This window comes from Lissotriton helveticus, chromosome 4_1 (assembly GCF_964261635.1).
Source record: "Lissotriton helveticus chromosome 4_1, aLisHel1.1, whole genome shotgun sequence".
Lineage (NCBI taxonomy): Eukaryota > Metazoa > Chordata > Amphibia > Caudata > Salamandridae > Lissotriton > Lissotriton helveticus.
Window position 1 is genome coordinate 173,865,344 of NC_136063.1, and position 72,089 is coordinate 173,937,432.

Here is a 72,089-nt window from a genome sequence, read left to right on the forward strand (position 1 = left end):
GACATCACACATGCTACCTTCTTCCTCTACCACCTCGTGCTGTGCAAAAGTCCACCTACATCTCCTTCCCACCCTTTAGCTGTCTCCTGTTACTCATCCCTCTCTATATCTCGTACTGTCTCTCACACTTCTCTCTCACTCTCTCACACACTCTTCCCGCCATCATTACTAGTTCACTTCAGGTCTTCAAAGACCATTTCTTTCCAGTGCCTTTTCAACATTTCCATCCCTCAAACTCACGCCCTCCTCCTCTTCTTAGGGTCTCTTCTGCATACACAGGTGCTCCCTCCTTTATGCGTCTGTGGCCTGCGCTCCTTGTCTTTCTCTTTCTCACACACTCTTTCTTCTACTCTATTTAGATATAATTCACCACTGCGTGCACAAACTACCTACCCCTCTCTATCTTCCTTTCTGTCTATTCTGTGCAGCTCTCATCCCTATCTATTCACCGTGTCACATAATTCAACTGCACAAATACATTACACATCACACAATTCCACCCCACACAATTCCACAACTTACAATTCCAATTCACCCCCACATAATTCTACTCTAAACCACATGCATATACTCTACTCCAAACTGAAACACGTAGATAACAGACATTGTAATTTTCAATGCCAAAAGCTCTAACTCTCGCAAATGTGAGACCTTGCACATTGCAAATTCTTGTTTAATATGTTTCATCTGATCTGAAATTCGCAGACTGCAGATTTCTGTGGACTGCAACTGTACTTTGTTTGTTGCTGCAGAAGCATGAATAGATCTAAGAAAGAATCTTGCTTGTACCACAGAGTTGTCCTGCTTTGTGGAACGTGTATGTGTGTGTATGATTTTTCACTGTTACTGCTTTTTGTGTTAGATCACTTCACGCGGATTTGCAGTGTTAGAGGCCAGGAGGGACCACCCAAAAACAGACGTCACAAGAAGACAGAAACAGATGAAACTGAATGCCAGCTCCCGGTGATGCTAGAGATCCTTCATCACAGGAGCAACTAAACACTGGAACCTTTTACCCATGAACATCAGGTCTGTTCCATCTCTACTGGGGTTCAAAAAACCCTTGAAAACCTGGCTAATAATAACTAACATTCTTGCTGACTCTTTCACGTTTCTCTGCTGAGCTTGCGCCAAGACAACCTGGGATATATGAGTGCTTTAGAAATTTCTTAACATACCATATTCTGCAGAAGTCAGAGGGCAGCAGAGCTTATTGATGTATACATTGAGTTATGTATAAATATTTAGTTAGCAGTTAGCTCAGTGCTTACAAGTTTAGGTAGATAAAGGAAGCAAGGCACGGGAAGTTAAACCACATGCCCAGGGTCACACAATGTACACAAAGCACAATGCCACAATTAGAACCACAAAGTGGCATACATCTGACTTCATGTGTTAAACATGACACCATCACAGGGTTAACCTGCATGAACTCAACATAAAAACAGGTTGCTCGGGGGCTCCGGTGCCATCAGTTCTTAAGACATCCTGCGACTGGCTTGCTGCTGCTGCCTCTTCGCCGACAATCAAACAAGTCTCCTTTACATGATGTACATCATTGCACCATGGTGCAAGGTTGAGTGTGGGCTGTTTAGCATAAGGTTTGCACCCGAAGAATTCTCTTCCAGTACAGATTCCTATGCTGAGACAAACTCAGAACAGTCCAACGCACTATGTGTGGGTTCTGCACAGTATGCAGCACACATGCAATGCCTTGGTTTTTTGTATAAATGGCTACATTCCCTCTTGGTTATGCCTATTCAAGTCGGCATTAGTTTTTAACACAAAGCCTTGTGTGGTTATCTGGCCAGACTTGGGGTAGATCAAACATTTCTCGCTGGGTCAGCGTCACTTTACCAGCACAAAATGTTTAGGGGAATTTACTTTCTATCACCAAACTTCTTTTGCACTGGAAAGTACCCTAAACGTAGTGCAAAGCAGCATGAATGATTGTTTTGTGTTACTTAGCGCCAAGGGGGCATTACATGGGCGTCCTCCTGCAACGACTCATGCCTTTTGACTCAAAACCCTATCTACAAATAGTTGTAGACAGTGTTTAGGGACAAAAATTAACAACAGTTCAAAGGAGGTGCTAACAGTAGAAATGTTTATATCTCTACTTTCTTTCCCAATTTTGCATGTGTGCTGCACTGTACAGCACACATACAAAGTGGGAAAAGCTTTTAAACTTGCTAAGGCATTTTTGGTACAGGAAGGATACCCTTCCTGAACAATACCTATGGTGGACTTAGGCCCGCACCTTAGCTATATGGCAAAAAGGTGTGTGTGTGCCGCTCAGCACTTGCCCTAGGGAGAGGGGAGGAGAGAGCCATATCTCTGAAGATATGACACTCCCCAACTCTGTCCCTGTCACATAACACAGGACAGCCTCTTTGGGTGCTGCGCTGCATTGGGTGCATTTTTTTAAAACCTGCCTCTGGGTTTTAAACTTAAACCTATTTGCGCTCATCTGTCCGAGTAACACCCCTCTGACACAATACCTTTCTCTTTTTGGGGGTGTGAAAAGGGCATCTTTCTAGTGTAAAAAACTTTTTGTGCTGGGTAGCAAACACCACACACCGATTTGCATTTCTTTGTGCCTGTGCATAAACTTAGTAAATCTGGGCCTCAGTTTCTTATGAATGACTGATGAAACTGATAAGATATTTTGTCCTGATTATAAACCTCTCAGGCACATACCAAGCGCCAGCCAACCTTTTTAGCAAATCTCACAGAATTATGAAATCTTTGGTAATTTCTAATCGGATGTAAACTATATTAGTTCTATTTTTGTTCAACTCTGTGGGCCCTTAACCATAAACACTTTAACATTTGAAACTGACCTAATTTAATGCCAAAAAGAGTGCCATCTTCCCAACAGTTTTAGGCTGGAAAGTCAAGTACCATGACTTTGACATTAAAAAGACAGTAGGCTGGCATCTCAGATCCATGGAAGGCATTCACGCAGTCAGAGGCGTGGTGTACATTGAGGGCACAGAGTAACCACACTAGCAACAACTTACATCAGAGGAGATCTTTATTGTTTTTAATTACATCCAAGAGGTAAACAGGAAGAAAACAAATTATGAGCAACGTTAAAGCATATGCCAAACTTAATTCATCATGTCCTACTGGAATATACATTATTTAAAAGGTGCAATTATGCATATTGTAAGCAACTTCTAAAGGCCTTTTTTTAGGCCCTGCTGATAGTACTAAAAAGGGGTACAAACTTTCTATGACCTTACAGCACTAGTATAAATTTAGAGCTGAGCCTAACTTACACTTGGTGTCAGATTGCATTTAAACCGACGTGAGATCAAGCAGGGAAAATACAGGTAAAGCATGTCAAAATTTGGCAGAAATCCCTGTTGTTAGACCCATGAAGCATTTTTGTGTCATGTAAAAATTTGGAAACTCCACTAAATCCTGCAGCAAAAATGGAAATTGCACAGGGCACACTATTTACCAGTCTCTGGATAATCTGAGTATGACTCACTCAGTGCTAAGTGGTAACTGGGGGATGAGAAAGGATTTAATTCCTGCTTCTACACCTTTTACATAACTAGGGGACCAAGATGTGTCCCAAAAGGCCCTACAAACAACCCCTCTTTTAAAGTATCAGTATTAAACAAGACGATGCAGCATATTTCAAAGGTATCAGTCCGCAGCAATCTGCGTTGAGCTGATTCTTCGCTGACCCCTCCCCCGACTCCGCCCATGATGCGTCATGATCCTTCTTTCATCAGACATTACAGCGCCAGCTTCAAGAGGACGCCGAAGACCACTACTGAGGCAGCCTTCACCAAAAAGCTGATTTTGGCACTGGAAGCGCTAGATGAGAAGCCAGCAATGGTGTTGTCGTTGCCGATGCTGTAGGCGTTGCACAGGTCTGTGGTGCAGCACTCTTCAGTGGTGTTTCCAACAAGCAAATTTTGATTGCCGTTAACGCACGAGGAAGCGCAGCGTTTCGTCATCAGTTTGATGGACATGATGTTAGCTGAAACAGAAGAGAATGAGACACCAGAACTTGTAAATGATCAGAGAGCGTATTATCATGCAACACTCCTTTACTGTCTATCTATGCTTGTGCTATATAAATATCACCACATGCAAAACAAGCATTGATGAATGCATTAGTTTTCACCTATGTGATTAATAATAAGATGCTTTTTGTTGTAAGTTTTAGCTTGCTGAGCTGTTGTACAATACAATTTACAGAAAGTCTGTTAAAGTGTTATGACTTGTTTATGTACAAAAGGATATATATTGTGCTGTTACTAGTGGTATAGTGCAGGTAAGTTATAGCATAATTTTGAAAATGAAATGAAAGAGAGAAATAATAGAATTAATTGAGGTAATAGCAATATTATGTGTTTAGAGGAGTTCTGACAACTTTTGAGCCCGGTGTTTCTGCACCTGCTGCACCATTCAAATCATGACCCTGTTGTCTGCAAGGAACTGCAGCTGTGGCTGCCTGTTTAGTAATGAAATATAGCGGAGCTCTTGTATATTCACTTTATTTTTAACAAGCAATGTTTATTAAAACATTTAAAATGTGATCATAATGACCAAATAGATTAAGTTGAAAAAATCAATCCGATATTGCCTCTGATGCATCTGCTTTACACAACTAAGTAATAAAAAGCAAGCATTCCAGCATACTGTTAGAAGCTGCCTGCCCTTTCTGTGGGAAGAGATCTTATCTTGACAGTAAATGGGACTTAAACAGTGTGAAAAGCTTTAGTAGAAGTATCGTAAATGGATGCAGCCAGCGGAAGTTATCAAAACAAAAAGCTCCACACAAATGCGAATGAACACATTAATTTGTCAATGAAAACTGATAAGAGCCCCCTTTTAAGATATATTAAATACAAGATATTTCAATAGCACAACACAAGCACTGTGCTGGAAAAACCTAAAAATAATTATTAACTGAAGCAATTCTTGTAAGTCCATTTTGAGCCTCTGGCTTCTACAATCAATCACTTGACTGACGCCACTCTACACGGAATGGTTTGCCAGACAACCACACTGGCCAGAGTAAGCACAGATTTTTTTTACTATTCCTCCAAATCAGAACGTAATAACCCAGTAGCTTGTTTGACCAGAATGTCTCTTCTTCATTACAGATCTCAATCAGTGATGAAAGTGCCAGCTCTTAGCTGTTGCTGAGAAAGGTACTCTCACTCCTTCCATGTAGTGAATTGAACTCGCTGCACTGCTTTAATATGGTGTATGCAGAAGCACCGAAGAAGGAATCCAAAACTTAAGGGGATTCAAAATCATGTTCTAGGCTTTCCTGGGTTAAGCCTAAATCTGAAGAAATTAGACCCCCTTGCCACAGCGCTGAAAAAACCTGATGGTCTCCCATCGATTCAAAAACAAAAGACAAGGTAAAGGGCCAGTGGACAATGGCAAAGGTACTGGCCTACCTCCATATTGCCTAAATAACTTAAAGCCCCCAACAACATCATCAGAAGTTAGAAACGCAGGAGTATCCATGGATTCAGACCTATCCTTGATATGTCATATAAAAAACAATACAGAGTGCCTTTGACACAATCAAAACCATATGTAGCGACTTCTCATATCTTGTGCACCAACATAAACTTCATGCCATTTGCACAATTATAATCTCCAAGATTGACTATGTCAACAGACTATGCATTGGCACACCCACATTCATCATACACAAAATACAACTCTTCTAAAATACTGCCACTAGGCTTCTTTTCCGCCCTCATCCAAGAGAATGCATGACTCCAGTCCTGCAATCGCTCCATTGGCTACCTATAGCTAGAAGGGCACTGTTTAAGGCATTCTGCATTGACCACAGAGCCACCCACGATAAAGGGCTGCTATACCTACAAGCTAATTCAAGGATTACAAACCAACCAGAACAGTGCATGCCAGGCTTGCACCACCTACCATCATACCACCTTACCATAAGAAATCCATGGGAGGCACTGCTTTCTCAATACAAAGCAACAAGCTCTGGAACCCACTACCAGCCAACATTAGAAGCACCAAGGAGCATATATACACTTCTGAAAACAGTTTAAAACATGGCTATTGCCTAGATAACTGCACCACACACAGCCTGGCTACAGAGCCCGGAAAACAGGTGCACCCTCAAGAGCATTCCTCAGCTTACAACCTATGAACTGGAAACAACTAAACCAACAAATTGCTTTCAAGGGCAACTTAAGAAGGGCTGACCTATGGTTTGTTGTAGCATTATATAGTTATGTACTTGTATATATATAACAGTAATGGCACACAATAATAAGACCATAATACACACCGTTCTGTAGCAAATTGTAACGTTTACCTTTCAAATGTATATGACATGTCTGCTACGAGGGGGGTAGGTCAACACTGGCACTGTAAAGCTCCCCAAAAAATCACCAAATGAACAGGCATGGAATAACTGCAGAGATCTATCACACAATCCAGGACAATTCAGAGAACTTTAACCCCTTTGCGTGCTGATGACGGCTGCCGTCCGTCATGCATTACAGTGCTCCTGTGCTGATGACGGCCGGGAGCCGTCATGAACACGCCCGTGATCGGAATGTCCTGCACAGGAGCGGAATTCCGGCCGCGGGCAAGGGGTTAAAATAGTCCACTTCTGCAGGTCCCAAATATCTACACAATCAGACTGCTTTTTACATCTCACAAAGACACTCAGATATGAAATGATAAAAATACCCATCTCAACAGATTTCTCCCCTTCTCTCTCCTTCCAATCATGTTAAATCAGGACCACAATTATACACAGAATCCCAGATTGGACAACCCAGTGCAGTAATCAACTAAGCAGACTATACCATAGGAAATACCATAAAGGGACCTGCAGAGCTGTTCAAAGCTACTCACATACTAACAATCCATATAACTGCACCTCTGTCTCTCAAACTTCATCATCCACCACAATGCTACGTCCCATAAGAAGATAAGTGTACCTCACTGGTCATCATGAATGACATGGAAACATTTCCCACATAGGATCAAAGATTGATAACATACAACACACCCTACATTGGAGGTGGGACTTCCCGGAAGTCCCACCTCCGGGCTGGAATCTCCACCTCCGGGCCGGAATCTCCAGTTCGAGTGCGGACGTAAAGTGAGTAGTCGTAAATCCATTCTTTGAATACCAAAAGTAGTAAGTGCATTCTGTGAATGCCAAAAATAGTAAGTTTAGGATTTTGTGTTGTTAGTTCTGTGAATCGGACCTTTAGACTGTATATAATCTCAATCCCATAAAAAAAGCAACTCAGCCTTAATTAATAGACAACAGAACTGAACAGACATTTAATGAAGGAGACCTTTGCCTCCCATAAAAATCCTATCTAGACCCCAAACCAAAACACATGGACATTGAATAAAGAGGTCAACTTCTAATTCCATTCTGGCAGGGTGGGAATCATGAAACATCTGTCAGAAGTAGAAGATTTAATCAGTACACAGTTGTGCCTCCTGTGGCCGTGAGACAAAATAGTGGTGCTACCATCTGTGATAGTTTGAAACGGATAAGATTGCCACCACTGCTCTTCCTTCAACATGTGTGAGTCATGTTCCAATGTATCTTTGGGGTCCTAGAACAAACTATTTTTGAAATATCACCTGGAGCTGAGCAGGAGTCCCAAAGCTAATCCCTGAAGACTGGAACTGAAAGCACACAGCAAGCAGTTCGAATTTAGCCATTTAGATGTGAATTTGTGATCACAAAAGGATGCAGCAACCCCTGGCTTGCTAATTGGTATGCCTGGCATTGCGTTAGCGACCCCTGTTCTGTATTTCTTTTGTGCATTTCCAGCCTGTCAAATATTTTGTTGATTGCTGTTAAAATGTCTTAACGTGAGTTTAATGCTGCAGAAGTTTGCTTCAGTTTCATCCGGAGTCTTGTACTATGAACATGCAGATACATGTGCTACCCCTTCTGAAACACTGTTTCCACAGATATACACTTTGCCATACTTAGTGTTACAGCAAACAAATGATGGACGGAATGCTGACAATGCAAACATTCTCCCCCAGTCAAAAGTTCTGGGTTAATTCCATTGTTCGTTTGCCCACTACGCCACCCCAGTTTGGACCCAGCCATATGCAAATCAGTCTTGACCTTGTGCCCCATGGGACCAATCCAAACTGAACTGCCAGGCCAGGTCCTCCCTGGGCTGGACACAAGCATCCTGGGACCGGTTTCATTTCTTTGGGGGGTGTGGGCCCATAATAGTAGTGAATACATTACCCTTTTGCCTGTGAAGTATCACTGATGCAGGCACAAGGGCAAAACGGTTCCCCAGGGGATGGGTTTACCTGTATGCCACCCAGGAGGTGGCACAGAGTTTGTTGCTTATGCAGATACAGTTGAAGTCCAGTTAATGATGGTAGATCCTCAGATCAATGTGATTTTTATGAGCACAGAAAGGCCTTTGAGCAGTATCTACTGCATTGGTGTCAAAGACACAAAGCACCTCTAGCCATACTCAGTCAGTGTTCTCTTTGCACAGGCCACATTATTGTTTGCAATTGGAATATAAGTTTTAAGTTGGATGCCAATGGATATTCCTAGGATTTCTGAGAAAAGGACTGAATTCAGAGAGGATTCCATAGATCGATTTTCTTCAACAATTAGGCCCTACATTCCAAGCACTACTTTTTGGGTGCAGAGATACTATTGTGAGAGAGAGGATATTGAGCCAGGGTGGGAATAATTGGCCAAACCAAATTTACTCTGTACTTTTCTGCAGATATTTCCGATTCTGTGCTCATTCATTTTCCACTACTCCACTTCCTTGAAGGAGATCCATGCAACCTGAGCAACTCTGAATTAAATCATCTGTGGGCCTGGTGCTTTTTGGGCTCAGAAAGACTCGGCTATTCAGAATAGCCCAGAGTGGTAGCCTCCAGCATCCCTCTACAGGGCACTCGCAATGAGGGCTTTGAAACCGCTCCTGGCGAGTTGAGTATTTTCTTTTACATTCAAACTCAAAATGAGGCCCTCAAGGTTTGCAGAGGATTTTTATTAAAATTTCTTGCAAAGTTGGTGGTTTGTGGAGCTGTCAAACTGTAGTTTTCCCACAAAAACATTTGACTTGCTTAAGACAAAAAGGTGATGTTACATCCATCATCCACTCAGGATACAACATGCTTGGGCCCGAGATGCATGCTCAACTGGCTACTGCAATATTTGGCAGTAGCCCCTCTCTGCTTTCTCCAAAACATTTGAAGAAGCTAAGCAGAGGGCTTTCAGATCTGACCAATGGTTTCACCTTGACGAATCTTCACATATTTTCAACTAGAAGCTTGAAGTGGACTTTGATCCTAAGACTTGACCAAAGTCTCATAGCAACATTCACTTGAGAGAGATCAGAATGTGTCAGCCAATGCATTTCTGGACACAAGCCACTGCTTGATTCACATGGTCTTTGACTGCTGATAGCATTACATGGAGTGACTTCAGATAACGTATCACCTTGACTAAATAAGACAGCCCGTGCCACTTTTGACCTGTAAATAATCTTTGGATGACAATAACCCTTCAAGTCAAAAGCTGGTGAATACATTCATAAAAGCACAGTTAAAGAATGAAAACCCACACTACAATTCTTAGTAATCCATATATATGTTGTTTGTATGGAACAGGAAGAGGCCAAAATACTATACATCACAAAGAATACAGATGGGGGAGAACCCTTGAGGAATGTTGAAATCCTTTAGCAAACATAGTATATCGCTGAATATAGGGCATTTTCTTTTTATCTAGATCAGGTATCAGCTCAGTTATCTTTCTCAAAGTCTACTACTTTAGCAGATAACATAACATCTGTATTTGTAAAGCACACATTCACTCAAGGGTATCTTGGCACTAAATAACATGTTTATTGTTATCCGACTCAATGGTACTCATTTTTTTGACCACATAAGCAAGAAAGGCTGAGTGGACCTGCTAGGATTTTAACCTGTGACGACGAGGTTAAACCTCTGTAGTTTGTCCCTCTCCTTCCTTGGTGACAAATCTGTTTCCCTCCAAATTTCTCCTTTGCTCTGTGCTTAGACCTGTGTGCTAAAACAGTGCACCCCAGCCACCATTTTGTGTTCACAAGCCAGTGAGACCAGCCCCCCTGCCTCCCCCCTCCCCCCCAGCAACAGGGATTTTCTACATCAGAGGGTGCTTCTGTGAGCTGTTTAAACTGTATTTACTGGGGCCTGTGCACTTTGTTTTTTGGCCAGCAGGGGTAGTAAAGCTTTATTCAAACAGTATTGTTAGATTTCGAGTTAGTGTAGCCTTTACCTGCAGAAGTCCAAAGTTGTGGATTGAGCCTGTCTGTCTCTAGGAGATTCTGAACAGGAGCAAGCAGCTGCCCAAACCCCACCCCCCGGCCAGCAGACCATTGGCTATTCAGCTACCAGGCAAGTCTGAGCCCTCCTCTCACACCTGCCCAGGCCCCTTAAGGCCTTGCTGGGTGCACCCCAAATCATTCTCCTCCATCTTGTGAGTTGCAACCTACATGCGCCCCACATTGCAGTGAGCAGAGTCCAGGAAGTGGTAAGGAGACAGACTAGTGCTGCCTCTTCCCAAGACAAAAAGTTGTTTAAAAAACGATTTTCACTTTCTGTGTTTACTGTCTATGCCTGTGGTTGTAGTTTTAGCCTGCCTGTAATTGCATATTTTATCACCTGTGTTTTGTTTGAAATTTGTGGTTTTCCCTGCCCATAATTGACTCCATTTAGTGTGTTGAATTGTGGGATTTGCAGTCCAACCTCTGTAGTTTGTCCCTCTCATTCCTTGGTGACAAATCTGTTTTCCCTCCAAATTTCTCCTTTGCTCTGTGCTTAGACCTGTGTGCTAAAACAGTGCACCCCCGCCACCATTTTGTGTTCACAAGCCAGTGAGGCCAGCCCCCCTCCAGCAACAGGGATTTTCTACATCAGAGGGTGCTTCTGTGAGATGTTTAAACTGTATTTACTGGGGCCTGTGCTCCTTTTTTTTTTTGGCCAGCAGGGGGAGTAAAGCTTTATTCAAACAGTATTGTTAGATTTTGAGTTAGTGAAGCCTTTACCTGCAGAAATCCAAAGTTGTGGATTGAGCCTGTCTGTCTCCTAGGAGATTCTGAACAGGAGCAAGCAGCTGCCCAGACCCCACCCCCAGGCCAGCAGACCATTGGCTATTCAGCTACCAGGCAAGTCTGAGCCCTCCTCTCACACCTGGCCATGCCCCTTAAGGCCTTGCTGGGTGCACCCCAAATCATTCTCCTCCATCTTGTGAGTTGCAGCCTACATGTGCCCCAGATTGCAGTGAGCAGAGTCCAGGACATGGTAAGGAGACAGACTAGTGCTGTCTCTTCCCAAGACAAAAAGTTGTTTAAAAAACGATTTTCACTTTCTGTGTTTACTGTCTATGCCTGTGGTTGTTACAGTTAAAATTTTTAGTTTTAGCCTGCCAGTAATTGCATATTTTATCACCTGTGTTGTGTTTTACATTTGTGGTTTTCCCTGCCCATGATTGCCTTCATTTAGTGTGTTGAACTGTGGGATTAGCAGTCCAACCTCTGTACTTTGTCCCTCTCATTCCTTGGTGACAAATCTGTTTTCCCCCCAAATGTCTCCTTTGCTCTGTGCTTAGACCTCTGTGCTAAAACAGTGCACCCCCAGCCACCATTTTGTGTTCACAAGCCAGTGAGGCCAGCCCCCTGCCTCCCCCCCTCCAGCAACAGGGATTTTCTACACCAGAGGGTGCTTCTGTGAGCTGTTTAAACTGTATTTACTGGGGCCTGTGCACTTCGTTTTTTGGCCAGCAGGGGGAGTAAAGCTTTATTCAAACAGTATTGTTAGATTTCGAGTTAGTGAAGCCTTTACCTGCAGAAGTCCAAAGTTGTGGATTGAGCCTGTCTGTCTCCTAGGAGATTCTGAACAGGAGAAGCAGCTTCCAACTCCCTGGCCAGCAAACCTTGTCTGAGGTTGCTGGGACCTTATATGGTCTGCTAGTGGTTGGCACATGTGTACACTGATTGGTGGTTGTATCTGGTGTTTCTATTGGGTTAGGGTTAATGTCCTCATTGGTTGGGTATTTGAGGGTTCTGATTGGTTTCTCGGTCTGTGATTCAATCATTGTAGGGTTGGGACTAGGGCTAGGGTTAAGATTTCTATTGGAAGTAGGGACTAGGGCTTCCTATGTTATTGGTTGTTGGGAGTAGGGTGTGACTAGGGCTAGGGTTAGACCTTTAATTGGAAGTAGCTATTTAGGGCTTCTGGTGTGATTCGTTGTTGGACCAGTTGTGGGACTAAGAGGAGGGTTAGGCTTTCTATTGGAAGTAGGGACTAGGGCTACCGGTGCCATTGGCTGCTTGGACTTGGATTGGGACTAGTGGTAGGGCTAAGGCCTTTATTGGACGTAGAGATCAGGGTTTTTGAACTGATTGGGTGCTTGGACTAGGGCTAAGATTGGCTGCAAGGTCCTGGTCTCCTATTGGTTCTAGATGTTAGGGCTAGTGTTGTGATTGGATAGTGTTAGGACTAGGGTTCCCATTGGCTGAAGGGGTCACCTGATTACAAGGGCTACAAAAAAGGCCAGGCTTAGGGGCGTCTCAGCCCGGGCGTCGAGGCTAAGGGCGGAGAGGACAAGGGTAATTGCCTGTTGGAGCCTGTTAAGGGCGGAGAGGACAAGGGTAATTGCCTGTTGGAGCCTGTTAAGGGCGGAGAGGACAAGGGTAATTGCCTGTTTGAGCCTGTTCGAGACTGGTCGGGACAAAAAAAAAAAAAACTTCACTCTTTTATCCCTCCACTATAATTTTTCAATCAAAATTAACAGACTAACATGTTCACTTCTCAAATTCCATATTCCATATTCAATTATACTAATATACTGCCCAAATAACTGAATAACATATCTACTACTCAAATTACTTCATATTTATACTATACTAATTTTCAACACTAATCCTTTATGGGTTCTGGAGTGGCGTGCTACTCGCCAGAAAAGCGCTTCAACACCCATCAGGGGTAACAAGTGCTATATGAACGCAAATCTTTCTTCCCCTTTTATCCATCCACTATCCTTCTCACTCCAAGTAACAGACTAATATCCACCACTGAAATTACCTCATATTTCACCATATTAATTCACCACTAATCCTTTATAGGCTTCCTGAATAGCATGCGTCAACAAGCGAGCGATAAATAAATACAAACCTTTGCCCTCCTCTATCCTTCTGCTATCATTCCAAATCCAAATAACTGACTAACCTATCCACCACTTAAAATGTACTTGCATGTTTCACTATACTAATTCAACACTAATCCTCTATGGGTCCCGGAGTAGCGTGCTACCCACCGAAAAAGCGCTTCGACGCCTCGTCAGGGGTAGTAAGCGCTATATAAATGCAATTACAATACAATACAATACAATACTTCTGGTCCCACCATGTCACGTGACTCACGTCACCTCCGGTGCAGGACTCAGTATCAGGAGCTGCCACTAGAGTGGAGCAGAGCACCGAGAAGACAATGTGAGTGCTGCCGGTGGGCGGACACGAGACAGAGCCTCTTCCTGTGGCTGCCATTGTCTGAACCTGACCCAAGAGACCCTCTTGCATTGTCGATGGACAGAATAGGTAAACAGGATCCCAAGCCTCCTCTGAGTCCCTGCGCCAGAGCCTCCTAACTGATCCGGAATGGGCTAGCGTCTTCCCCTCAGCAGTACCTGCATCATTGGGGCAGGACATACAGAAGCATCCCAGATTATCGGCGCACTACTACATTCAGAGATCCCAGTGTCTCTAGATTAGCAGTTTCCTATATTCTCGCTATTGTTATCTTTACTGCAGTACATGCTACAGGAGAAGCCGGTAGCTCCGCCCACTAGCGGACCTTCGCATAGCGCTGCAGAGTGTTTTTTAATTTTGCGGAGCTCCGCGTGGTGTGGCTACGAGGACTCTGCCCGGGCCTGCCTATAGTGGACACATTAGATCACTAAGCCGCCTGACCCGACGTCATTTTTGCACTAGGTATTAGAGAATGGTTTGTGAAAACTCTTATAAGTAAATATAGATTGTTCGGGATGTATTCTCTTATTCTGAGTTTGAGGCATCTGAAGTTTAGTAACTTGCAAGTAGTTCATTAACTTAAGAATCAATCAAGAAAATATTATACGGAATCTAGAGTGGAATTTATTGCAACTGCTACAATTGCACTGATTATGGCTAATATCAATGCTCTTCAGAATAAATAGATGTATCTAATCAGAGTCAAGTCAGCTAAATTAGGAAGGAAAATAACAAATGGAATCATGAATAATGGCAACAGTTTGCATACAAATATTGATTACATTAGTAAGTTAAGAGGTCATCTGTAGTATGGGTAGAATGTTTGGAAAAGCTGTTGAAACAGGTACCTACCAAAACCAAATTAAAATATATGACCGAAGACTCATCATGGAAAGTAGTAAAGATGGTGAGTTACAACAGTGAGGGAATCTGAGGGTCACTGCAAATAGAAATCCGTCCTATTGGCTTAGCTCTCTGCAACCTTAAATGTCAATGAAATACAATGAAAGGTGGAATCACATTTTAGCGAGCCGACAAAAGAGTCCTAGAATATAGTGTGCCTAATTAAAAATAGTCAAATTCCATTCATGATCTCATAAACATTGTTGATATTATGTTAACAAGAGAAATTTATTTGGGGTGATATAATTATAAATACCTTTTATACCATTAGTAGTCCTGCTACCAGGTGTCTCCAACCAGTCAATAGATAATGAGCTACTAGTAGCTCGCAGACACCTTCAGAGTAGCTCACAGGCCAGAGTTTATTTTTAAATAAGCACAAGGTCATATGTTCTTTTTAAAGTTAAGAGCAGTCTGTATTTACTTTAAATTATCATCAAGCTGCAGATAGCAGGGCCTGATAATAAGCAGTGCTCAGTCAGATTAATGACACAGGCTGAGGCACAGGGGTGAGCAACTGAAGCACTGGGGTATTTAACTCTTAAATAAGGATGGATCCTTGTTAGCCCAATCTCGAGCTGTGAGCAAAAGGATGTTTCTGAATACTTTAAAATGTGAGAAAATTAAAATATAAAGTTACCTTAATGATTCAGATAACTCTTCATTTTAATTTTCTCCCATTTCAAAGTGTTGCATTTACAAACAGCAGGCCTCCTACTCCCAGTGGCCATAAGACACTGTGACATAAGTATAACTGAAAAATACAGCCATTTTTTTAGAAGAGAGAAATTTAAAGTGAAGAAAAGGGTTCCATATTATGAACATTTTTGCAGAACATGCGCTGGGATAATCATCTTAGTTTTAATGCCCAGGTTCAAACAGTAGCAGCATCCTGCTTTGCAAAGATCAAGACTATTAACCGGCTTATTAACTACCTGCCGGTGGACTGCCGTAAGACTGTGGTCCAAGCATTGATAACATCTCATCTTGACTACGCCAACGCGCTATACCTTGGTATCACAGCAGGTTTATGTCATAAACTACAGACTGTCCAAAATGCTGCCGCCCGGCTGGTGGAGAGAATTCCTGCTAGACATCACATTTCCCCACATCTCCGTAAACTGCATTGGTTACCCATTGCTAAGAGATGCGTATTCAAGGCCATGACTATGGCTTTTCGAGCTTCTAAGGGTAATGGTTCGGCCCATTTGAAAAGCACTCTGCGGCCGTATGCCAATACCAGGACACTGCGCTCTAACTCCCTACTTCTCCTCGCAACTCCCAGATTCAAACGAACTCGTGCTGGAGGGAAAACATTTGAGGTTTGTGCCACTCAGTGTTGGAACAAGCTTCCGATTGCCCTATGTGCCTGCCAAACAGAATCGGCATTCCGAAAGTCTCTTAAGACCCACCTTTTCTCAATGTAATGCTCTTTTCTCTGTTCCTACGCCCCCTGTTCCCAGATCTATCAGCGCCGGGACGCCCCGTTGGGGCAGCTGTGCGCTTTATAAAATACACAAATAAATAAATAAAATAAACATTTTTCTGCACTTTAAATTCCTCTCATTTAAAAAAAAAATGATAGCATATTTGGGTTATACATGAAACGGTGTCACACATGGCTAAAGGTGAGTCCTGTACTGCAAGTACGTATCACACAGGCTCCCAGTCACCTGAACAAATATATCCCATTCATACGCACACGTTTATACACGCCCAAAGACTGTGCTCTCACATGGCAGCCCTTTCATAGTGCCCTTAGCCACAGTATTTTGTTCAGACCATAGTTTCTGGCTCGATGGACCTTAAGCTTAAAGTCAATTACGCTTGGTGTAGGGGTGTCCGGTAACAACGCACGAGTTGCTTGGCCTTCAGTAGCACATGTTGCCATTAGATAAACGGCACTCCCACGCAGACAGGAGTGATTTGGTAGCACAAATGCCCCATTTGACTGACTGGGACTGTTTTTGTGAAAATTGGGTATACATTGCTGATCGAGCTTGAATTTGCAATGTCTGCCCAAGCTAAATACACAAACACAAACCATAAACGAAAATCTCTGACCAACAATTTGTTTACGGAGGTATATCAAGGAATCAGGACTGACAATCACTTTACATGAAATAGCAAATTTAGTAGCACTGTTGCCTTTGTCAAGTTTTACACTGACTGAAACTTGAAATGTAACTGTGTTGCAAAACGCTATGTGGTAACTTTGTTTGAGTTTCTCTACAGCACAGTTTTTGTTATGGTAACAGACAATAGGTTGGTTCTCGGAAATGAATCCTACTTACCGAGCGGTAGTCAACAACAATCCATTGTCTCTTACGGAGCAATTGCCAAAGTCTGAGCAATGAGCTCACTTGAGGGGTAATTTGTCTTCATATGGGGTGAAAAGTGTACTAAAAAACTACGGTTCTCAGGATACCTTGCAATTACATGCCCAAGGCTGTCCAGGGCCAGGAAATTAGTAGGGTTATTCCGGGAGGGGGGTCAGAGGACTCTTCAGGTAATTATTGTGTCCCAAAATTGTATATCTTGGATTCTAGGGCCCAGATGTAGGTAAATCTGATTTACCGACTCTAGAATACCGAATTTTACCGATTCGGTATTCTAGATTCGGTAAAGCAGATGTAGGTAAAAAATCGGTAATTTTTACCGAATCTGTAATATTCGGTAATTACCGATTCGATTCCTATGGGCTTTGAACACCCTGTTGCACGCCTGTTTCTGACTTGTGTGCCACATGGCACAGGTGTACATGCACAGATGTGCATGTACACAGGGATTGGTTATTTACCATGCAATTGTATTACATGGTAAATACCAAATCCTGAAAGGCCTGTAGCACTGTTCAAAGTGCTACCTACATCTGAAAATACAGATTCAGTAATTTTACTGGTTGGTAATTTTACCGAATCGGTAAAATTTACATAATCGGTTAATTTACCGATTCTGTAAATTTACCGATTCTGTAATTTTACTGATTCGGTAAAATTACCGAATCTGTATGTTTTTTTGAGCCCCTACATACCGATGTCCAAATACCGGTCAGAAACGGCCGAAAATCGGTATTTTCGGCCAATTCTGACCGTATTGGGCTACCTACATCTGGCCCTAGAAGTCTTCACCAATCCGAATCCCCACTTCTGAATAAAAATGGTGACTGGGGAAGACAAAATCATATTTTTCCATTGAATCAGAGCCCCTGATAATCAAATGCTTTTGACAAGTACATGAAATTCTGCCATCCACTTTTTTTTCCATGAAAACAAATAAACTTAGTATTTTGGAGAAGGTACTGGTTTGTCATTCTGTTCCAGAAAACTGAAAAATGCACCACCATAAAATGTAGCCCACCATATATTTATTCTCCGTTTTCACGCTGCCCGAAGAAGACCAATTAGTGGGAGAGAACTTTACATATATTAGCAGTTTTATAAGAACAGTGGATCCATTCATTACACAGATGTAGGGTGCATACAATATTGTAAGAATAATCTGAACATGATAAGCAATATTTCCCTTAAATATTTCTTTCATTTCATTGAAGGGCATGCAAACCTTTGGTGACATAAAAGTTACTGCAGATTCCTTGCATTAACACCAACCCTATGAGCAATTATGGACCTGGGAAAAAGCTCACCAGCACCAGATGGTACAGCATAACTACACCACTGAGCCAGAACATCTGGTATTAGAAGACCAGTCTGCATGTTCGTTGTAGCTTTGGTGCCTTAGCATATTAGGGAGGATAGAGAGAGGGTAGCAACCTGCGCCAGTGCTGTACTCCAGGGGTGTGTGGGTGGTGGATGATGTCTTTCAATGTCCAGAAGCGAGGAAGTAACCATCTTCATATGGTATGTCATAACAGTTATACCTCTAGTTTAGGCGCACAAGAGTTGGTCATTATCTTAAGCTGGATTCTTCCCTCTGCTTGTTCAGCTTTCCCTGTCTCTTGTGCCTTTCCCTAGCCCTTCCCGCACACCAAAATGTGCAAGATAAGTTACTCACTCAAGCAGGTGGAAAAGGCCAGTGGTTTTGCACCAGATAAAAACAGGCCGGATATTTGATCACCTAGTAACCTTGGCCACTCAGAACCAGCCACAGTGGTAGCCCTGAGGTATACCGCTCCAGGTGACTCTTAATGACAACCTCTGAGTGTGCTTTGTGAAGATACTGGAACTGACAGAGGAGCTATACCATTCCCACTAACAAAGGTAATGATAACCTTACCTGTCCAGAAAACAGCACTGAAACTTACCGACTATTGTCTCACAATAGGCCTTTGTGTCAGGGCAGGTCTCCACAGCCATGCAGTTTCTATCATTCATGCCTGCCGTGCAGGAGTAGCACTGGAGAGAGTGGACTGAAAAAGAAAATACAGGGCATGTTATACTAGCTACCCTGGAGGTGGGATCTCAGAGATGGGTACATGACTGAATATTTAGATGATGACACGAGGTGCTTACATTCTGAGTCAGATATTATGCAATATTGTAAGTTGCAACACCCCCTGGTCCTGACATCATTTTAGGATGCTCCTGGGGTAAGAAGAGCATGTGCTTCTGAAATGGCCCAGGCTCTTAGTAATATGATATTGGCAGGACCAAATGAATGGAGCAGGGATCACAAAGCCCAGCACAGCCATGGCTCTTTTTGCCTTTTAAACATTTTGTCATAGATGTGCTTTATCAATACAAACCCCTAGCTTCACTAAAGTGCTACTAGTTAGTGTTTAGAACTGAGACCTGAGGAATGCTTGCACTTGATGGTTCACAATAGGTCCCTAAATTGTGCATCATGACACTTTGCCTACTGGTGGAAACATGGCAAATTGATATTTTTTATGCACACTGATGCTGTATCCCTGTAACTGCCTGCCTTACTACTATTAGCGGTATATATGTGTGTAGTATTTTTATAGAGTGAACCTAGCCTAAAGCTAGCAGGCCATCTTAAAAGTTGCCATTTACAAATAGTTACATTCATTTAATATTTCTTCAGCAGCCTTTCATACAGAAGTCAAGCAAGACTCCCCTTCAAGCAGAACTTCATACACTGTAAGTTGTCACTACTATATATAAAGAGCAGGTATTGTTAATGATACTTATAAAATGGGCTGCAAATAATGTTCTATTTACTTTACTGCTTTGAGAATTGGAGTATTATTTTTTAAAATACCTTGCTATTGAATCATGCACTAGGGTGAAACTTATAACAATAATAATAATGAACAGTTTTGTACCATAATTATGGTGAGCAAAGCCTTACGTTGTGTCACCTAGAGTCTTTTTCACTTTTTATTATAACAGTCTTTCACAGTCCATTCTTTGAATAAAACTCTAAAAACTAAATTTCCTAGAAATATTGGAGAGGGAAAGAGGTAACAAAATGTCCAACAATCCACTATTCTCCAGTTGTGTCATAGTATAACCACCATAGCCACCCTTTCTTCATTGCACAATCAATACTTTCTCCTCTCCTTGCCTTATAGTGCATAGTTGTTTCAAGTGTGTTTTGTTGATAACGATACTGATATTTAAGGATGCACACTCTACCACTTCCTTTATTGGCACGGTAGGCCTGGAGGCTTGAGTGTTTTGGGACGTGGTGCCCAAGTTTGGTCTTAGGTGGCACTGTGGGGTGGCTGCCAGAATCTCCTCCGCACACCCAACCCCAGCAGTAGACTCCAAAGCAGTGTGATCGGGAATTTCACCACTCTGCCAGTGCGCCCCTCACTTCATACACCAAATGCGGTACGGGTTTTCCCCATCCTCAACCTTCTCACCACCACTATATCTATACTACTATTATAAAGAGAGAACTGTGTCCTTTGAGCCAGGTAAACTCAAAAAGTACATCACCAATCGCAACACCCAATACAGCGTTGGAAAGGGGAGGTCCAGGAGATGGACTTAGGCTATATAATTTTTTTTTAAAAAGTAATTAAAAAAATTTACCATAAAAAAAGTAGTCCCTTGAAAGAAGCGCCGGCCGCGAGGTGCGTCATGACATCAGGAGCGAGGGGAGGAGCGGCGTACGCTGACGTCCGAGCATTGATTGCAAAGAGCGGAGACTGGAGGACTGGTGAGACGTGATTGGAGCAACCGACGCTGACGTCTGAGCATTGATTGCAAAGAGCGGAGACTGGAGGACTGGTGAGACGTGATTGGAGCAACCGAGAGGCGAAGAAAGGGGGACCCGATAAACGAGAGACGTGTGGTGAGTAGCAGAGAGGGTCAGGAAAGGGGTCACTCACTTGTGTGATAGTCACAAGGCAACAGCGCTAGGAAGGGGGCGGAGTGACGTGATGCTGAGGTGGCCAGGGAGCAGGTATTGAGGTACAAAGACCGAGCGCATGGGAAGGGGTGCTGTGACAAGGTGTAGTAGATGCCTCGTGGGAAGGGAACAGGTGACAAGGTGTAGTAGATGCCGCGTGGGAAGGGGTGCTGTGACAAGGTGTAGTAGATGCCGCGTGGGAAGGGAACAGGTATGATGTATACAGCCAGCTGGAGTGCAAGGGATATGGCAGAAGGCTTGAGAGGGCTGGTATGCGTAGAGAGTACCAAATAGCGGCTTTTGCAGTACGATCATCCCTCAGCACAGTCAGAAAGTCAGTGAGCAAACTAACAAGAGTGGATATGATGCAGATGTGTCTACAGAAGTCGAAAGAATGCTGCCCTAGCATCTAAAAAGGTGACCAGGAGGTGGAAAAGTGGGATCTTATGCAAACCCAAAACATGGTCTGAAAGAAAAGGTTTAAATACACCCAGAGCCTAACCGATCCCTTTTTCTACGTGCAGGCGGGGGCTCTGAAGCCTAATTGCTCCCGGACAACGTCGGGACGGGCTGCTAGTATCTATATATATATATATATATATATATCCTCTCAAATGGTCATTATCGGCGCGCACGCTGCTGGTTCGGCTTTCAGGGGAATGACCACACGCCTGGAGTTAAATGTTCACAAGGAGAATACGCCGAACACCCAGAAGTGATTCAAATGATGTCTTTATTCTTTACAGCAAGCTATGAGTCTATGGCATGCCACTACGCATTTCTAACGTCCGTCTTCATCAGGTGGCAATGACTCCCAGCCTGCCTTGATTCCGCCATGCCTTAAGACTGGTGCTAGGCATGTTGGGAATTGTAGTCCCAATTACAAGACGTGTGGAAGTTCGTTGAGTACGACACAATTACAGCTAAGTGCTTGTTGATTCCACATTATTCTTGTTCTTTATTTCGGCTTATAATGTTTATATTAGAATACTTCTGCGCCCTTCTTTCTTTTTGTTACTCGGGCCGCATCGGTGTGAACATATATATATGTATATATATATCATCCTCAACCTCCTCACCACCACTATATATATATATATATATATATATATATATATATATATATATATATATATATATATATATATATATATATATATCAATTTGTCAGCTTGCATATCAAAACAGGCGCCAGCACGCTTGGACTCACTTCAATACAAGGACTTTATTGTGGCTACAGGTGACACGTTTCGACCGCCTCTGCGGTTTTTCTCAAAAGCATTGTAAGTTGCCATTTTGACTTTTTTATAAATGCAAATGGGTTTCAATTTTTTATTTTTTACTTATAGTAACAGTGCATTACTAATTTTAAAGTGAAACAGTGCAATTAAACCCACTCGTCTGAAACATCCTGGTTGTACTGCAAGGTTACTATCACAATGCAGACAACCCATAGCATTTTATACATATATACAAACTGGACTACAAGAGTAGACTGTTTGAGTCTTAAATATTATCCAAATATGCATGTCACTACTAGCAAACCATAAATAAATAAAAATAACCACTGTTAAAGTTCATAATGCAAAAGAAGATACATAGGATGTGCAAGCAATGGCAAAAAAACCTTACAGAAATATTCAATTGGTAAGAGTTAAAAACAAGTCCAATTAAAAAAACTATAAAAGATTATTGTAGAAAATTATATAATACTTTATTGATTTTCATAAATGTTCTTATTATTCAGGAACACTAGCAACGGGAATGTTTTACTCCCATCATGTGTCTATTTCAAAATTGTGGACAAGTGCCCCTAACACATTGGTTGTTATTCCAGCTATTCCTCAAGTTGTGCAAATCAAGCAATAAAATGTAAACATTGATAATATATATCAAATTGCACAATCTTATTGGTACACACCTGCATGTATCAGCCAGATGATACCTCTCCAACATAAAGTGCCTACACGTGCTTACATGAAACCCAATACATTTAAAAATCTATATTACGTATAATGGCTGGCTGAATTGACTCTATTAAATGAAAACTAATGATCTTATTTTATAGATGGACATGAAGATCTTCTTCTATATTTCTACCATTTGGTATCTTTGAATCTGGCAGAGACGTGAACAGAGGCAGAGTTCCCCGTGTTGGACTCCCACTACAAGGAACATATCCTGAAATCTATGACAGCCTTTGTAAAGAGAACGCGAGGAGTGAGAATTTCATTCCCTCCATTGGAACCGTGATTGAATGCTTAATGGTTTCGGGTTTATAGCATCCCTTCAGATTGGGTGTACCTTCTTCTTGTTTTTATCTGCTATGACGAGGAAGGACTTTGTTTTTAAGAGTATGTTTGCCACCCTGAAATATTAGAGCTAATCTTTAAGCTGTGAGTGGTGACGTGTTTAACTCTAAGATTTTTCTAAAAATTCACCAATATCTGGGGGTTCGAGTATCTGGAGAATTGTTTAACCGGTTCCATGCTGATGACGGAGCCGCTCCATCATCAGCTGCGGTGGCGCTGTGCTGATGACGGAGCAGTTCCGTCATGGCCCGCTCGCCACGCCTGCGCGGCGCGGATTCCATGCCTGCGCTGGGCATTCTATTGAGCGGGCGGGGCCATGACGGAACCGCTCCATCATCAGCACAGCTCAACCGAGGCTGGTGACGGAGCGGTTCCGTCACCAGCATGCGCCCGCCGCGCGGCCCCCCCTCCCCCTTAGCGCTGCGGCGGAATAGCCGCAGCATCGATGTGGTTAATATGAGGTGGAAAGAAGTTGTCTTTCCTGAAGAAGGTGGGGAGCTATTTCGTTGGACCCACGGAAACACGTAGATGCTTTTTTAAGGGAATTCATCTCGGATAATTGACGAATGCAACACCTGTTTATTTATACCCAACAGGAACCTCTCTCTTCAAGTTGTGTGCATATATATTTTATTTATCCATATGTCTGATTACCGTGATGTTTCCTTGATTTGAAATTATGTTTCTTGCTGTTTTTTGTCCCACTTATTATTATTTTATATTTATTTTTATTTGCATTGTTGATTGTGATTATTTGTTTTCTAATTCAAAAAACATATTGGAATTTCAAACCTGTCGTTGAATTGCATGATTTTTAAACCTGTGATGTTGTTTTATATGTATTGTGACTTGTAATAAATTGGTAAGTATTTTTTTAAATTGCGTTTTACACTGATTGGATTCTCTCGTTCACAGTGTGCGTTCCCGGAGTGAGTCTATTGTGTCTGAAAGGGATTCTGAGTGTGCTTGTGTGACAAATAGTATATTCTGTTCCCAAGGTGATTTTTTATGACTTTTATCTTAGAATTGAACCTGAGGATTTGTCTGGATTCGAGCTGTCTCAAGCATTTCTCCCTATTGCCGCCCCTCATTCTCTTCGAGACTTGATCAATACAAAGGCCATGGACTATCTCTGGACTCGTTCCAGCATTGCATGCAGCAGACGACTGAATGGCTCAGGAGGAACTCATTGCAATTTAACAGCGGAAAGACCAAGGTAGTATATTGCTCTGCAGGTAGGATGTCTAGAGCCTAGACCATTTCCATCTGACTTTAGACTCACACCAGAGGAGGCACCTTTAACACCGGTCAGGTAGGTTCGCAATTTGGGGGTGATGTTTGGACCTCCAGATGGAATCTCAGGCAAGAAAGACCGCCAGCGTTTGCTCCCCGTACTACCTAAAGAGGCTCGTTCTCTGGTGGTAAGTAGCATTGTATATGTATATATATATACACACCCACAAATATATATATATATATCTATATATATATATATGTCCAGAAACCTTCCCAAAGAAAAGGCAGAGGCCACAGCGGGGAATATCTTGAAGGCTTTTATTGCAATTTTCACGGCACCTCGGGTGTATGCATTTCAGCTGTTGTAGCTTAGTCAGCGCCCAGCATGGTGTGTAGGAGAAAGGTTCGTTGCCGCTGATTGAATGAGAGTTCATCTGCTGCCGTATTTGTAGGTCGCTCCGTCCTCATTGGTGCCGAAATTGCACCATTCACAGTGTTTTTGTAGTTTTTCAAAACACTTCGTGTCCCAGCATGCAGCATTCTGCCAGGGAGGCATCCCAGTGGTAGCGCGACCCTCTATATGGCATTGGACCTACTCTCCCATTGTTGTCGTGTCCCCTGCAACTTTCGGCCTCCTCTGGTCCCCAACTGCACAACCTTCAATCTCAAGGGTCCTCTTCACGGGAGTGAGTACCGTGGTGCGTCTCCCCCAGGACGGAGTAATTGACTCCGATACCGCTGCGTGTTACCTTGTGACTAAAGGCGAGCCTGATCAGAGTTCAATACCTTGAAGACGTGAATGTTCATTTTGCCGGGGCAAAACGGGGTACCAGCATAGATCAGGCCATCTTTGTGTGCAGGAGCCTCTGTAAATTGCCGGTGGTAGGCAATAAGTAATATGTCCAGAAACCTTCCCAAAGAAAAGGCAGAGGCCACAGTGGGGAATATCTTGAAGGCTTTTATTGCAATTTTCACGGCACCTCGGGCGTATGCATTTCAGCTGTTGTAGCTTCGTCAGTGCCCAGCATGGTGCGTAGGAGAAAGGTTCGTTGCCGCTGATTGAATGAGAGTTCAGCTGCTGCCGTATTTGTAGGTCGCTCCGTCCTCATTGGTGCCGAAATTGCACCATTCACAGTGTTTTTGTAGTTTTTCAAAACACTTCGTGTCCCAGCATGCAGCATTCTGCCAGGGAGGCATCCCAGTGGTAGCGCGACCCACTATATGGCATTGAACCTACTCTCCCATTGTTGTTGTGTCCCCTGCAACTTTCGGCCTCCTCGGGTGCCCAACTGCACAACCTTCAATCTCAAGGGTACTCTTCACGGGGGTGAGTACCGTGGTGCGTCTCTCCCAGGACGGAGTAATCGACTCCGATACCGCTACGTGTTACCTTGTGACTAAAGGCGAGCCTGATCAGAGTTCAATACCTTGAAGACATGAATGTTTATTTTGCTGGGGCAAAACGGGGTACCAGCATAGATCAGGCCATCTTTGTGTGCAGGAGCCTCTGTAAATTGCGGGTGGTAGGCAATAAGTAATATGTCCAGAAACCTTCCCAAAGAAAAGGCAGAGGCCACAGTGGGGAATATCTTGAAGGCTTTTATTGCAATTTTCACGGCACCTCGGGCGTATGCATTTCAGCTGTTGTAGCTTCGTCAGTGCCCAGCATGGTGCATAGGAGAAAGGTTCGTTGCCGCTGATTGAATGAGAGTTCAGCTGCTGCCGTATTTGTAGGTCGCTCCGTCCTCATTGGTGCCAATATTGCACCATTCACAGTGTTTTTGTAGTTTTTTAAAACACTTCGTGTCCCAGCATGCACCATTCTGCCAGGGAGGCATCCCAGTGGTAGCGCGACCGACTATATGGCATTGGACCTACTCTCCCATTGTTGTCGTGTCCACTGCAACTTTCGGGCTCCTCGGGTCCCCAACTGCACAACCTTCAATCTCAAGGGTCCTCTTCACGGGGGTGAGTACCGCGGTGCGTCTCTCCCAGGACGGAGTAATTGACTCCAATACCGCTACGTGTTACCTTGTGACTAAAGGCGAGCTTGATCAGAGTTCAATACCTTGAAGTCGTGAATGTTCATTTTGCCGGGGCAAAACGGGGTACCAGCATAGATCAGGCCATCTTTGTGTGCAGGAGCCTCTGTAAATTGCCGCTAGTAGGCAATAAGTAATATGTCCATAAACCTTCCCAAAGAAAAGGCAGAGGCCACAGCGGGGAATATATTGAAGGTTTTTATTGCAATTTTCACGGCACCTCGGGCGTATGCATTTAAGCTGTTGTAGCTTCGTCAGAGCCCAGCATGGTGTGTAGCAGAAAGGTTCGTTGCCGCTGATTGAATGAGAGTTCATCTGCTGCCGTATTTGTAGGTCGCTCCGTCCTCATTGGTGCCGAAATTGCACCATTCACAGCGTTTTCGTAGTTTTTCAAAACACTTCGGGTCCCAGCATGCAGCATTCTTCCAGGGAGGCATCCCAGTGGTAGCGCGACCAACTATATGGCATTGGACCTACTCTCTCATTGTTGTCGTGTCCCCTGCAACCTTCGGCCTCCTCGGGTCCCCAACTATATACATATATATATATATATATATATATATATATATATATATATATATATATATATATATATATATATATATATATATATATATATATATATATGTGTGTATATTATATATTTATATTAGTGTCAGTGCCTACTTTGGTGGTGCTCCCGCCCTCTATTATACAGGTCTTTAAGGCCCACAAATATTCACAATGCCCAAAAGGCAAAGATAAGTCATGGCCCTCTGGAGACTACTTTATCCCAGACGGGCTTGACTCCTTCATCTCTTTGGCAGTAACAGAGGCTCTGAAACCTATCAATGATCAATTAAATAAACTAGCAGCTTAAATATCTGAATTTCTTGGGGAAGGCAGTATTCTCTTTTTTCCTCGGCTGCCTCTGGATGCGGAGGACCCTTTGCCTAGGAATGCTGCCAGAAAGTGTGACATGTGGCACCTAGATAGCTTTGAAAGACTACACAAAACCTTCACTAAAAATGCGTGCACACTCAAGCACATTCCCTCTCAGGAGGCACTATACCCGAAAGAGTCACTGAAATTTCTGACCCTTTAACGAACTGGTGGGACGGTGATGATAATTCCTCCTCATAAAACCTAACCCAGGTACTCCAGAATCAAGGGAACATGATGAATCCGAATCTGATGTTTGAGCCAGACCAGCTGTACCACAAGAGAACTTTGGAGTAGCTCATGAGCTAAAAGGTGGCTAACTATGTCACCAGTAAAACTAGACAACCTATTGACAAGGAGGTTAAGTTGAAGTTGAGAGAGAGTGCCCCAGACCTTCCCTAGAAGGTAAGATTACAGCGACCACTAGATGAACACAAAGATCTGTACCTTTCTTGTGAAATACATTAAAGACCTGAAAAATGGCAGTGACCACTCATGGAGAGTGTTTCAGGCCAAACCCTTCGATGCTATTGCCCCCCGTACCAAGATACTAGAGATGGCTGAAAACACCAAGGCATCCGGGAATCCCATGCTGGTGGATATAGTCTTTCGATGTGTGCAAAGGGCGATCTGCATTCTGGAGCATGCTAACTGTGACCTTTCTGCTACAGGTCCCTCTTAATAAAGATAGAACCTAAGTTGTGGGGCATTTCCACATCTCAGGCAGGTGATGTTGAACAGGACAATTTATTCGGTGAAGCATTTGTGAAAGATCTTGGGACATTTTTGGCCACGTTTTCAGCCTTGGACAAGACCCAATCTTCCATGAAAAAGATATTTAACTGAAAGGTTTTCCCAGGGCCAGGAAGAAACAAGGGGCTCTCCTCCAGCTGAGCATGGCAACAAGGCCCCTCCCAAGGTGCACTTTGCGGACAGAGAAGGAGAAACAATAACTGGCACGATTCCCAGCAACAAGGAACTTTATCTCCCTCAATAAGAGCCAGCAGAGGCAGAAAAATTGAAGCATTTTCATAGGAGGAACAAATGCTCGAGGAGGACTTTCCAATAATTATTATCCATTTCTCCACCAGTAAAAATCGGCGGGAGACTAAAGGGCTTCACAGACAATTGTAAACAAACATTCTCACATCTGTGGATATTGGAGGCAGTACAAGGCTCAACATCGAGTTTTTTTGTACCTCTCAACAGACCACACCCCCCAAATCTCTACCTTTTTCCCCACGGAAATGTATACAAAGAATACGAAGTAAAGGACTTGAAGAGTAAAGGTGTGATTTGCAGGTCAGTAATCCTTGCCTGGGGGTTTATAAGGAAACTGTTCATGGTGCAGAAAAAGGAGAAGGGTTTCAGCCCCATGACAAAAACCTAAAAGAGTTTAATGAATGTGGCTTATTTCGACACTTCAAAATCTACCTCCTGAGTGATGTTCTTGTCCTCAAGGATTGGATGATTTGGTATAAAGGACATCTATCTGCCGGACCCAATATCGTACTCAACAGGAAATTCCTTCAATTCATATTGTGAGAACAGGTCTATGAGTTTATCGCACTGCTGTCGGTCAGTCCTCAGTCCTGTGATGCTTTACAAAGCTGTTACACTTGGATTTTGGAACACCAACGGACGAGGGGCATACAGCTTGTAACTTATCTACACATCTTGATAATGGATCAATGTTGACATCGTTTGACACACACCTGAACACATCTATTGGTGGTGATAGGGGCTTACAAATATCCTCTTTTGTTACCTGTTCTCCCAGTGTTTCTGGGAAATGTTGTTGTTCAAGTTTTATTCAAAGTATGGACTGTGAAAAGGCTTCTTTCCTTCTTGATAGCAAGGAAATGGTATACTTGTAACAGTCAATTAGGTAGGAAAATATGGTGACCTTGGGTTAATTAAGTGGATCTCACCATGGGATTGGTTCAACATTGGTTAATTACGGGACCGGAAGGGGTCCTGGAACTTTACTAGGTGGCTGCCAGCCTCTGCCTAAGTGAATGAGTGGGAGGTCTGAGGCAGACCCCTTGACCTATATAAATGGAAGTTGTTAGGCTGGGTCTGCTAGAGCTCCACCTTACAACAGATTGCGCCGTGAGGTAAACACTCAGGGGCAGATTTATGTTGGGAATGTGCCACGTTTGCGTCACGCAACTGCGGCGTAAACGTGGCGCATCCCTACGACCCATTTACAACGTGACGCATCTAAGCAGATGCGTCACGTTGTAAAGCCCTGCGCCACTTGTGGGCGTTCCGGCGCAGGGTGGGCGTTCAGGGGCAGGTGCGCCTCGCAAAAGTGGCTGAGTGAAATCTATAAGATTTCACTTAGTCACTTTCAGGCCAATGCTGCGTCAAAACCCTGCGCCTGCTTGAAGCAGGCGTAGGTCTTGACGCAGCATTGTAAAGATGGGGCACCCCTGAGCCTTGCAGGAGCTGCGTCGCAACTCCAGCAATGCGCCACCTTTACGGCACAGATGCGTCACGCATGTGTGCCGTTTTTGCCCCATGGTGCGCCGCATTGTAAATGCGGCGCACCATGGGTGGCGGAGCAGCGGCGCAAAATAACTGGCACATCCCTGGGGATGCGCCAGTTACCATAAATCTGCCCCCTCAGGGCCTCATTTATGAGGTTGTGTTTCACTTTTATGCCGCCGGTGCGTCACTTTTTGTGACGCACGAGTGGTGTAAAAAATGCGCCTTGTTGCGCCATATTTACAAAGTGACGCATCTAGGTAGATGCGTCACTTTGTAAACCCCTGCGCCACATTATACCTGCCCCAGGTATAATGTATGCAAGGGGGGAGTTTTGACACAAGAAAGAGTCATGGAAGTGACGCAGTGAAATCTATAAGATTTCACTGCGCCATTTCTTGGCCGCTAATGCATCAAAATATTACGTCTGCTTCCTGGCAGGCGTAAGACTGACACAGGCACTAACAACATGGGACTTGCCCATGTGAAAGTACACATTGCTGGAGTTGCGTCACTTTTGTGACACACTCCAGCAATGCGTCACTTTTGCGCCTACTGATACGTCAGAAATACTGACGTATCTGTAACTCCTTGTGATGCATCATATTATAAATATGACGCAAGGAGTGCGCACTGAGACATGATGCATCGCTGCTTTCACGCAGCGATACGTCAATCTCATAAATGAGGCCCTCAGATTCAAGCCCCGTTCTTGCCTCATGGTCATATGACATAATGTGACCTCCCCGCCACTCCAGGTCCCTACTCATTTGCATCAAGATTTCTGCCCAGGCCCAGACTCTGTCCTGGGATATCGCTGCAGTGCCTCTTGTGATTGGATATCTTTGTTTGACTTCCGCAGCTGCTGCCTGGATGATCCCTTTCAGCATTGCCTGTGCCAACACTATTGCCGTGAGTCTGTCTTGTGGCGACGGATGCTCACCATTGACCATGTTGATGTTCTTCAACTGTATGCATCACAATAGGTTTTATTACTGCTTCTTAATAAGTACCCATTTTCTGTGTAATAATAAAAAGCTGTTCTTTACATATCACCTCATGTCGGACTTCTAAGAAAAGATAATACTAAGACTTATTTTTGACACATACAGCTACTCAATTCATGAACTTCCGAATGATGGACCACAGAGATGACCATGCCAGGATTCAAAGTCATGACTTGCACATCACTGTATGTTTCACTCAACTCACTGAGCCATTCTGTCAGCTTCCACTGCTGCTGCTCTAAGTGGTAGCTTGGGAGAAATTGGGTTACTGGTTGACTGGGGTGTGAGCCCTATTCTAGCAGCTACCACAATCCTAGTCAGGGTAAGGCACAATCAAATCCCAAATTAGCCTGTGCTCAACCCCTTGGTGGCTTGGTAGCTTGGAAGGGAGCTGTCGGTCTTAACTTAGAGGCAATATGTAAAACATTTGTTAAATCTAAATCTAAATCCAGTATTTGTAAAGCGCAAACTACTCACCCTTATGGGTCTCAAGGCTCTGGGGGCCGTCGTGGAAATTAAGTGAGCTATTTCCCCGAGTCACATGGTGCTGAGCAGATCTGCTGCAGGAGTCGGAGATCGAACCGTGAGGCCTGTGATCCAAAGTCAGCTGCTGTGGCCGCTGCACCACACCTCTCATTTGTTCAACACTTCAAGCAGTAAAATAGTGAAGACACCACACACACAAAGCTCCCATGTTAGAATACTAGAGCTTAATATAATAAATAAAACAAAAACGAAACAACAAAAATCTAATAAGTAGAGATTCAAGTTGAAAGATTTCACTTAAAAGAGCTTTGTGGAGCGCAGACCAGCTACAGAGACCCAGTTAAGCCTGCTAGTCAAAGTACATTAAATCTTGATTTGTAGAGTGTTGCGAGGATCTATGTCGTAGTTGCATCGTTTAACTGAAGTGATGCATCAATTCTGAGGTACAGCGCAGCAGTGATGCAACTGCTTGCATCATTGTTGAAGATACCATTGATGGTGCTTGCGATGTGACGTTGGGCATCGAGGATTGTTAGATCTGGGGGTCTCTAGTTGGCAGAGGTAGGTACCACTGTCCAAATAGGGACCCTTGCTTCTAGTCAGGGCAAGGAGATAACCCTCTGAGATAACCCCTGCTCACCCTCTAGGTAGCTTGGCACGAGCAGTCTAGGCTAACCAGAGGCGATGCGTAAAGTATTTGTACCAACACTCACAGTAACACAGTGAAAACACCACAAACTGACTCCACAACAGTTTAGAAAAATAAAGGTATTTTTAATCTAAACTACACAAGACCAAACGACAAAAGTCCAACATACACAGTTCAAGAATATGGTTTCAAATGGAGTTCTTAAGGTTGCGTTAGAATTCTCTACGTTGCGATAGAATTCTCTACTGATGCGTGAAAAGTTCACAGTTGCGTCACGTTTACTCACAGTACCTTTGAGCTGCAACAAAGTTCCAAAAGCAGAAGCTGGTGCGGTGGAAAACAAGCGATGCGTTGCTCCTGAGACCCTGGGGAGGCGATGCGACAGCCCCGCTGCAGCAGCGGGCGTGTTGCGATGAATCCAGTCTGTATGGGGAGGAAGGCCACTTGTATGGATTCCGGTGCGTAGGTTCCGTAGGAAGTCTGCTCTCGCAAAGGCACGATGCGACGATCTCGTAGGGGCTGCGACGATCTCCGGGGCGACGATGCGCGGTCCAGCGGGGATCCTCTCTCTCGCAGCTCCTCGATGCGTTGATTCTGCGACGATGCTCGCAGCGACGTGATGCGGTCCGCAAGCAAGCGGTGCGGCGTTCTCACCCAGCGACAACAGGCTCTGCGACGACTCTCGCAGCGATGTTCGATTCTCCCGCACCGGTCTGGTGCGTCCCGCAAACGAAGGATGCGACGTCTCTGGCAGCGGCGTCAGGCGCTGCGACGATCTCGACCTCCGTAGCGGCGGGCAACTTCTCGCACTGTCGGAGATGCGCTCCGTAAGCGAGCGATGCGACACTTTTCAGTTTCAAAAGTCACTCAAGCTTAGTTTCAAGCTTCCCAGCTCAGGTACAACTTCCAGAGGCCCCACAACTGGATCAAGCACTCTAGGAAGGACAGAACTCTCTCAGCAGAGTTCAGGGAAGGTGGGGGTGAAGTCCTTTTGTTCCTGGGACTTCAAAACAGGGAGCCAGCTCTTCTCAGGCCCTTGGAGATTCCTTCAAGCAAGGGGACACAGCTCAACAGCAAAGTCCTTCCCCTCTCCTTGGCAGCAAAGCAACAGGTCAGTCCAGCAGAGCAACAGCAGGACAATCTTCCTTCTTCAGTTTCAGCTTTCTCCTTGGCAGAGGTTCCTTCTTAATTTCCAGGATGATCTAATTTTCTGTTGTCAGGGGTCCTGTACTTATACCCCTAAAGTCTTTGTTCTCTTGGTGCATGTGGGCCCTGAGCCAGGTCTGAACCAGTTCTGGGTGTTTCCTGAGTACTTTGTTTTGCTGGCTTCTGACTTCCTTTCAGAGTGAGGGGCAGGGTCCTCAGCCGCCCAGCAGGGGGGCGGAGCCAGCATTGTGGAAGGCAGGCACAGCCACTTTCAGCCCAGGTGCTAACTCCTCCCACTACTCCAGTTGCAAATGCAGTCATTCAGCCTAGTGCTGACTCATCCAGGGGAATTCCCTCCTGGGGAATTCCCCAGCCCCTGTCACTCTCAAACCAGACAGTCAATACACAAACAGGCCCAGGCACACAGAAGGGTCAGACAAGAGAACAGCAACTTTCTAAAAGTGCTGTTCTCAAACACAGGATTTAAAAACAACCTTTCCTAAAAGATGTGTTATTAAATTCTGAGTTCAGGGATACTAGATACTTATGTCCTATCTTGTTCCTATGGGAAGAAATGCTGTTAACCACTGTAGCCAGCATCCCCCATGTTAACCTATGGAGCAAGATAGCCTTACAGTAGTGAAAAACGAAAATGGCTGCCATTCACTACCAGAGCATGTCACCTGCACTAGTACATGCTCTACCTTTTACATACACTGCACCCTGCCCAGGGGGGTACCTTGGGCCTTCCATAGGGGTGACTGATGTGCTCAAAAAGGGAAGGGTTAGGCCTGGTCAGTGGGGACACTGACCAGGAGGACATGGCAATTCTAAACTGCACACAGGCACTGCAGTGTCAGGCCTGAGACATTATTTTAGGGCTACTCCTGTGGGTGGCACAATCGGTGCTGCAGGCCCACTAGTAGCATTTGTCATCACCAGCCCTGGCACACCCAGTGCACTATACTAGGGACTTCATGGTGATACAAATATGCCAAACACGTATATCCAATCAGAATAGCAAAATACATAGAGAGCATATGCACTTTAGCACTGATCAGCAGTGGTAAAGTGCGCAGAGTCCTATTGCCAACAGCCACGGGTCAGGAAAAATAAGGGAGGAAGAAGCAAAAAGTTTGAGGATGACCTTGCAAGAAGGGCCAGTTCCAACACAACCCCCTTCCAGCCTAAAGCCAGGGTAGACCAAACGATTCCTCGATGGTGTTCCCTGCTTAAGGCGATAGAACACGGCAACTGGCCCACACAGCAGGGCAGTCCTGTTCTACGCCGTCCTAAACCCAGTTGGATCACTCTATCCATACTCTCAGTGTCCACCATGCCAATCCATGTGGAACCCTTCTCCTCACCTGTGGACACCACCTGTGCAGCACCTAACTTTAATTTCCTCACAGGTGTGTCCCAACAGACCGACAGCAAGCCACAGTGACCACCAACAGTGATCAGGGATGAGACCCAGGCCTCATGCCTCTCCGGGCGCTCAAACCTCTGTGGCGTCAGAGGGTGGGGGGCAGTAGCCCCAGGTGCTTGGCAACCTTTGTCCACTCCCTCTCTTGTCAGGTCAGGTCTGACACTCTGGCACTGACCCACCAGTCCTGGACCTGTATCCAGTGGCCGGACAGGAAGCTGTGGTGGGCTTCCCCACACCCGGTCCTCCTCTTTCTTGGGGCTCTGTACCCTCCCACCTGGAGCGGTACACCCTTCTAGAATAGCCAGGGCACCTGTGGCAGGTGTCCCGCACCATTCATCCACCAGTTCAGGGGTGCTATCCTGCAACTGGTTTTCCAGGTCAGGGGGGATACCACGGGCCTGGCCCTCAAACCTAGCCTCCCAAGCCTCCAGGTCAGACAACACCTGAACCTGGCTTCCCCACCCAGGGACTAACCCCTGCAGTGGAACTCTTGCCTGGCGCACCAGGACTTCACTCACTGAGGTGCCTATACTGGTAGACAGTACCCACCTGGCCAACACAACGGTGTGGCCCAGTCCACCCCCAGGGTGAGACTCCTACCCTCCTTCCAGGGGCAACCCTGTCCACCAAGACAACCAAGAACACAACTTTCCTACCAGTTCAGGACCTCCCTCCAGCAACTGGTCTCCCAACCTAGGGTTTAACCCCTCAGGTTGTACCGGGGTCGGGGCGAGGACTCCCTTCCTCTGCACCCCCTTCCAGAGCGCTGCACCCTCCCTACTGGAGGGGTACCCCTGGGAACCATATTGGTCAGGACACTGGTTACAGATGTCCTTCCTTCCAGGTAAGGCAAATCCTGAACCTGGTCTCCCAACCCAGGGACCAAAACCTGCAGTTGTGCATTTGCCTGGCACACCAGGACTTCTGGGGACTCACATAGTACCCCCTTGAGGGTGACACACAACTCATGTGTCCTGTGACAGTCTGCCTGGCACAGATCTCCCGACCCCTGTCCACCTGACAGCGCGGGAAGATCCCCCAAGACAGAAGTGAGGTCACCATGGTCACTCACTGGGGATTCCGCCCTTCCGACTGGTCCCTGACCCACTGGTTCTCCCACTGTGGACTCCTTCCCCCTCTCACCCCTCAGTTTGGACTTCTGTACCCTCCCAAATGGAGCGGCACTGCCAGACACCAGAACTGATGGAGGCCTGGTTACAGACACTCCCTGTTCACCAGACACTAGGAGATCCTCCTCAAATGGCCTACAAATACAGTCTAGGTCCACAACCTGGTGTTCCCTTAAGGAACCCTCCAGGCCCTGAGACTGGGTTTCGGGCACCATGAGACACACCGTCCCACACTCACTCCTTCTCCACTGAGACCGGACATGAGCCCCTACACCCCTCCCACTACACTGGGACCTAACTGGGCTACACTGAACCTCTTCCACCTCACAGGTCTGGAAGATATCTAAGCCACTCCTTTTGGGATCACTCCCCAATGCCTCCTCAGATTCTCTGGTATCCACCAAGAGGTCTGCCTCCAACGCAAGCTCTCTGGGATCAGAGAACTCACACTCCACCGGGTGTTGGCATAGCTCTGGAAAACAGGGACTTAAAATATGCTCTCCAACAAATGAATCACACAGCCCCCCACAGTTGTTAACCAAGCTACCCTTTGCCTCACCCTCCAGTGCCTCACACAAGTACCCCACACCACTCTCCTGAGACTGGCAAGACAGTATCTGACTGTCTCTGTCATACAACCCACACTCTTCTGGCTGGTCTTCACACACACACACCAAGGTTTCTACCATGGGGGAACCCCTCTCCCTGTACCTCTCATCTAGAGTCAGTAGAGCGTCCCTCCCACCACTAGGAATATGGTCCCCTGTGCCAGTCCCCCAATCTACTTCAGGGACACTGCACTCCACTGGAACTGAATCATAAACCTGAACCCCCTGGTGTATGTCGACCCCCTCCCTCAAGTCAGGCGCCACACCTCTGGGTGTTTGTACCTTTCTCTCAGCACTAGATATCATAAACATGCTGCCACCATCTGAGCTGGACTCCACCTCCAACTCAGCAAAGCTCCTTCCTTGAGCGTCCCATTTTTCTTTCTGGGCTAAGGCCCACCGGATCATACCTTCCTTGTTTAGCCGGTCTAATTCTCTGCACCTTTGCTCAGCAGCAAGGAGCCACTCATCTTTCTCTTCCTCACTATCAGAGAAGTCCTCCTCATCAGAATCATCTGCTAATGTTGCTTCCCAAATTCTGACCTCATGGGAATACAGGCATGCCTCAAGATCCCTCCTTGTGGAACATTTCTCCACGGGCAGCCCTCTCTTCTTGCAAAAGGCTTTTATCTCCTCTTCTGTGTAAATGCACAGGTGAAAAAAGTTGACTTCCATTTTGGCAGGACTTCACAGGTGCAACACTAGCCAGAGTCTCAATATCCAAAAATACTTCCAGGAGGACACCGGAAAAACAAACAGTATGTGGTTGCGTAGTGGTCTGCACTCACTAGTGATGTACACCAATTACTGTGGGTCAAGTACAAATACAAGTTCAAATCCCACCGCCTGACCACCAATGTTAGATCTGGGGGTCTCTAGTTGGCAGAGGTAGGTACCACTGTCCAAATAGGGACCCTTGCTTCTAGTCAGGGCAAGGAGATAACCCTCTGAGATAACCCCTGCTCACCCTCTAGGTAGCTTGGCACGAGCAGTCTAGGCTAACCAGAGGCGATGCGTAAAGTATTTGTACCAACACTCACAGTAACACAGTGAAAACACCACAAACTGACTCCACAACAGTTTAGAAAAATAAAGGTATTTTTAATCTAAACTACACAAGACCAAACGACAAAAGTCCAACATACACAGTTCAAGAATATGGTTTCAAAAAGAGTTCTTAAGGTTGCGTTAGAATTCTCTACGTTGCGATAGAATTCTCTACTGATGCGTGAAAAGTTCACAGTTGCGTCACGTTTACTCACAGTACCTTTGAGTTGCAACAAAGTTCCAAAAGCAGAAGCTGGTGCGGTGGAAAACAAGCGATGCGTTGCTCCTGAGACCCTGGGGAGGCGATGCGACAGCCCCGCTGCAGCAGCGGGCGTGTTGCGACGAATCCAGTCTGTATGGGGAGGAAGGCCACTTGTATGAATTCCGGTGCGTAGGTTCCGTAGGAAGTCTGCTCTCGCAAAGGCACGATGCGACGATCTCATAGGGGCTGCGACGATCTCCGGGGCGACGATGCGCGGTCCAGCGGGGATCCTCTCTCTCGCAGCTCCTCGATGCGTTGATTCTGCGATGATGCTCGCAGCGACGTGATGCGGTCCGCAAGCAAGCGGTGCGGCGTTCTCACCCAGCGACAACAGGCTCTGCGACGACTCTCGCAGCGATGTTCGATTCTCCCGCACCGGTCTGGTGCGTCCCGCAAACGAAGGATGCAACGTCGCTGCGACGATCTCGACCTCCATAGCGGCGGGCAACTTCTCGCACTGTCGGGGATGCGCTCCGTAAGCGAGCGATGCGACACTTTTCAGTTTCAAAAGTCACTCAAGCTTAGTTTCAAGCTTCCCAGCTCAGGTACAACTTCCAGATGCCCCACAACTGGATCAAGCACTCTAGGAAGGACAGAACTCTCTCAGCAGAGTTCAGGGAAGCTGGGGGTGAAGTCCTTTTGTTCCTGGGACTTCAAAACAGGGAGCCAGCTCTTCTCAGGCCCTTGGAGATTCCTTCAAGCAAGGGGACACAGCTCAACAGCAAAGTCCTTCCCCTCTCCTTGGCAGCAAAGCAACAGGTCAGTCCAGCAGAGCAACAGCAGGACAATCTTCCTTCTTCAGTTTCAGCTTTCTCCTTGGCAGAGGTTCCTTCTTGATTTCCAGGATGATCTAATTTTCTGTTGTCAGGGGTCCTGTACTTATACCCCTAAAGTCTTTGTTCTCTTGGTGCATGTGGGCCCTGAGCCCGGTCTGAACCAGTTCTGGGTGTTTCCTGAGTACTTTGTTTTGCCGACTTCTGACTTCCTTTCAGAGTGAGGGGCAGGGTCCTCAGCCGCCCAGCAGGGGGCTGGAGCCAGCATTGTGGAAGGCAGGCACAGCCCTATTCAGCCCAGGTGCTAACTCCTCCCACTACTCCAGTTGCAAATGCAGTCATTCAGCCTAGTGCTGACTCATCCAGGGGAATTCCCTCCTGGGGAATTCCCCAGCCCCTGTCACTCTCAAACCAGACAGTCAATACACAAACAGGTGCAGGCACACAGAAGGGTCAGACAAGAGAACAGCAACTTTCTAAAAGTGCTGTTCTCAAACACAGGATTTAAAAACAACCTTTCCTAAAAGATGTGTTATTAAATTCTGAGTTCAGGGATACTAGATACTTATGTCCTATCTTGTTCCTATGGGAAAAAATGCTGTTAACCACTGTAGCCAGCATCCCCCATGTTAACCTATGGAGCAAGATAGCCTTACAGTAGTGAAAAACGAAAATGGCTGCCATTCACTACCAGAGCATGTCACCTGCACTAGTACATGCTCTACCTTTTACATACACTGCACCCTGCCCAGGGGGGTACCTTGGGCCTTCCATAGGGGTGACTGATGTGCTCAAAAAGGGAAGGGTTAGGCCTGGTCAGTGGGGACACTGACCAGGAGGACATGGCAGTTCTAAACTGCACACAGGCACTGCAGTGTCAGGCCTGAAACATTATTTTAGGGCTACTCCTGTGGGTGGCACAATCGGTGCTGCAGGCCCACTAGTAGCATTTGTCATCACCAGCCCTGGCACACCCAGTGCACTCTACTAGGGACTTCATGGTGATACAAATATGCCAAACACGTATATCCAATCAGAATAGCAATTTACATAGAGAGAATATGCACTTTAGCACTGATCAGCAGCGGTAAAGTGCGCAGAGTCCTATTGCCAACAGCCACGGGTCAGGAAAAATAAGGGAGGAAGAAGCAAAAAGTTTGAGGATGACCTTGCAAGAAGGGCCAGTTCCAACAAGGATGTATAAGGGCGAGGTGTGATTTTTGAAGAGCTGTGAGGCTGCGATGCAGGGTCCATTGTCGAGGCTGCATTAGACGAGGAATACAAGGCCCGGCACAGAGGCAGTGTCGCACAGTAGCAGTTCTAAAGCTGCTGCAGAGGCGATGCAGGTCTTTGTGATGGTTGCTATCCATGCAGCAGTGGAGAAGCATCGTTTTTGCTCTGGTTGCATCACGCAGCAGAAGAGATGTGTCCGTTCCGCTGGGTCCATTGAGACTGGTAGAACACCTTAAGCCCACTTTCAACGTCCAGGACTGGGATGGTACTATTTGGCAGGTATGGTTCACAGATGGCAGAGTCCAGGTGCAGGTGCAAGTTTGTTGGAAGCCTGTTGTGTCCCTGAGACTTCAGATCAGGAGGCCAGCCAACTAGCCCCTGACGTTACTCTGGGTTCTGAGTTCAAGATATGCAGGTCCGGTCCTTCTCACCCAGGCAAGAGGGTAGCAGGTCAGCACAGCATGGCAGCAGTTCCTTTAGAGCAGCAGTCCGATAGAGTGGCTGTCCTTCTAGCAGCACTGCAGTTCTTCTTCCTGGCTGATTATCCACAGGTCCAGAAGTGTACTGAAGAGTTGGTGTCTGGGGTCACTTTTTTATACACAGCTGTGCCTTTGAAGTGGGAGAGAAGCTTCTAGAGGCTTGCCTTTGAACTGCACTGATGCCCTGCCTTTCTTTCCCCGGCTCCAGACTAATTATACAGGGTATGCCACCCTTTGTGTGGAGGCACGACATGGCCTAATCAAGTGTAAGTGTGACTGTGTCCAGCTCCTCCCTGCCATCCTGCCAGTGATGGCCCATCTAGTCCCACCTAAGCTCCCATTGTGTGTGGCTGTCTACGAGGATTACACGAAGCCCAACTGTGACCCACAGCCAGTCATGTGTCCCGGAGACAGGCTACAGGCACAAACATGCTAAGGCATGAACATGCCAACTTTCTAAAAGTAAAAAAAACACACATTATGGACTGAATGCAGAACACATCAAACATTCACCCTTAGTCAAGAGATGTGGGTTAAATCCATCATTAGTTTGCTCACCTTGACACCACACTTTAGACCCAGGCCATATGTGAATCAGTCTTGGCCCTGCTCCTCATGGGAACAGTCCAGCCCGAATTGCCAAGCCAGGTCCTCCCTGGACCAGAAACAAGCATCAAGGGAGCAGTTTCAGGGTATCCCCCCTCATCAGCCAGGCTACCTTGAACTCAATGGCACAGTGAGCCCAGGACCGATGTCTGGGCATACCCGGCACACTTAGGATGTGAAAGCAAAAGACAGGGAAATGATGGACGGAATGCAGAACAAATCAAACATTCACCCCCAGTCTAGAGATATGGGTAAAATCCATTGTTCTTTTGCTCACTGTGCCACCCCAGTTTAGACCCAGCCATATAGAAATCAGTCTTGAACGTGCTCCTCATGGGAACAGTCCAGACCGAACTGGAAAGCCAGGTCCTCCCTGGACAAGAAACAAACATCCTGGTACCGGTTTCGGGATATCACCCCTCATCAAACAGACTAGCTTGAATCCAGTAGCACAGTTAGACCGGGACCCACATCTGAGCATACCAGGCACCTTCAAAGCAGCAGTCCAGCAGAGTCGCTGTCCTAGGAACAGCACAGCAGTTCTCCTTCCTGGAATAGTATCCACAGGTCCAGAAGTGTTCTCAATGGTTGGTGTCTGAGATCTCTTTTTTATAAACACTGATGCCCTGCCTTCCTGTCCCTGGATCCAGACTAACTACACAGGGCATGCAGCCATTTCTGTGGAGGCAGGACATAGCCTATTCCACTGTAAGTGTGGCTGTGTCCAGCTTCTCCCTCCCATCCTGCCAGTGATGGCACATCCAGTGACACTAGAGCTCCTATTGTGTGTGGCTATCTAGGAGGACTACACACAGCACAACGTTGACCCACACCCAGTCATGTGGTCCGGAGACAGGCTGCAGGCACAAAATGGGGAAGGTATGAAAATGCCAACTTTCTAAAAATGCATTTTCAGAATTGTAATTTAAAATCAGACTTCACCATGAGTCTGGATTATAGTTTTCCAGAGACACAAAACTTGAACCAGTTAAATTTTTCCATTTGCAAAGTACGCTTATAAAATGAAATATGGTAATTCCAATGCTAATTTATAGGCCTTGCAGTAGTGAAATACAAATGTAAAAGTACCGGGACATTAAATACACTGCACTCTTCCCTTGGGGCTGTCAAGGCCCCACCCTCCAACTGGTGGCTCATATGTATTAAAAATGAAGGTTTGGGCCTGGCAAAAGGTTTTACTGTGCCAGGTCGCAATGGCATTTAATTAACAGACCCTGGGCACATGTAGTGTCCCTCTACTAGGGACTTACAAGTAAACAAAATATGCCAATTGTGGTATAAACCAATGTTACTATATTTTGGGGGGAAAGTACAAGTACTTTAGCACTGGTTAGTAGTGTTAAAGTGTGCAGAGTCCTAAGGGCAGCAAAAATGAAGTCAGCAAAAACTGGAAGTCTGAAGGCAAAAGGTTAGGGGGAAACCACGCCAAAGATGCCAGGTCTAAAATACCTGTTGTCTCTATTGAATAAAAGCCTGCACTGTTGATGCCCATGTGAGCACTTATCTCTGTGCACTGCTGATACCCATTTGACCCACCTTCTGTGTGAAAGAACCGGTGGCACTTCTGATGACCATGTAATTCCTCATATGTGTGAGCCAGTGGACCTTCAGGGCCCGATTCACAGAACTAACTTCAGACAAAATCCTAAACTTACTAAAATTTTGGTATTCACAGAAGGCACTTACTCATTTTGGTATTCACAGAAGGCACTTACTCATTTCGATATTCACAGAAGTCAGGAGTCCTAACTTTAGGACTCCTAAATGCCTTCTGTGAATACCGAAAGTCTTAAAGTTAGGATTTTTGTCAGTTTAGGAGTAGTAAAGTTAGTAGTCCTAACTTCTGTGAATACCGAAATGAGTAAGTGCCTTCTGTGAATTCCAAAATGAGTAAGTGCCTTCTGTGAATACCAAAATGGTAGTAAGTTTAGGATTTTGTCTTAAGTCAGTTCTGTGAATCGAGCCCTCAGTAAGCTGTGTGTATATACATATCTGCATGCAAAGCTTTCGCAACTGGTGCCCATGCAGTACAGGCTCTTTGAATGGGAGCGAAGAGCATTGATGCTCCTTGTTCAGTACCTGTGTGTTTAAACACTCCCTACTCCCCTGTAGACGCAGTGCTGCTAACCCTTTCCCCTCCACGCTTACTCTTTGCAATCCTAATCTCACCCGGTGCTCTCTCTTTATTCCCTATGTTTCAGTTGTATCTTGTGATTTTCCTTAGTACCTTGCTCTCCAAGTGCCCTCTGCTCTCTCCTAGCACACGGTTCAGGTGGGAGCATACTGGAGTGCATACAGGAGCACCAAGAATGAAAACCACTGAAGGAGTGGGGCTGGTGCCAAAAGTAGCAGGTATGGGTAGGGGCCGGGATGAAAGATGCCTGTTTTTTTAGTAAGGGTTGGGGTCTGCCCACCACCACAAAGGGCACAGAGGGAAGAGGGCAGGTTCCCTGCAACAAGTAGTAAACGTAACACAGGACTTTGATGACCAGTATCAAGAGGCAGGGTTGGATCATCCATGGGCTTCCAGAGGATGGTTAGAATAATGGAGGGTATCAACAGGGCAGCTAGATTGTGCCAAGGATCCATGGATGCAGCAAACACAACAATGATGGACAGAATGTGGATCAATGTCACACATTCACCCCAGTCCAAAGATCTGGGCCCAAATCCATCGTTTTTCCACTCCACACCACCCTGGGTTAGACAATGGCGATATGCAAATCAGCGCTGACCCTGTGCCCCATGGGAACAGTCCAGTCCGAACTACAAAAGCCATGTCCTTCCCAGAACGGAAACAAGCATCCGAGGACCGGCCCGGTTTCGAGGTAACACCTCTCTTCAGCCCGGCTAGCTTGATTCCAGTGGTGTGGAGTAACTGGGACTCACGTCTGAGCATCCCCAGTACACTTAGAGCGGTAACTGCAAACACAACAATGATGGACAGAATGTGGATCAATGTCACACATTCACCCCAGTCCAAAGATCTGGGCCCAAATCCATCGTTTTTCCACTCCACACCACCCTGGGTTAGACAATGGCGATATGCAAATCAGCGCTGACCCTGTGCCCCATGGGAACAGTCCAGTCTGAACTACAAAAGCCATGTCCTTCCCAGAACGGAAACAAGCATCCGAGGACCGGCCCGGTTTCGAGGTAACACCTCTCTTCAGCCCGGCTTGCTTGATTCCAGTGGTGTGGAGTAACTGGGACTCACGTCTGAGCATCCCCAGTACACTTAGAGCAGTAACTGCAAACACAACAATGATGGACAGAATGTGGATCAATGTCACACATTCACCCCAGTCCAAAGATCTGGGCCCAAATCCATCGTTTTTCCACTCCACACCACCCTGGGTTAGACAATGGCGATATGCAAATCAGCGCTGACCCTGTGCCCCATGGGAACAGTCCAGTCCGAACTACAAAAGCCATGTCCTTCCCAGAACGGAAACAAGCATCCGAGGACCGGCCCGGTTTCGAGGTAACACCTCTCTTCAGCCCGGCTAGCTTGATTCCAGTGGTGTGGAGTAACTGGGACTCACGTCTGAGCATCCCCAGTACACTTAGAGCGGTAACTGCAAACACAACAATGATGGACAGAATGTGGATCAATGTCACACATTCACCCCAGTCCAAAGATCTGGGCCCAAATCCATCGTTTTTCCACTCCACACCACCCTGGGTTAGACAATGGCGATATGCAAATCAGCGCTGACCCTGTGCCCCATGGGAACAGTCCAGTCCGAACTACAAAAGCCATGTCCTTCCCAGAACGGAAACAAGCATCCGAGGACCGGCCCGGTTTCGAGGTAACACCTCTCTTCAGCCCGGCTAGCTTGATTCCAGTGGTGTGGAGTAACTGGGACTCACGTCTGAGCATCCCCAGTACACTTAGAGCGGTAACTGCAAACACAACAATGATGGACAGAATGTGGATCAATGTCACACATTCACCCCAGTCCAAAGATCTGGACCCAAATCCATCGTTTTTCCACTCCACACCACCCTGGGTTAGACAATGGCGATATGCAAATCAGCGCTGACCCTGTGCCCCATGGGAACAGTCCAGTCCAAACTACAAAAGCCATGTCCTTCCCAGAACGGAAACAAGCATCCGAGGACCGGCCCGGTTTCGAGGTAACACCTCTCTTCAGCCCGGCTAGCTTGATTCCAGTGGTGTGGAGTAACTGGGACTCACGTCTGAGCATCCCCAGTACACTTAGAGCGGTAACTGCAAACACAACAATGATGGACAGAATGTGGATCAATGTCACACATTCACCCCAGTCCAAAGATCTGGGCCCAAATCCATCGTTTTTCCACTCCACACCACCCTGGGTTAGACAATGGCGATATGCAAATCAGCGCTGACCCTGTGCCCCATGGGAACAGTCCAGTCCGAACTACAAAAGCCATGTCCTTCCCAGAACGGAAACAAGCATCCGAGGACCGGCCCGGTTTCGAGGTAACACCTCTCTTCAGCCCGGCTAGCTTGATTCCAGTGGTGTGGAGTAACTGGGACTCACGTCTGAGCATCCCCAGTACACTTAGAGCAGTAACTGCAAACACAACAATGATGGACAGAATGTGGATCAATGTCACACATTCACCCCAGTCCAAAGATCTGGGCCCAAATCCATCGTTTTTCCACTCCACACCACCCTGGGTTAGACAATGGCGATATGCAAATCAGCGCTGACCCTGTGCCCCATGGGAACAGTCCAGTCCGAACTACAAAAGCCATGTCCTTCCCAGAACGGAAACAAGCATCCGAGGACCGGCCCGGTTTCGAGGTAACACCTCTCTTCAGCCCGGCTAGCTTGATTCCAGTGGTGTGGAGTAACTGGGACTCACGTCTGAGCATCCCCAGTACACTTAGAGCGGTAACTGCAAACACAACAATGATGGACAGAATGTGGATCAATGTCACACATTCACCCCAGTCCAAAGATCTGGGCCCAAATCCATCGTTTTTCCACTCCACACCACCCTGGGTTAGACAATGGCGATATGCAAATCAGCGCTGACCCTGTGCCCCATGGGAACAGTCCAGTCCGAACTACAAAAGCCATGTCCTTCCCAGAACGGAAACAAGCATCCGAGGACCGGCCCGGTTTCGAGGTAACACCTCTCTTCAGCCCGGCTAGCTTGATTCCAGTGGTGTGGAGTAACTGGGACTCACGTCTGAGCATCCCCAGTACACTTAGAGCGGTAACTGCAAACACCACAATGATGGACAGAATGTGGATCAATGTCACACATTCACCCCAGTCCAAAGATCTGGGCCCAAATCCATAGTTTTTCCACTCCACACCACCCTGGATGGATGGTGAAGGTTTTGTAAGAGCTAAGAGATGTGTCAATTTATGGCTTTTTTGTAGGGGGGACTGAACTGGCCATAGAGAGAGAAAGAGGGTAATAGGATGAGTTGACGGGTTACAAGGACAAAGTTAGAAAAAGGATGGTGACACATGGCATAAGAGCATTCACTGTTCCTTTCTGAGGACATGCATGGAAAGCAGTACACTTGAGAAGTAAAAGGAATTCAATGGCAAAAAAGAGAAAAAAGAAGTGTTCTGGTCATGGTGGATTGCGGACATCTGAGGGGGCTCTGAAAAAAAGAAAAGATACTGTATGAAGCGGCTTCCTCACCACTAGAAGAATCACAAAGGAGAACGACACTGACATCTTTATGAGTTATTAACCCCTTGCGTGCTGATGACAGCCCCCCTCCGTCATGCATCACAGTGCTCGTGTGCTGATGACCGCTGGGGGTCGTCATGAATCCGCCCACTCTTCGAAACGGCCGCACAGGCGCAGAATCGCAGCCGCGCCCAAGGGGTTAAAAAAACAATTGAGCCCCACCACCCCATGAAGCATCTCACTAATCCTCAGCATGTTATAGTTACTATCATGTCCAGTCTTATTCAAGTCAAACTTCTGGGTTTTGGCTTTGTATGTATTGCAGTTTGAATTTAAGGGTATTCATAAATACACAATATAAGTGATATATATGTTAATGCCCAAAGAGGAGGTGAAGAAAAAATAATGATGGACAGGCGGATATGAAACTAGAAGTTTTGCAAAAGCTGAGAAAAGTACTAACTGGCGGAATAACTGAAAAAAATTGGAACAGGACAGCGATGGAGAGAAAAAGGGAACATAATGGGGTGGGACCATGGATGATGCTAGAGAAACAAAGCAGTGACAGTTGGGGATTGGAGACCCAGGAAAGCAGTCAAAATGCAGAAAGAGGTGGAAAGGTAACAATTTGTGACCTCACCTGCACCACTGAACTATTGGTCTGTACTGTGGAATACGCAAAGACAAAAATGGAAACGATGTACAGATATTTGCATGGATTTCATTAAATTCAATTAAAGAATAATTGATTTGAAATGGCCTGTGTGTTTTTCAAATGACGAAAGTAATCCAACTTAGTTTCCTTGACTCTAGGCAAGCTCCCTAATCAGGACTTTGTTTTGACTTTTGGCCAAAATACTCCTATTCTTGTGAATGTTTTGCTTTTGCATACATCTTTTAACCATGGCTAATGGTTGTAGGTCAGAATATGTCAATAGAAGTGTCTTGTCTTACATATTGTGTACAAAAATATCATCCCATTGGGTGAAGGTTTCCTATCACTAACTCCAATTGGGTGATATTTTGTAAATTATATTTAAGACATAATATTTATGTCAGATGATATTCTGTCCTTGCAAATCTGGTATCATATCCTTTAACTCAAATTTTCTTGAATCTCTGAGAATAGCCTCAGAGCATCTTTCTACAAACAAACATCTCTTACAATAGTCTGTCTTGCCCTCTTGTTAATGCCTCACGTTCTCTCTCACTTTCTTTACAAAAACGTGCTAACCTCTCTAATTTGGAGTCTAGAGTAGGAGATTCAGGGGTGTCAGAGGCTTACAGGAGCGCAATCATGAGATGAGTGTTACTGCTCAGCTCAGGTCCTTGCCTGCATCGAGTGACCTTGGCAGTCTTGCTAGGGCACTGGCTCTGCTCTACTGACTGGAAGATATGGTCACTTTCCCTACTGGAGTAAATCAATTCTCTGAGGTAGGTATCTGTATCCAAAAGGTTCTGTCATGGTTCCACCCTCTCATCTTCTCATCCATTATACATGCCTCTGGGTCTTTAGTTAACTGCTTGGGCAGGGCAGGGTTTTAACTGGGGTTTGCCAGACTGCTGGTGAAGAGCACATTTTAAGAACCCGTGTTCTAACCTTACTGAGAAACCAAGGGGCATATTATCAAGAACAGGCGATAAAATTATCGCCACTTTATCAGCAGGAAACTGCAGCTCAAGCGGCGATAATGGGCTTGATAATATTCCCTTGAGAATTCCCATAGCAGCCCAGGTTAACACCAGAACCTGAGCTGCTATGGGAATTCAGAAGGACATATTATCAAGCCCATTATCGCCGCTTTAGCAGCAGTTTCCTGCCTATAAAGCGGCGATAATTTTATCGCCTGTTCTTGATAATATGGCCCCAAGTGCCTTAGATGTAAAGATGATATGGGAGGCCGTCTCCACCCCTTGCTTCCCCACGCTCCGTATGCTCTTGATGAAGTTGGATGGCTCCTGACCAACACCAGGTCACGCAGGCTCTCGTCACCAGCAGACTCGACTACGGCAACTCCGGGCAGGTTAATGTTCTTAGGGAATAGGGCCACGTCGAGCTGTTCCCAGCAAACAGCTGAATACAGCAAGCTCATTGGCAGGTTGATGCACAGAGTAGGACAGTCCTGGAGCAGAGACACGCTATCCCGACCAGAAACTTCCTTAATCTGAATGATGCTCAAGGGGGAAATTTAAAGCCTAAATGTAGATTGTGGCGAGCACCCCCTGCCATCCCAGCATTCGCTTTCCCACTTTCCTAGTCATGCCCCGTCCTTCTTTGCCGCAGTTCCTGAATGTGTGGCGCTGCCAGGCCCCTGTGTTTACGCAGTACGGGGCATATTACCAAGGCGGGCAATATGTGATTATCGCCGCTTTAACAGACGTTTTTGGCCGCTAAACGGCGATAATTCTATCGTCCTATTACCTATTAGCAATCTGTCGCTAACAGCAGTTAGCGACAGCTTGCAGGCGATAGCGAGCGGTTTGTGGCCCGCTTTGCATGTCAGCAATATTTATCGCTAATGACATGCAAAGTGGGCGTACCCAACCTGTTAGCGACTGAAAGCAGTTGCTAACGTCGCTATGCCTATTAGCAAGGCAGGCGTAGCGCTGGAAATATTTGCGCTAAGCGCGTATATCTCCAAAAACTAACGCCTGCTCAGACCAGTTCTTAGCCATTATATCCAATGGGGGTTGGATATTATGGCTAAGTCCTCATTAGCAATAATGCGTGAATATTCCTGGATTACCAGCGATATTCATGCATTTCGCCTCTAACGCCGGATATTTTATTGCTTTAGAGATAAACGTTGCTAATAGCACGTTATCTCTGCGATAATATCCGGCGATGCTTGGCGTTAAAAAAATACTCGCTAAGCCCATTTAGCGATAAATATCGCTAGTTGTTGGTAATATGCCCCTGCATGCCTTGACTCCACACTAGCCAAGCAGCCCTCTTACCCCCAGTCCCATGGCACCGGTCAGCCCACATGTGTCCTGTGGTGTTGTGTTCTTTAGGGCCTGTGTGCTGCAGGAGTCAGGCCTCTCCCGCCTCGCAGAGCTGTCTCGGCTCCTTTAATCTCACTCCTCTTCCCTGCACTTCTGGGGCAGTCAGTGGCGCGGGTAGACTCCAGACTTGTAATGAGTGCTGCGGAGACCACTCCTGTGGCATGAATGCACGACCCACGTGGGACGAGTCACTCAAATGTGGCCCTGGAGAACATGCAGGCGCTACATCTGCTCCTGGCACAGCTGACCCCAAACCTCTAGGAGGCCAGCAGCTGTGCAGAGTCCTGGGCACACCCCCGCTCGGGAGGGTGTTTCTGCGGAACCTCTGGAGGATGAACACACATCAGACACTCTGTGTGTACATGGGCTGAGCTTCGAGGAGTGACAGTATTGTTATTTAGGAAGAAGCCCTGACCTTTGGAGTGATTTCCTCGTGAGCATCCAGTGGTGAGTCCTGAATCCCTGACGGAAACTTGATGCATCCAGGACTGCACCATTGTACACACAGAGAGAGGGGGTTCCTTCTCGTTTACTCTCCTCCTATGTGACAACTGATGGGCAAAGATTACAGCTAGCAGGCAATATCCAACTAATTACCATTAATACTGCTCAGGACATACAGCATTGTCAAACCAGAGTACCTTCTACACATCACAAGTATTGTTTTTTATGTTACCCCAAGGTTGTTCCGAGGAAAAGTGAGGTGAAGTAGAAATGTTGGAGAGCCACGCAGGGACATTGTGTGCATTGCAAATATTTATGGTCCTTTCTCGGACATTGCAAGTTGCACAAAAAGGGTTATTCCTAAATTAACTTTATTACACAGGCACGGCTGCTTTGTTTGACCTGTGATAAAGTGTCACTCAAAGTGTTACACATAAAGCAATGAAATGACACACTTAAGCACATTCCAACCATGGAAATGTCACACATAAGCACCCTCCCAGTCATGGGAATGTCATGTGTAAGCAAACTCCAACCATGGAAATGACACACTTAAGCACATTCCAACCATGGAAATGTCACACATAAGCACATTTCGGCCGTGGATATAACACACATAAAATGGAAATGTCACACATAAGTACAGTCCAGGGTTGGAACGGTCACAGGTAAGCACATTCCAGCCATGAGAATGTCACGGGTAAGCACATTCCAGGCGTGGAAATGTCATGTGTAAGCACATTCCAGGCGTGGAAATGTTATGCGTAAGCACATTCTACCCATGGAACTGCCAGGTGTAAGCACATTGCAACCATGGAAATGCTTCACTTAAACGCATTCGAACATGGGAATGTCACGCGTAAGTGCATTCCAACCATGGAAATGCCACACTAAAGCACATTCCAACCATGGGAATGTCAGACATAAGCGCACTCCAACCATGGGAATGTCAGACATAAGCGCACTCCAACCATGGAAATGTCACACTTAAGACCATTCCAACCATGGGAATGTCAGACATAAGTGCCTTCCAACCATGGGAATGTCAGACATAAGTGCATTCCAACCATGGGAATGTCAGACATAAGTGCCTTCCAACCATGGGAATGTCAGACATAAGTGCATTCCAACCATGGGAATGTCACACATAAGCGCACTCCAACCATGGGAATGTCAGACATAAGTGCCTTCCAACCATGGGAATGTCAGACATAAGTGCATTCCAACCATGGGAATGTCAGACATAAGTGCATTCCAACCATGGGAATACCAGACATAAGTGCATTCCAACCATGGGAATGTCACCCAAGGTCAATTCAAGCATGGAAATATCACACATAAGCGCACTCCAAGCATGGAAATGTCACACATAAGTGCACTCCAAGAATGGAAATGTCACACATAAGCGCACTCCAACCATGGAAATGTCACACATAAACGCACTCCAACCATGGGAATGTCACACAAGGTCAATTCAAGCATGGAAATGTCACACATAAGCACCCTCCCAGTCATGGGAATGTCATGTGTAAGCAAATTCCAGCCATGGAAATGACACACTTAAGCACATTCCAACCATGGAAATGTCACACATAAGCACATTTCAGCCGTGGATATAACACACATAAAATGGAAATGTCACACATAAGTACAGTCCAGGGTTGGAACGGTCACAGGTAAGCACATTCCAGCCATGAGAATGTCACGGGTAAGCACATTCCAGGCGTGGAAATGTCATGTGAAAGCACATTCCAGGCGTGGAAATGTTATGCGTAAGCACATTCTACCCATGGAACTGCCAGGTGTAAGCACATTGCAACCATGGAAATGCTTCACTTAAACGCATTCGAACATGGGAATGTCACGCGTAAGTGCATTCCAACCATGGAAATGCCACACTAAAGCACATTCCAACCATGGGAATGTCAGACATAAGCGCACTCCAACCATGGGAATGTCAGACATAAGCGCACTCCAACCATGGAAATGTCACACTTAAGACCATTCCAACCATGGGAATGTCAGACATAAGTGCCTTCCAACCATGGGAATGTCAGACATAAGTGCATTCCAACCATGGGAATGTCAGACATAAGTGCCTTCCAACCATGGGAATGTCAGACATAAGTGCATTCCAACCATGGGAATGTCACACATAAGCGCACTCCAACCATGGGAATGTCAGACATAAGTGCCTTCCAACCATGGGAATGTCAGACATAAGTGCATTCCAACCATGGGAATGTCAGACATAAGTGCATTCCAACCATGGGAATACCAGACATAAGTGCATTCCAACCATGGGAATGTCACCCAAGGTCAATTCAAGCATGGAAATATCACACATAAGCGCACTCCAAGCATGGAAATGTCACACATAAGTGCACTCCAAGAATGGAAATGTCACACATAAGCGCACTCCAACCATGGAAATGTCACACATAAACGCACTCCAACCATGGGAATGTCACACAAGGTCAATTCAAGCATGGAAATGTCACACATAAGCACCCTCCCAGTCATGGGAATGTCATGTGTAAGCAAATTCCAGCCATGGAAATGACACACTTAAGCACATTCCAACCATGGAAATGTCACACATAAGCACATTTCAGCCGTGGATATAACACACATAAAATGGAAATGTCACACATAAGTACAGTCCAGGGTTGGAACGGTCACAGGTAAGCACATTCCAGCCATGAGAATGTCACGGGTAAGCACATTCCAGGCGTGGAAATGTCATGTGAAAGCACATTCCAGGCGTGGAAATGTTATGCGTAAGCACATTCTACCCATGGAACTGCCAGGTGTAAGCACATTGCAACCATGGAAATGCTTCACTTAAACGCATTCGAACATGGGAATGTCACGCGTAAGTGCATTCCAACCATGGAAATGCCACACTAAAGCACATTCCAACCATGGGAATGTCAGACATAAGCGCACTCCAACCATGGGAATGTCAGACATAAGCGCACTCCAACCATGGAAATGTCACACTTAAGACCATTCCAACCATGGGAATGTCAGACATAAGTGCCTTCCAACCATGGGAATGTCAGACATAAGTGCATTCCAACCATGGGAATGTCAGACATAAGTGCCTTCCAACCATGGGAATGTCAGACATAAGTGCATTCCAACCATGGGAATGTCACACATAAGCGCACTCCAACCATGGGAATGTCAGACATAAGTGCCTTCCAACCATGGGAATGTCAGACATAAGTGCATTCCAACCATGGGAATGTCAGACATAAGTGCATTCCAACCATGGGAATACCAGACATAAGTGCATTCCAACCATGGGAATGTCACCCAAGGTCAATTCAAGCATGGAAATATCACACATAAGCGCACTCCAAGCATGGAAATGTCACACATAAGTGCACTCCAAGAATGGAAATGTCACACATAAGCGCACTCCAACCATGGAAATGTCACACATAAATGCACTCCAACCATGGGAATGTCACACAAGGTCAATTCAAGCATGGAAATGTCACACATAGGCGCACTCCAAGAATGGAAATGTCACACATAAGTGCACTCCAAGAATGGAAATGTCACACATAAGCGCACTCCAACCATGGAAATGTCACACATAAATGCACTCCAACCATGGGAATGTCACACAAGGTCAATTCAAGCATGGAAATGTCACACATAGGCGCACTCCAAGAATGGAAATGTCCCATATTAGCAAACTGGAAACTTGGCAGCTATTGGGGTGCTCAAAGGGAGTAAACCGTGTGATGTGGGTGTAAGGAGTGCAGGAGATGTAGTGGTGATCTGCCTACAGCGAGAGGTGACGCCAGTTAAAAGGCATGTGTTCTCATGAACGAGCACATCTCTAATATGGAGTCTTGTACCCAATTCTGAGTGCTGGGAGGGGTGAAGAATACCGTTTTGTTCATTGCCCAAAGTGGGCTACAGGCAATAGTTGCCTCCACTCCAATGTCACTGGCCTTATTGACAAACAAATGTGACAACTGTACTTACATTTTTGAACAAATGCTGGGTGAGAACCCACAACCCTCCAGTACAGATGTGTGCACATCCCTCAGTGGTTTAAGCAAGGCCAATGTCTAACGTGCTTACAGGTGCACCGCCTGCAAATGCATTGCTTGGAGGAGGAATCCCTTCGCCTTGGAGAAAGAGTGTTTAAATATAGCTAAACCAACACGTTAGTTATCCACATTAATGGTAACAAGTATGACTGTATCATAATTCATTCCCTGTGCGTCCTGCAACTTGTTACAATGGTTCCAAGTGTTTCCTTTCCTGTGCAATAGATCTATGGTGCAATGCTCAAGCACACAGGTGCCGCAACTGGATCCAGTAGGAACCATTTGGAACTGGTCAGATGCAACTTCCAATAAGGGCAGACATTCTTGCTCCACTCCCATGTTTCTTGTTTGATACTGTAAATACTGCGAGGATTTTCTTACCACACATCAGAAAAAAAAATCACATTTCATAAGTACATTTTCTAGTAAAATCGTCGATCCTTTTACGTGATAAAAATGATCAACAATCAGATAGATGCGATGCTCAGGAGGCAGCCCACAAACACGGGGTAGAGGAATATACCATGCGCTTAACGTTCTGTCTGTTTTATAGAAAATAAAGATTATCTTTCAGTCATTTCGTAGCCCTGGCTCTCCCGCCACTGCCAGGGCAATTATAATAATCTCGAAACAGGTGCATTGCGGCCCCTCGCGGCCCCTCGCGGCGGGATGCCTGGCTTTCACCTTGTGGACACCCTGCCGGGGGTTTCTCACAGGGGAATACCAGGACGGGTTCCCTAAGCAAGTGCCGGGACGCTTACGGGCAGCCGTGCGCTTTACAAGTCCAATACATTTACATTTACATTTGGAACATATTCCAGCCACGCGCCTCAGATACTTCCACCCCCATGTTCTCCACGGACCTTAAAACACTCGGAAGTGCCTAAAGGTGACATGTGGGCGCTGGCACGCTGCAATAAATACTGGAAATACATGAAGTGACATTTTATTCACAAAAGAGGGCACAAAAGAACGTGTAACATGCACCATTGTGACAACGGTCTCTGTGTGGAGTAGGGGAGGGGAGACTTACCTAGCCCCAAAGACAGGACAGCGGCCGCGAGCGCGACACAAAACGCCTTCATGGTTGCTCAGGTGCCGGAGTCTGCCTTGTTCCCTCTGCGGACCTTTATATATAGACTCGGTGTTGATGGCAAGCTTCAATGTGTACAGTAATTATGTGTAACTAAGGGGCAGCTGGGCCGGTGGAGGGTAGTCGGACTGGAGCAACAGGTCTATTGGGTCTGACCTGGAGCCGAGCGACTTAATCGGCTGCGTTAGTTCCACTGGAGAGCTTTGACCTTTGCCCTTAGACTTCCTTGGTGGTTCTTAGGGTGGTAAGGCAGTCATTTGCAGGCGAGGGCGGGGAGCACCCCATCCTTCAGGGGTCCCTCATGCAATTCAAGACCTATGTATATACAGGGGCGTGGATTCAACAAAATGCCAGGGGTAGTGGAAGTGACAGCACATACCCTCTGACCTTCATGACCTGACAGGTAGTGACATCATATGAACATTGACCCTCATTTTTCTCAAGGGAGAACTGACATCACAATTGAAGTTCCATAATTGCATAATTAGCATAACAACATAGCACAGACACAGGTCGATTTTAGATTCCACAAATGTGTTGGTGCTGATTTAATCATTGTAAATTCTAGGGCATAATACTTGCTCTGATTTTTAGTGAGCGAGAGAAACGAGTAAACCAGACCTCTTCTAAGGGCTATCTCACGGAGAAAAGTTTGAAAAGAGTGGGGTGAAATAATGCATTTTAAATTGTCACATACATTTGCTGAAATGCCATATTTATTGAAAGGGTACTCATTAAATATTCAAATTCGTTCACGGTGTGCCAAGACTATAAAATCTGACGTTCCCCTACAGTTGATTAATTTTTTTCAAAATTTGCTATGGGTGCCCCCTTATGTAAAAAGATATATCTCCATTGTCTCAGGGCCAGGATTTTCCACAGGTGTTCCCTTAAAAATGACACAAAATCTGTAGATACCAGAATTTTTCTACCATCCACATAGGTGACCCCTAGGTCAAACATTACCTCAGTATGTCAGGGCTGGCATTTTATCATGGTTGCCACCCTCCCAGATGCCAGGTGTTCACCTTTATGATCTGAATTATCTCAAGAGGGCTAGCACCAGCATTTTGCAGTGTCCACATACCCAGAATTTCCTCATGCGTGCAAGTATTTTTCCACAGGTGGCCTATGTGCCACTATTTACCTCTAGTTTTTGGGTACCAGTATTACCATTGGTTCCCTTTGTGGCAAGAATTACCCCCAGTATGCCGGTGCCAGTGTTTGGTGACAGGTGATTGCAATCCTAAAAATCGCCTAAAGTAGGCCAGCACCCTTATTTTGCCCTGGGTGCCTCCGTGATATAATAATTACCTTCAGTATGAGAGGGCCAATGATAACTCAAAGGGGTCACATCACATTACCTGTCATTGACTATCACTCACTTTCACTCACCCATACATGCTCACAGACACACATGCTCACTCATGCAACCACTCTATCTCACATCAACACACAGTGAGCTGCAAGCATACACACAATATGCATTTAAAACAATTGTTACTTACCACAACTGCCACAGATGGTCCCGTTCCAGCTATGTATGGGCCCAATTCGTATTTCACCAGGAGTATATAACAGAATAATACTATGATGTTAGCGGCTGGGAGGCCAGTTTCCTAGCATGAATTGAGGCATATGGATCCAGATGTACAACCATTCCATTTTGCGAGTTGCAAATTGCTACATTTTGCAGCTTGCAATTTGCGACTCGCAAAATGGAATGTAAAGCAGTGTCTGAGACACTGTATGTGATTCTTATTAAATGGGTTGCATGGGACCTGCCTCATTAAGACTCATAAGGCAGGTCCCAATTTGCGAGTCATTGGGAATTGCCTGCAAACACTGGGATGGTGCCCTGCGGGAGACAGCAGACCCTTATGTCTGTTTGATTTTTCAATAAAGCAACTTTGTTTTTCCAAATGCAACCCGGAATGCAAAAAAAATGAAAATCTTCATTTTTTTAAGGGCAGTCAGTGGTCCCTGGGACAACTGCCTGCTTTAAAAAATATTTTACACCTATTCACAAAGGTGAAGAAGGCGGTACACTGTGAGTGTTTTGCGACCGCAAATGTAGTCGCAAAGCAATAGTACATACATTCTGACTCGCTATTAGGAAGGTACGTCCTTGGCGTGCCCTTCCTAGTAACGACTCACAAACACTATTTTGCGATGTTCCGACTCGCAAGCATTTGTGCATACCTCCACACTTTTTTGCAGTCGCAAATGGGCCAATTTTCAGTTTGCGACCGCATAAAACGGTAGCACATCTAGTCTTTGCTAGCTTAGCTACGCTGCTAGATGAAGCATACCCTGAGCTTTGACTTTAGGACATCGCAAAGTCACTGAATGTCAACAATCAATTATCCCTTTTCTGCAAAATCTTCATATTTTAAGAAATCACATTAGTATTCGCAGGGAAATGAAGTGGCATGACTTGTCATTTCCGCCACACTCCATGCAGAGGGTGAGGAAGGAAGCCCAAAGGGACACGGGGGTTCTTTGAGGATGGGAGAGAACCAAAACAATCACCCTGGAAGACAACAAAAGGCAACAGAGGAGGAAGCATCTCAGAGCAACCTAGAACCAAGGCGAAGGAAGCACAGAAGGGCTTCATTTGAACCGGTGGTTGCAGGTGGGGCCCACTGGCACTAATTTCTTTTCCCCCTCAGAATTTCACGCAGAGCGTAGTAGAAGAACACAAAAGGGGGAAAGAAAGAGCAAGAGGAAAACAGCAATAAAGTGTGAAAGCATGGGTGAACAAGCATTGGCAAAGCCTATAGATCTCGCCTGTGTGAAAGTTATTGGCTTGCCAATGTGTTATAACCATGTTGTACAGATGTGTAGTTCTGTTCAGCATGGGTAAAAGTAGGTGGGGATGGGAGAGGGGCGTGGAGCAGGGTGGAATGTCATAAAGTGGAGTGGAGTATCGTGGAGTGGAGAAGAGTGTCATAGAGTGGAGTGTAGTAGAGTGGCATAGAGTAGAGTGGAGTGTTGTCGAGTGAAGTGGATTAGAGTGGAGTGGCATGTTGTAGAGTTGTAGAGTGGAGAAGAGTAGAGTAGGGTGTCATAGAGTGGAGTGGCATAGAGTGGAGTGGCATAGAGTTGAGTAGAGTGTTGCAGAGTGGTGTGGAGAAGTGTTGTCGAGTGGAGTGGAGTAGAGTAGAGTGGAGTGTCATAGAGTAGCGTAGAGTGGCATAGAGTGGGGTGGCATAGAGAGGTGTAAAATGTATTGTAGTGGAGCATCGTAGAGTGGATTAGAGTAGACTACAGTGGTGTAGTATTTATTGGGGGGGAACACCAGTGACTCTTACCGCATTTCCAGCGCCGTGAGGGGAACGGCCGAGGTCTGCACACGCCGGGAGGCTGCAGGAGGCGGTCAGCGACATCGGACCACACTCCCCAGCAGCCTCTTGGGCGGCGGCGCGCCCGTGACGCGTCCAGAGCGCCCGGAGGCGCCAGTAAAAGCCTGACCCCCCGGGAGCCCAGAGGGGGAACACCAGTGACTCTTACCGCATTTCCAGCGCCGTGAGGGGAACGGCCGAGGTCTGCACACGCCGGGAGGCTGCAGGAGGCGGTCAGCGACATCGGACCACACTCCCCAGCAGCCTCTTGGGCGGCGGCGCGCCCGTGACGCGTCCAGAGCGCCCGGAGGCGCCAGTAAAAGCCTGACCCCCCGGGAGCCCAGAGGGGGAACACCAGTGACTCTTACCGCATTTCCAGCGCCGTGAGGGGAACGGCCGAGGTCTGCACACGCCGGGAGGCTGCAGGAGGCGGTCAGCGACATCGGACCACACTCCCCAGCAGCCTCTTGGGCGGCGGCGCGCCCGTGACGCGTCCAGAGCGCCCGGAGGCGCCAGTAAAAGCCTGACACCCCCTCTCGCCCCGGGCAGAGGGCGGGCCGTCTGTGGCCGTCCGGGGCAGGAAGAGGCAGGGCAGGGCCACCCCATTTTCATCTACCGTACCGGCTACAACCTGTGGTGCCGCAACTCAGCATGTCAACACGCTCCGGTAAGGCCTTGAGGGGTTGCGGGGAGAGTATCCCCAGAGATGCTATGTTTGGCTCGATGGACAAATTTCTGACAAGGGTGGCGGCTGTCATAGACAATGAACTTGCTATATCTGAACGGCGCCTTTCACTTGACTTCCCTCCTGTTAAAAGCCCTCCGCCAGCAATAGTTGTGTCCCCTTCAAATCCTTCGTCCCCTGCACTCTTGCTTGGAGATTCACCTGGGGATCCCCTTATTGCACCTCCAATGGGTGGTTTAGAGGGGTTAGAGGGGTTAGATAACTCACTGATTGATGTCCACGGTACCAGCCCATGTGCCGTGCTTATAGATCCTTGCAATGAGCTTTCCTTAGCAGACCCACCTGGCACCCAGTCCCTACACTGCCCTGAGGTTCTGACTCTCGCTATACAAGCCCCGTCTAAGAAGCAACCCATCCAGGAGCCCATTAAAAGGAAGGGGAGAAGGGCAAACCACACTCGAAAGGGTTGTCCACTCAAGTCTATTAACCACCCCAGGTACCCGCTCCTGAGGGGTCCTTCCCCCCAGAGCACTGCAGGATCGGTATCCTCGGTATCCCCAGGGACAGCCACTTGCGCACCAGTTGTTACTGACATAGTGCCACCTTGCTTGTCGGCCCCATCAACGCCTGCTCAGGATAACGTGGGTCACTCTATGGAGGCGTTTGAGAAGATGGTCAAATCTCTTGTGCTGCCATTTATAGACCAGGTCAAGAGGTTGGGGGAAAGGCTTGACTGCTTTGAGCAGGCTACTAGGGACAATTTCTTTGCTCTAAAAACCCTTCTCAAGCACCAGCCGAAGCCCTGTGAGGATAGGACAGATAGGTCAGATAGGTTAGAGGAGCTCAATAGGATAGAGGCCCCAGTGAGACCCCCCCTGGGAGACCAGTTGACGCAGCCGCCTAAGCACCCCGCACCTGGGAATACGATCTTGGCTGCTCCTAGGGGTGGTACCAGTCAGACAAAATCGAAGGCTCCCACCTGTGTTGCCCTTGTGCATGCTACCCTTCCCCCAGCAGTAATACCCCCGGTGGCTGGCAAGGCACCAAGGAAACACAAGAAGGGAGGGATGGGCCCTACTTCGCAACCTGGGGTTGCCATATCTGATGCAACTGGTGGGGTTGCATCAACTCCTAAGGTTTCATCTATTCCTGTCCCACCTACACATCGGCCCCCTTTGGGTCCTCCTCAGATCAGCAGACGCAAGTGCCCCCCAGTCAACCTCCCCCCTGAGTGTCACCCGTATGTCGTTATCCTCCTGAAAGTTCCCCCTCTTGGGAGTACCCAGCGTGAAAACCATCAGGCACTAAAGAACAAGGTCATCCACTGGCTGAAAGCCAACAGGCCCTTGCCTGTGGGAGTGGATGGAATTGTTCTCGGTGTACGCAGGGTGGGTTGGATTGGATACGGGGAAAAATCGCTTGAAGGGGATTGTGTGGTCGTAAATTTTCAAGATGCTAGGGTTGCCCAATTTATATGCTCTCAAGGTCAACCCACGGCTGGTTCGGGAATCGACATAGTCGATTTGACATTCTTTTATCCACGGCCTCTTATGACCACCCCCTCCATCCATCTTGGTCATCCCTCCTTCACTGGCAGCCTAGGGGGCCAATTTTTGGTAGAAAACAATGCCCACGGCTTTCTGACCCCGGGAGTTCCTTCTAAGCAGCTATGTACAGCCCCAGTGTTGCTAAATTGGGGACCTGGGAGTTGTTGACTCGGTTACGATCCGGGGGAGGTCGTTGTGGCCCCGGGTTCTGTCGCTGAGTCAACACCATACTCCAAAACCATTGGCCCCTCCTCTCCACTGCAGACTCTGGCTATGGCCGAGTATGTAGAGGGGAGGGGGGAGACCAGGGCTCCCCATAACTCTACGCTTGGTCCCCCTGTTGTGGGTTTTGCGGACTTGTCACCCCCTGTCGAGGATTGTAGCATTGCAGCTGTAACGGACCCCCCGATTAGGGTTTTCAGCTGGAATGTTGCGGGCCTCGAGAGGAAGCTGGCATTGCCGGATTGGAACGAGCGTGTGGAGCAATACTCCATATGCCTGTTCCAGGAAACATGGAGCCGGGTGCCCCTCCATAAGGCGGGGTATTCCACCCACTTTTTGCCGGCAGCAGAAAGTGCAACTGGTAGGGGCCGTCCCTCTGGCGGTTTGTTAATCTGGGTAGCTACCAAACTTAACTGTAGGGTGGAGGAGAAGGACACTAACTGCCCTGACCTCCTAAATATTTTGCTTCGTAATTCCCAGGGCAGAGTTATCTTAAACATTTTTAACATCTATGCCCGCGGCACTAAGGGGGGAAGAGAATCCTCGGTCATAGCTTGTTTGGAGGTGCAACTCCGATCATCTCCATACGGGTCTTGTACACTGCTGGCAGGTGATCTGAACTGCACCTTCGAGCCTCTTGATCTGGATATTTTAGCAGATCAGGAGGAACTCGATAATGGGTGGGGGATTCCCCCCCTCGAGCTTGGCCCTGTTAAAAAGTGGACGGAAGTGGCCCTCCAGATCAATTCCCTAGCTATGGAGTTCGGGCTTAGAGCTGCCAATGGTAGGACCAGGTCCGACAGGGCAGGGGCGCACACCTACAATAGGCCAGGACACACGTCACGCATTGATTATTTCCTTCTTGACACACACCTGTGGGGCATGGTGGAGGACATGGTAGTTTTACCTTCTGTGGAGAGTGACCACAATCTGCTGTCCCTCACCCTGTCACACAGGTGCGTCAATAGTACCGTGAGTGGGTCTTCTTGTAACCCCGCTCCAGACCTGTCAGTGGTCTCGAACTGTGGGCGTAGGCTGAAGTGGGCGAGGCTGGCTCTTTCGGAGGAGAAAACCTCTGTGATCAGGCAGCTTCTGGCCTCAGCCCTGGCCAATCTCGACTGTCAAGAGGAAGGACAGATGGAGGTGGCACCTAGGTTTTGTGCCATAATCCAGGCCATTGGTGACCTCTTTGTAGTCCCAGCCCACCCGAGAGGAAGGAAACCTAACCTACGTCCGGGTCAGGGCTGGTACAACCAAAAGTGTAGGGAGGCGAAAACACTTCTTATTGAGGCAGTTAAGTCCAAGTTACCGCTTAGGACTAGAGAGGCCAGGAGACACTACACACTCTGCCAGAAAAATGCAAGGATGGAATGGGAGGACAAATTCTGGCAGGACCTCCTGGCGGCCAGCCGTGGGAAAGACGCTAAAGGTTTTTGGGACATGGTGGGCAAAAGGAATCGTCCCGACGATTCCCGGAGGACTTGTGCGATTAATGCCCAGACTTGGTTTTCCCATTTCCAAAACCTTTACTCTGCTATTGAAGGCCCACTTAATGATCCCTTTAAAATTCCACCCTTTACTCTAGACCGAGACCAGGAATTGTTTTCCCCCCTCGATGTAATAAAGCAAATTAAAACCCTGGTCCCTTTGAAAGCTGCTGGCCCGGATGGCCTACCGGGGGACATTCTCCGTGCCTATCCGGAAGAATGGGGGGCTCTAATCTCTGCACTCCTCAATGCAATCATGGGGGGAGGGCCTGTGCCTGACTCCTGGAGAGGTGCGGAGGTGGTGCCCATCTTCAAAAAGGGCAGTCGGGATTCACCAGGGAACTATAGGCCTATAAGCCTAATAGACTCCAGCCAGAAATTGGCCGGGAAAACCATCTTGGGGAGAATTACCCAATGGGTGGACGACAATCACATTCTGTCCGACATGCAGGCTGGGTTCCGTTCAGGTACAGGAACCATTGAACAGGCCTTTAGGCTTTTGTTGATACACTGGAAGGTGGTGGTGCTGGGCAAGGGCAGCCTTTATCTGGCCTTTATTGACCTTAAGACTGCCTTTGACCTGGTACCGAGGGAGGAACTTTGGAGGGTGCTTGATGGCTTAGGGATGCCCCCGTACCTACTGAACCTCCTCATTAACCTGCATACTAACACCTATGCCCAGGTTAGATGGGGGTTGAATGGGGAAAAGACCGATAAAATCAGGGTCGAGAGGGGAGTAAGACAGGGCTGTGTCTTGGCCCCCACCTTATTCTCCCTCTACATTAACGGGGTGGTAGATTATCTTCTGGGCGAACCATCAGACGCTCCTAGCTTGGGTGGAGTAAAAATTCCAACTCTGTTGTTCGCCGACGACACCCTCCTCATCTCCAAAACCCCCCAAGGTCTACAGTCCCTACTGAACCGCTTCCAGGATTTCTGTACCACTAAAGGCCTCGTCATAAACATAGATAAGACCAAGTACCTAGTCATGCACCCACCCCGCAAACTTGGTCTCCCTCCAATTCTGAACTCTATACCCCTAGAAAGAGTGGCGGAATTTGATTATCTGGGGATCCGCTTGAATGATGCAATGAGCTGGACTGCCCACATTGATAAAATGACTTTGGCTCACAAAAGGGTGGGGGGCGCCCTTCTTAAGGAGTATAATAACTCCTCAAAACATTGTGTTGCTCCCATACTCGAGATTTACAAAGCCCGTGCAGTCCCTGCTTCTCTCTATGGATCGGAACTGTGGGGCTTGGGAAAGGTCGATTCACTGAGTAAGGCCGAAAATAAATGTATCAAGGACCTTCTTGCTATCCCATCGAGCAGCCCGACCATCCCAATGCTCTTGGACACTGGCTGTAAAGCCATAAAGGACCAGGCTCGGCTTCGCCCCCTTCTGCTCTGGGCACGCTTGTGGAGGGTCCCGGAGCTACAGTCTTACGCCAATGGGCTGGCAGAAGTGATGCATGCTGATGGCTGGAGTAGCATCAAATGGCTGAAGGACATAAAATATCTTTTAGGGGAACTGGGTTTGGCCTCTTGCTGGCATAGTCACTCCGCTCCACCAAAGAAGACTCTAAAAAAACTTTTCTGGGAGTGGGTTGACGTGAAGCGCTCTAGTAGCCAGCAGCATTGCAAAACCACCGCAGCTTTCCTGTTGTTTAAAGACGTTGTCTTGTACGAGCCATATATGGATATTATAACAGTTGCCATGGATAGGTCCCTGTATATAAAATTTCGGCTAGGAACCTTGCCCTTGGCGGATCTCTGTTCAAGGTGGAATAAAGCCCAGCACACATCACGCTTTTGTGCCTCTTGTCCGGATAAACCAGAGACGGTGCCACACTTCCTTTTTGAATGCCCGGACTATGGTCGCCCCAGATCACGTTGGCTTGGCCCCATTTGTAGAGAATTGGGGACTCGTCAGCACTTTGTTGCCCTTCGGATTCTTTTAACGAATACAGCCCCTCCTATTGTTTGTGCTGTTGCAAAATTTTTAAAATGGGCTTGGTTGATAAGACTTAGAAGACTGTCCATATCAATTTAATTCTCTTTTTAGATAATTTATTCTGATACATCGTGTTTTAATTGCCATTCTATTTGTACAGTCTTACTTATTTCGACATGCTGTTTTTATATTTTTTTGTACTGCTTTTATGATATGTGCATATCGAAATAAAGCATCAATCAATCAATCAGTATTTAGTGGAGTGGCATAAAGTTGAGTAGAGTTAAGGGTGCAGAGTTGAGTGAAGTGGGGTGGCACAAAGTGGGGTAGAGTGGAGTAGAGTGTCATACAGCAGAGTGGAGTAGAAAGAGTGGTGCAGAGTGGAATAGAGTGTCATACAGTGGAGTGTTGTAGAGGGGTATACATTGGAGTGTCATAGTAGAGAAGAGTGGCATAGAGAGGAGTGGCAAAGAGAAGAGTATGGTGTCTTGAAGTGGAGTAGAGTGCAGTTGAGTGTAGTAGAGTGGAGTGGCAATGAGTGGAGAAGAGTGGAGTAGGGAGAGTAGAATAGAGTCAAGTGGCGTAGAGTGGCACAACGTGGAATAGAGTGTCATAGAGTGGATTGTCATAGAGTGGAGTGGCATACAGTGGGGTAGAGTGGAGTGTCATAGAATAGAGTGGTGTGGTGTGGCATAGAAAGGAGTGGCGTAGAGTGGTGTGTTGTAGAGTAGAGTGAAAACTGTGATAAAGGGCGAAATCATGGATGAACATGCATTGGCAAAGCCAATAGGTCTCACCTGTGCGAGAGCAATTGGTTTTGCCAATGTGTTTTAGCCATATTGTACAACAGTGTAGCTACTGTTCAGCATGGTTAGAAGTTAGCCCCCGACCCCTCTTTGCTGTTTCAAGACATATTGCACAAGAGTATATGCTGCTGTACAAAGGGGAAAAAAAGCTCTATGACACACTTAACACCGGCTGATTCAATGCTTTTTTTTCTTTTTTACTTTAAGGCATGTTGCACAGCAGCTCATGCTGCTGTGCAACATGTAAATAAAAACACTGACAAAGCAAATAGATGTCGCATAAGTGAAAACTATTGGCTTTGCCAATCCTTGTTTAATATGTTTCTGATACAATACATCGCAACGAGACAGAGCATGTACGCTGCCTAAGGCGACATTTAAAAACAATCTGGAAAAGTGAGATAAATGGGCAGGGGGTATCTAGCTATGGATGAAACAGGGGTGATGTGGAAGCAAGACTATGCGGCCTTGATATTGGTACCCCTGACGTTCGTGGCAATGACTACAGGCTTCTCACCAAATCTTTCAGCCCTGGCAGGTGTTGTTTGACTAACTAAGCACTGAAGCACAGACAGGAAGAACTGGAAGGGCAGAAGTGAAAGAGGAAAATCAAAGGAGCAACTTATGTCCAGAATGGGAAGAACAAAAGCAAGGTATCAATGAGGAGGGGAGAATGTAGAGCGTTGTGTGCAAAAGACAACTGCAAAGGGACATGGCATTGTTAACCGGGTTAAGGAGACAATAATACTAGTGCCAAGGAGGGCAAGGGCTGAAGGGGAGAGTTAACTACTATCCTCACAATACATGGATACAACTCCTCCCCAGAGGTAGTAAGCGCTATATAAACGAGCTATAGTACAGAGTCACAAAACAAGAATTTCCAATGCAACCGGTGTCGCCTTTGGGTCCTTATATGTTTTTAGCTATGCAGCACATTAGCCTGGGTGCTGAAAGATCTACTGTTCTTTAACATGGAGGGAAAGTGCATGACACGCCAGGTATGGGTACACAAGGAGAGAAATATTGCCTTTCAGCTAGAAATGTTACAGTTCAAAGCTCTGTTTTCTATATAAAGTCAGGGTCTTCAGTGGTCATATCACTGAAAATACAAGATAAAAAAAAATGCTATTGTCTACGGGTGTTCGTGGAAGACAATTTCTATGGACTGGAATCTAGAGCATGCTAAAGTGATTCTGGTAATTTACTCACCTCTGCTGGTTGTTTTCTATCAAGAAAGTTATATAGAGGCAGCTGCCAGAAAAATTAAAAAACAGAAAGTCCCTCAGCAGAAAGTAATTCTGGTATTTTACTGACCCCTACTGGTCGTTTTCTATCAAGATAGTTAAATTGAGGCAGTTGAACAAGCAGAACGCAATTCTGGAATTTTACTGACCTCTACTTGTTGTTTTCTATCGAGACAGTTAAATAGAGGCAGTTGAACAGAAACAAAAGTCCCGAAGTGGAAGCAGACAAGTCCTAGGGCTGATCTCCAGAGCTCACAAAGTACATACACATATAAGTATATACTAAAGTATATCCAAGAGGTCTCGATTGCTTGACCTAAAGAGCAGGCTTAGATGGGTCAGGAATGAGGGTGGGGCAGATCAAAAAGAGCAGTGGCGGCTCGCCGAGGGAGTGCTGTGGGGCGGTGAGGCGGGACAGGGTAAGGGGGTAGAGGACTCGGATATACGACGGACAGGTGTATGGTAAGTAAGTAAATAAATAAAACTTTTTACCTTGCGCTTTCTGCATCGCCAACTCAGCATTTCCCCTGACGGACCATACATACCCACTCAGTACCGAATACCTTCTGAGAAGGATAGATGGCCCAGTGAAGTATCTAGGCATGTGGCTAATCCATGACACACAAGAACTGTGGTCAGCCAACCTCAGCCACGCAATTGAATCGCTCGAAGATAGGGTCCCCATATGTTCTAAATTGCAATTGCCAAAATGGTGGTGATGCCTAAATTTTAATGTCTATTTCTAAATGTCCCACTACCACTCATGAGTGCTGTTTTTTGCAGGGTCTAACTTAATCACCCTAACTTGTGCAGGAAGTCAGCCGCGCATATCCTGGGAAGTACTCACACTTCCTCTCATGCGGGGAGGGATGGGGCACAGGTATGACTCTCTATGTATTATGTACACCGGCACAATTTCTAGATTTTTAGGTCCATCCAACCCCACACCAGCCTCATGTTGCAATAAAGAAGGACTGTGCAGCACCCTGGCCCTTAACCACTGTACTATACATTCCTTACAAGGCTCCCAGGGTGGAAATAGACACTGTGGAATGCGGCCGGTGGGCATGGGATGGCATACGGAAGAGAGCCGGACTTACCCAGTTATATGCTCGCCGTTTTCGCTATGTGACAACCCTACGATAACGCCACTATGAGATAAAGGTGCTAAGCAGAGAGCAGGGTACTTCCAACTCTTTACCTTTTCAGACCTTTAGCCTGAAGACAAGTTCCTACAATCAATGCCCACCAAAATCCCACATTCACTCACAGCTCTGAACCTTTTCCTATATTACCAGCTGAGGGCCACCTGCCGCTCTATTCATGAAACCTTCCTAGCACTGCTTCCGAAACTGCAAGCACTTGAACACATCATAACCACTCTCTCACCTTGCAAATTGATTATCCGCTTATATTCTGCGGTTCACCAAATCACTCTGATGACACTCCCCAAAGCTAGGACATTATGGCACGCAGACATAGGTCCTGACCTGACAGACTCTGATTGGACATTTAGCTGTGGATAACTGGAAATGCTATCACCTAAATCCAGACTCCGGCTCATACATTTTAAATTCTTACATCAGATATATTGCACACCACTGCAGCTCCCTAGGTTGGACCTGGTTGGAGACCACAGCAGCATTAGATGCTCATCCCACAAGCCTCATTTCTTCACTTGGCTTGGGACTGGGTAAGGGTCGCTACCTTCTGGAAGGAAGTATTCCATATTATACAGTCGCTAATTATTCCATATTATACAGTAGGTAATTAATGCACACAATGATTATACTCCCCTTATGGGTGTTTTGGGCTAAGTCAAAGACATCCCAATGAATGCACGCAAGCTCACTGCTATTCTGCTACTCTTAGCTAAGCGTAGAGTGGCCATTCATTGGAGTAGGCGGCCGGTACCAAAGGTGGAGGACTGGCTGCAAGATGCTGCTTATTGTTCTGATAAATTGTCGGATTTCTGGGAATTGCTGCCACCACGATCTAGTCCCAAAAATATCTGGGAACCCTTTCTTGCTTATTTGAGGTCCAGAGATACGGACTTCCATGAACACTGACGATTCTCTCTATATGTCGCCATAGTTAGAAAGAAGACATCATCAACTCCCTACACATTATGGGGATCATCCGGTTTCCTGGATGATACTCTTTACCGCTTACTGCTGTGATGCTGGGAGCCCAGATGGGATTCATGGCTACCCACCACACTCAAGCACACTTTTGAAAATGTTAACAAGAATGTGTCTACTCTGGATGGTTGTGTGACTCCTAGTTCATTGCAAAATGAAGTGTTTGGCTTGTACATCGCGATTGCTGTAACATCTACCTTATTCCTTGCTGTTCCCCTTTTTAGTTCTTTACACATGCTTTTAGTTTTTATCGCTTAAGTTCTTTTTTTTGTGATGACTCTTATAATGTCAAGATGTCAATACAAAAAGTAGCATGATAGCTGTTTAGTACAAGTTTTAATAGGCAATGAACGAGGAATGAGAAATCTCCTAGTTAGCATGAAGGAAAGTTTCAATTCTATTAAGGACGTGGCGGCAAGGATTATGCATAACTTTCTTCACTCTTTATTCAAAAGCAAGTTCAAAGGTTATAGAAAAAACATATGTCCTTGAACTACTATTCCCATGAACCTCGGGAGTAACCATGGCTACCAACAGTCCAATCACAGTCCACAACATTAGGCCATATAACACTGTCGTTGCCGTAGTCCTTCCTCTTTCACTGCTGCAGGAAGTTAAGCCCTCCGAAACCTATTCTGTCCTGCAGTCTGAACCTAGGAGGATATTGAGAAGGTAGGAGAACTCTCTTGATCACAATAAACAAAGCCATAAATCCATCAACAACCATGGTCATCAAAATTGAATCCGGAACAAAGGAAAAACATGACAGTTGCAATACATAGAACACCTTATCCATCCATAAAACCACAGAGTTTATCAGTTGAGCAATAGAAACCGCCCTGGCAGTATCATATTCATGTAACAACAACAACCCCATAGAGATCAAAGAATAGTACTTCCCTGATAAGATGGTACCTGGATAATGCACTCCCTCGTAAGCACAGTATCCCTTACTTGAGGGTGGGAGGCAAAGTATAACCGGTCCTGGGGGGAAAATTCTCGCCTCCGTGTCCTTAATAGAATTGAAACTTTCCTTTGTGCTAACTAGGAAATTTCTCATTCGATGTCAGGAAGCAGGGGCGAGGATTATGCATTTTTAAAGCTTACTTACTACCAATGCGGCCGCTTAATGGATTGGTTTGAAGTAGATCTTTTCAAAAATTGACTCAGAGGACCAATCCGCCGCATTCATAATGTCTTCTAAGCTATCTCTAACTTGGATGGCCTTGGAAGCCATAGCCCCCCTGGTAGAATGTGCACCGAATTCCCCAGAATCAAAGCCAGCCTCTGACATAATCCATCTGACCCATCGAGCAATGGTCGGAGAAGACACCGCTTTGAAAGTTTTTTTTAATGGCAATCAGAAGTTGCCATTCCCCCGGAGGCCGTACCTCCAATGTCATGTCCTCATAGGTCTTTAGGCATCGATCCACACACAATTTCGGAGAATCCGGGAAAGCAGGATAGGTTACTGACCTTGTACTCGTCTTCGTTCTCCTGGAGATGGTAAAAGTAACTCCCTCAGGGGTAAAAACCCTTGCCCTATTGTCCAGGGCCCTTACATCCGACGCCCTCTTACAAGAGATAAGGCAGAGTAGCATTGCCAGTTTCGCTGAGATCTCCTTTCTGGACAGATACTGGTTATCTTGCCAGGATAACAACAAGCGGAGAACCAGGTTGACATCCCACAGGCCCGAGTAATGGGGCTCGGGAGGTAGCGAAATCTTAATGCCTTTAAGGAGCTTACTCACCCAGGGATGCTCCCCCACTGGAGCCCTGTCCACCGGAATATGGCCTGCTGAGATGGCAGATCTGAAGGAATTGATGGTACAATAGGCCAACCCTTCCTGAAACAATTCAGCTAGGAAATTCACTATATGGGGAACGCTGCGCCCACGGGATCCAGGCGTTTCGCCATACACCAACGTACCCATCGCCTCCATGCCGATCTGTATCTCTTGGTGGTCCCTGGGGCCCATGCCTGCTGGATGAGGAACTATGCGTCCTGTGAAAGTGTGTTGTCCTTCCAACATCGCTTTAAATCCGCCATGCCATGATATGAAGATGGCCTTGGAGGACCAGAGGATGTGGAAGGCCAAGTGGATCCGTCAGGATCTTGTTGTATAGCGGCAGGCGGATTGTGGCATCCCAGGACAATTCTAGGAGTGAAGGGACGCTTGAGACCACCAGTTTGCCGTAACCAAGATCAGAGAAGCTCTTTGACGGCGTGCTTGCACCGCCACCCTGTGAGTAAAGAGGAAGGTGGGGAAAGCGTAGGCTTGAATTTTTGACCAGTCTTGAAGGTCAGCATCCACAGCATCCGCTCCGGGATCCGGCCTCCAGCTGAAGTACCAGGGAACCTGGGTGTTCCTCCTGGAGGCAAACAGATCTACTTGGCAGGGAACCCAAATATCTGTCAGAACCTGGAAGGCTGCCGAGTCCAATCTCCAGTCGCTGGCATCCCGGAAGGGCCTGGAGCTTCAATCCGCCACCGAGTTCTGCGTTCCCGGTAGATACTCGGATGTGACTGAAATCTATGGCTGGAAACACTAGTGCCAAAAGTCCTTGGCCAGTTCCACCAGAGCTCTGGAGCGAGTGCCCCCAGTCGGTTGATGTATTGCACCGCCGTAGTGTTGTCCATGCGGAGAAGAACACAGCAAGACACTCTGTCCCTGATGAAGGACCGAATAGCAAAAGAGGCCACCAGGAGCTCCAGGCAGTTGATGTGCAGGGACAGTTCCTTCTCCGTCCATCTGCCTCCCATGGAAACCGGTCCGCATCTGGCTCCCCGGCCCAGCCGGCTGGCATCGGACTCTATCACCAGATCTGGCTGGGAGCCAAAGATTGCCCGACCGTTCCACGCCTCCATGTGATCGATCCACCACTGGAGGCAGAGAGACCAGTTCGGAGTATGTAAGTCCCCTCCGCAGGTGGGACGCCTTCAGTCTATGAAGGGCCCTGTAATGTAGTGGCCCCGGAAAGATGGCTTGTATCGAAGACGACAATAAACCAACAATCCTGGCCAACTGGCGAAAGGAAATCCTGTCCCACCGGAGAACATTCCGTAACTCCTTCTTGATCTTGCAAATCTTCTGATCCGGGAGGCTCAGGGTCGCAGCCCTGGAGTCTATCCGGAAACACAAAAACGTCATGCTCTGTTACGGGATTAGCTCCAACTTCTGACTGTTAATGGTAAATCCCACATTTTGGAGGAGAGAGATGGTGACCTCCAAATGGGCTACCAATTGCTCCCTGGACTGATCCATCAAAAGAATATTGTCCAGATAAATGATCAACCGGATGCCCAATGTCCAGAGGTGTTCCACCACCGGCTTGAGGAGCCTCGTAAAGCACCAAGGTGCTGACGACAGGCCGAAGGGCAGGGACCGGAACTCGAAAAACTGATCCCTCTACTGGAATTGGAGGAACCTGCAGTGCGGGGGGAAAATGGGGACCGATAGGTAGGCGTCTTTGAGGTCTAGCCGAGCCAACCAATCGTCCTGAATAAGGAGATCCCTGAGGAGGTGGATCCCCTTCATCTTGAAGTGGCGGTAAACCAGCCACTCGTTGAAAGCTCTGAGATTGATGACTGGGCGGAAGCCTTTTTCCTTCTTCTCTACAAGGTAAATGTTGCTCAAGAACCCTCTGGGATGGAGATGTGCATGACAAATAGCCACTTTGGACAAAAGTTTGTGTACTTCCTGATCTATAAGGGCCTCGTCCTGAGAGGAGAACACTAGCGGGCAAGGACAGCAGGCCTGTACTGGGGTCCTGTAGAA

The 72,089-nt window shown here is 46.5% G+C and overlaps 1 protein-coding gene across 1 annotated transcript; it reads right to left on the reverse strand.

Moving 5' to 3' along the window:
- Positions 1-3,019: 3,019 nt before the first annotated feature.
- On the reverse strand, positions 3,020-54,907 carry LOC144827093 (prostate stem cell antigen-like). Its single transcript, XM_078685537.1, has 3 exons — positions 54,821-54,907; positions 18,724-18,828; positions 3,020-4,000 (listed from the first exon to the last, which is right to left on the reverse strand). The coding sequence occupies exons 1-3, from the start codon at positions 54,870-54,872 to the stop codon at positions 3,753-3,755; spliced, it is 405 nt and encodes a 134-aa protein (XP_078541663.1). The 5' UTR covers positions 54,873-54,907; the 3' UTR covers positions 3,020-3,752.
- Between the last annotated feature and the right edge of the window lie 17,182 nt (positions 54,908-72,089).

Coding starts and splice junctions, on each gene's coding strand:
- LOC144827093 (XM_078685537.1), bottom strand. CDS start 54,872: ATGAAGGCGTTTTGTGTCGCGCTCGCGGCCGCTGTCCTGTCTTTGGGG. Junction 18,829..54,820: donor TGTCCTGTCTTTGGGGCTAG/GTAAGTCTCCCC, acceptor TTTCTTTTTCAG/TCCACTCTCTCCAGTGCTAC. Junction 4,001..18,723: donor CTATTGTGAGACAATAGTCG/GTAAGTTTCAGT, acceptor CTTCTGTTTCAG/CTAACATCATGTCCATCAAA.